The 60,948-nt window shown below is 29.6% G+C and overlaps 6 protein-coding genes and 1 long non-coding RNA gene across 7 annotated transcripts; 4 read left to right on the top strand and 3 right to left on the bottom strand.

Moving 5' to 3' along the window:
- Positions 1-1,967: 1,967 nt before the first annotated feature.
- Positions 1,968-12,722, top strand: LOC113383991 (ankycorbin-like). Its single transcript, XM_026622077.1, has 12 exons — positions 1,968-2,102; positions 4,186-4,435; positions 5,904-6,063; positions 6,128-6,271; positions 6,380-6,477; positions 6,559-6,726; positions 6,795-6,988; positions 7,062-7,444; positions 8,037-10,655; positions 11,040-11,177; positions 11,242-11,456; positions 12,448-12,722. The coding sequence occupies exons 1-12, from the start codon at positions 1,968-1,970 to the stop codon at positions 12,720-12,722; spliced, it is 4,779 nt and encodes a 1,592-aa protein (XP_026477862.1).
- An 896-nt stretch (positions 12,723-13,618) lies between these two features.
- Positions 13,619-14,523, bottom strand: LOC113363960. Its single transcript, XR_003365994.1, has 3 exons — positions 14,394-14,523; positions 14,186-14,245; positions 13,619-14,029 (listed from the first exon to the last, which is right to left on the bottom strand). It is a non-coding gene; the product is annotated as an uncharacterized LOC113363960 (long non-coding RNA).
- Positions 14,524-14,846: 323 nt separating this feature from the next.
- Positions 14,847-19,575, bottom strand: LOC113383975 (integrin alpha-4-like). The gene is made up of 16 exons (XM_026622076.1): positions 19,443-19,575; positions 19,242-19,321; positions 18,894-19,130; positions 18,367-18,600; positions 17,679-17,888; positions 17,498-17,600; positions 17,246-17,431; positions 16,968-17,141; positions 16,728-16,864; positions 16,564-16,666; positions 16,318-16,465; positions 15,863-16,082; positions 15,607-15,785; positions 15,347-15,533; positions 15,148-15,270; positions 14,847-15,071 (listed from the first exon to the last, which is right to left on the bottom strand). Exons 1-16 carry the CDS (start codon positions 19,573-19,575, stop codon positions 14,847-14,849), a joined length of 2,679 nt encoding a protein of 892 aa, XP_026477861.1.
- Positions 19,576-33,092: 13,517 nt separating this feature from the next.
- LOC113383959 (ubiquinone biosynthesis monooxygenase COQ6, mitochondrial-like) lies at positions 33,093-34,156 on the top strand. Its single transcript, XM_026622075.1, has 3 exons — positions 33,093-33,273; positions 33,677-33,861; positions 34,043-34,156. The coding sequence occupies exons 1-3, from the start codon at positions 33,093-33,095 to the stop codon at positions 34,061-34,063; spliced, it is 387 nt and encodes a 128-aa protein (XP_026477860.1). The 3' UTR covers positions 34,064-34,156.
- Positions 34,157-34,402: 246 nt separating this feature from the next.
- On the bottom strand, positions 34,403-46,354 carry LOC113383943 (transient receptor potential channel pyrexia-like). The gene is made up of 16 exons (XM_026622074.1): positions 46,276-46,354; positions 44,462-44,551; positions 43,496-43,693; positions 42,527-42,708; positions 40,973-41,261; positions 39,437-39,665; positions 37,863-37,980; positions 37,525-37,652; positions 37,037-37,266; positions 36,773-36,911; positions 36,143-36,357; positions 35,917-36,058; positions 35,701-35,825; positions 35,402-35,569; positions 35,087-35,287; positions 34,403-34,837 (listed from the first exon to the last, which is right to left on the bottom strand). The coding sequence occupies exons 2-16, from the start codon at positions 44,504-44,506 to the stop codon at positions 34,403-34,405; spliced, it is 2,844 nt and encodes a 947-aa protein (XP_026477859.1). The 5' UTR covers positions 44,507-44,551; positions 46,276-46,354.
- Positions 46,355-46,849: 495 nt separating this feature from the next.
- LOC113383927 (ubiquinone biosynthesis monooxygenase COQ6, mitochondrial-like) lies at positions 46,850-50,255 on the top strand. The gene is made up of 6 exons (XM_026622073.1): positions 46,850-46,894; positions 47,247-47,354; positions 47,512-47,685; positions 48,226-48,228; positions 48,383-48,585; positions 50,135-50,255. The coding sequence occupies exons 1-6, from the start codon at positions 46,850-46,852 to the stop codon at positions 50,253-50,255; spliced, it is 654 nt and encodes a 217-aa protein (XP_026477858.1).
- Positions 50,256-53,699: 3,444 nt separating this feature from the next.
- Positions 53,700-54,294, top strand: LOC113363300. The gene has a single exon (XM_026605794.1). It carries the CDS (start codon positions 53,780-53,782, stop codon positions 54,146-54,148), a length of 369 nt encoding a protein of 122 aa, XP_026461579.1. The 5' UTR covers positions 53,700-53,779; the 3' UTR covers positions 54,149-54,294.
- The last annotated feature ends 6,654 nt before the right edge of the window (positions 54,295-60,948 follow it).

The following is a 60,948-nucleotide window of genomic DNA, read 5'->3' as shown; positions in this document are numbered from 1 at the left end:
TTGATTCAATTGACATAAAAATTACTCATCAATAGCTTTTTTATTCTTAACTTAAAAAGATTTGTATTTTTTATTCTTAACTAATAATAGTAATTGATAATTGTTACTGGATATTTGTAGTGCAATTTCTAATCAAAAAGCCTTGATTCAATTGACATAAAAATTGATTAGAGTGAACACAATTACTCATAAATAGCTTGTGCTTTTTTTCTTAACTTTATAAGCTTTGTGCTTTTTTATTCTTAACTAATAATAGTAACTGATAATTGTTACTGAATATTTGTACCGGAAATTCTAATCAAAAAGCTTTGATTCAATTGACATAAGAATTGATTGAAGTGAACACAAATTACTCATCAATAACTTGTGCTTTTTCATTCTTAACTTAAAAAGCTTTGAGTTTTTTATTCTTAACTAATAATAGTAACCGATAATTGTCACTGGGTATTTGTAGCGGAAATTCTAATCAAAAAGCTTTGATTCAATTCTCATAAAAATTGATCAGAGTGAACACAATTACTCATGTGCTTTTTTATTTGTAACTTAATAAGCTTTGTGCATTTTTATTCTTAATTAATAATAGTAATTGATACTTGTCACTAGATATTTGTAGCGGAAATTCTTATCAAAAAGCCTTGATTCAATTGACATAAAATTGATCAGATTGAACACAATCACTCATCAATAGCTTGTGCTTTTTTATTCTTAACTTGAAAAGCTTCGTGCTTCGTGAAACTAATAATAGTAATTGATACTTGTCACTGGATATTTTCAGCGAAAATTCTTATCAAAAAGCTTTGATTCAATTGACATAAAATTTTATCAGAGTGAACACAATTACTCATCATTAGCTTATGCTTTTTTATTCGTAACTTAATAAACTTTGTGCTTTTTTCGTCTTAACTAATAATAGTAACTAATAGTTATCACTGGATACTTGTAGCGAAAATTCTTATCAAAAAGCTTTGATTCAATTGACATAAAAATTGATTGGAGTGAACACAATTACTCATCAATAGCTTTAATAAAGTTACTGTAAAATTTATTTAAAAGCTATCGCCATGGACCTGCCTTCGGGCAGACAACTATTCAGTATTGTTATTTATTTATTTATTTTTAAATATATAGCCCACAGATTTCTTCCAAGAGGACTCAAAAATATAATTATTTTACATAATGAATAACAATTAAAATATATACAAAATTACAAAATATAGTTATTAACATAAAATACTTAACATAAAATTACATATAATACAGAATGTAACAATAATATTTATATACAGAATAAGATAAAATAATGAGATATTTGAAAAGAAAATAAAAAGGTTAACTTGTGCAGATGGAGATTATTTGATTAGGTGAAGTGTTGTGAATATCTATTTCATTATTAATAAAGTTAAAGTTAGAGGATATAAGTAAAATAGGCGAATTTAAGAGAGAATTAGATTTAGAAGTAGGATAATTGAAAAATAATTGTGAACGCGTAGATAGTCTTGGAACATTAAAGGTTAAGAATAATAGGACAGTCTATACAATTATTGCAAAGTTTAAATAAGAACATAATTGTACAGATAAATCTACGTGAGGCAAGAGAAGGAATACCAAATTCTTCTTAGTAAAGTGTTATGGTCAAAGCCACGTTCATGGTAAATATATATAAGAAGTTATAGCTATTTGTAGGTTATTTGTCTTGAAGCTTATTATTAAATTCGCCAATTCATAATTACAGAATATACAAACGTAAAAGATTGTAAGTTCGAATCCACAATTATGTATTTTTTATTTGAAATTTGATAAAGAGTTGAAATTACATATCTTTTAAACTTAATACTTCAATTTAATATTACTAGGATCATTAAGACAGTACTTTCTTTATATTTCATCAGCTGTCTCTATAAATCCAAGTAATGGTGAGCTGAGATCTTGGGACATGCGCCTTGTTCGGTGTCTTAGGCCGCTGAGCAATGAGAAGTCACCGCGAGGCGCCGTCGTCGTCCAGGTTACGATTGGGCTGTTTGAAGCAAGGTAGCTCCGGCTTGATGTACGCCTGTCAACAAGGCGACCTGCCAGGTGTCGTGCGGATTCTCGGGGAACAGGTTGCATTTTCATTTCTGCGCATTTTCATTTATTCGAAATATAATAAGTGCTCTGTTAAAATTCAATATGTAGTGAAAACTATTATGAAAGTGATTAAAATCAACACGATAAAAATGATTTTTCGTTAAATTATGTGTAATATTTATTTCGTTCGCGTTATTGTATAAATGCCTTGATATGCACAATACTTGATGGAGCATGTTGATGATTCATTATAAAGAGTTGATGATAAACATCAAATTTAATTATTATTTTTTTAGTATTATGTATTATTAATATTAGTATTAATAATTAATTAATTATTATTTTACTCAAGAATCAATTTAATTTTTTTAAGTTTTTTTTAAAGTTTTTTAAATTGTGTACACATTTCATTCATTATTTAAAGTACTACGTGCTAACATATTTAGGTCAACTGTTTTTCAATAATTCGTATGGAAATAAGTAAGTTTACCGAATATTAAAACTGCATTGCATTTTCAAATACATTTGTATGTATCCATAGATACGAAACAAATAGTCAACTAAATACATTCGTACATAAAATAAAGACTTAGTATATGTATATATATACATTAGGGTAGTCCTTAATATGGACATTTTTGAATTTCCTTGCTCCCAAGGGATCAAATGATTTCAAATTGATAAAAAACAATTCTCTCAAAGTTTTAGCTTTTCATATTGTCTTTTAGATAGTGCGCAATTCAATCAAACTTGGTATGGAAATAACATGGAAAAAATTTAGTAAATTAAAAAAAAATGTTTAGGTATAACTTAGCAACAAATGAATTAAAAGTGAAAATTCGTATCATTTTTTATTGAAAATTCAATGGTCTGCAAAATTTTTTTATGCTATTTCCATACAAAACTTTTATTGAATTGCGCTCTATCTAAAAGACAATATAAGAGCTAAAACTTTCAGAGAATTGTTTTTTATCAACTTGGAACCATCTGCGCTCTTGGGAGCAAGGAAATTTGTAAATGTCCATATTAAGGACCACTCTAATATATATATATATATATATATATATATATATATAGCATACCCGGCCACGTTTTGTTGCGGTTTTTAATAATTTAATAATCCACCGAAATGAAATTAGAATCTAATGGACAATCAATAGTTCAATACTACATATAATGTTTAAATTAAAGTTTTTAATAAAAGGGCACATTAAAATTCAATATAAATATCTAAGTAATTTTTTTATTTGTAAATTTGTTGAAATGATTACTCTACTTTGTATTACGTTCTATTTGCCTCAATAACATTCCAACATTATAATATATTTAGAATTTATATATATATATATATATATATAAATATATATATATGTGTATATATAATATATATATATATATATACAGATAATTTTTATATGGTCATGATATTTGTTAAAGTACGTATTAATATTTATTAATATTATTGTTATTATAGAATTATCACATTTTGCTACTTTCATTTTTAAAAGCAGTTTTTGATTGAAATTATTTACTAATCAATTTATTTATATTAATTTTACTACTTCCATTCTATTTTGCTACTTAAATTTTAAAAGCAGTTTTTGATTGACATTATTTACTAATAAATAATCAATTCCATAATTTTCTCCTGAAAACCGGTTTTTGAAAACTAAATTTACTAAAACAGTTTCAGGCAAAAAATAATAATTGACCAGGATTGAGTAACTTTAAAAGCAATCAGTTATCCTTTGTTTATGCTTAATTTTTATTTGTAAAACTGTAAATATTTTCATAACATTAAAACGAAGAAAGGCTGTCGCTTGGCATTTGTGTTTTTATATCATTTACAATTTTGTTTAAAGTGCCTTTTATTCATTAAAATCCGTAATTCTTTTCTTTAAACCAAATCGAATTACATAATTTTTTCCTGAAAACCGGTTTTTAAAAACCGATAAAACCTAATATAAATCTCTTATATTTTTACACAAAATATAGTATGTTCCAATGTATGTATATTCAACATGTTCCAATATTTCTATCAAACTATTATATTTTCCTTGAAATATTATATATTAAATTTTTATGTCACATTATATATTATGTGTTTGTCCTAATTTTCAGCCGGTATCGGCTTACCGGCAAGATCGAAACCGTCGCACCGCACTGCACTACTGCAGGGGCAGCGCGGTGGCGGGCCAGCTCGTCACGGCGGCTCCGGGTCTGCTGGACAGCCCGGACCGTGACGGTTTGACACCTTTGCATTTGGCCGTAATACAAGGTGACACTGCATTGGTATCACTTCTCATTGCTCAAGGGGCTGATATCGATGCACTGGACAATGAGAGACATTCTGTAGTCCATTGGGCGACAGGTAATTAAAATCATTTATTACTTTTATAGGATTTAACTTGATAGTTAATACTATACAGAGTTCATATTTTTTATTAACTTCCCGAAGGAGAAGTTTATGTTTTCATAAAAAAATCCGAATTTTATGTTTTCTCGACGTTTCAAGCCATTCTGAATCGAATGAGATCGAGTTTGGAAAAAGTATGTGTGTGTGAACAGATTTGTTGCCGTAAATCAACGTTTTCTCAAAAACGGCTGGACCGATTTCAAAAATTTAAAAGCCATTCGATGTATCTCGATGAGGACTAGGGTTTTTGAGTTTTGTGCGGCAATCGACCGGCCCGTTTCTTTGTAAATCGCAGAAAAGTGAAAAATTTTTTGTCCACGTTTTAGCCCGCAATTCTGAATCGATTTTAAAAATTCAAAAACCGTTCGATAGATATTGGTTGAGAATCGTGCTGATTAGTTTTTGGTAAAGATCGGCCGGGCCGTTTTCTTGTAATAAAAATTTAAAAAAAAAATTTCGGCGATCGTCATGATTTTTTTTTGACGGTAGATACCATAGTCTTCTAGATCATACTAGAATAGTTGCGCTCTACGACAACCCGTTTTGCTTTAAAAATTCGTCAACGTTTGCAAAAATTGGTATCGTTTTTTTGGCATTTGTCAAAATTAGACCTCTCATCGACGTTTTCTCAAAAACGCCCGAACCGATTTCAGAAATTTTAAAGCCATTCGATGTATCTCAATGAGAACTATAGTTTGTCAGTTTTATGAGACGATCTGCCGAGCCGTTTCTTTGTAATTTGAAAAAGAGTGTTAAACTTTTCTTCCACATTTAAGCTCATTCTACCAAATCGATTTTAAAAAATCAAAAACTGTTCGAAAGATATTAGTTGGGAATAATACTGATTAGTTTTAGGTGAAAATCTACCGAGCCGTTTTCTTGTAATTAACTTTTGAAAAAAATGTAAGCCAATTTTTATGGAACTTTTTTTGGCAATATATATCATGATCTTATAGAACATACTGAAATATTACGGCCTTACGACTAGTAGTTTGATTTTAAAAAATCATCAAAATTTGAGAAAATGAGTAGTTTTTTTGACGTTTGTTAAAATTAAAATTAGATGATTTACTTGGCATAACGATAGATTACTTGGTCTTAATGAACATACTAAACCATTAACGTCCTACGAAAACTGGTTCAATTATAAAAATTATTGATTTGTGAAAATTTGCTTTTAGAAAATACTCCGAGTTAACGTGTTTGTTTGTTTTTAATTATGTGTAATAAATCCACTCGGAATACTTTTTACTCATAAATTAATTTGTTTATTATTGATTAAGTTGATTATTTACACATATCGGGAAGTTCATGTAACTTGCCTTAAGGCTAAATACTAATACCAGCCAGTTTTTATACCACTTTTGCGAAGATTTAACTTAAGTGTTCACCACATCTCATTTTTATAATACATTTATTTCAGTGTGTTGTGAGTTAGACTGTCTCCGGTTACTATTATCTGCAGGAGCAAATCCATCAGCCCCTGATATATTAGGTGGTTGCCCACTTCATTACGCCGCTCAACTATGCGGTGCTCCGCTCGCTCAAGGCGCAATACCAGGACATGCCCTTCGAATCCTGAAGTATTACTATAGTGTAAACAATTCATATCTCCCCAAAAAAATTAATCTTTTATACTATTTTCAGAGAATTGCTTAACGCAAAAAGTACATCAGTCCATGTAGTTGATCATGAAGGGCGATCGCCTCTTCTTTGGGCAGCTGCTGCCGGTAGTCCAGAAGCTGTCATAGCCCTGATAAAAGCTGGAGCTCATGTGGAAGCAGCTGACAGGTGATTCTGAGAATAAATATATAAATATATATATAAATGATTTAAGTATAATTCATGACTGAATGAAACTAATTAATTCAATCTAAAAGTGCAATGATAAATTTTCAGGGATGGTTTAACGGCTTTACATTGTGCTGCGTCTCGTGGTAATACAGGGTGTATAGAAACACTTATCACTTTATGCGGAGCTGCTGTTGATGTTATAGGTAAATTTTCAACGAAAACAGTTTATACACAAATGAATAGTGAGATGTAATTTGTGGTACTTCACATATTTATTTAATCAGATTGCAATGGTTGCACTTCGTTACATTATGCAGCCACACTTGGACACGCCGATGCTACTTCTTTGTTACTTGATTTAGACGCCGCACCTGATAGACAGGACCGTAAAGGACGTACACCTGCTCATTGTGCTTGTGCTAAAGGACAATTAGAAACTGTTAAAATTCTAGGTAAAAAAACCGATATTATAAAAAATTGATATTCAAAAAAAGAGGTTTACAAAATATCTATTTTGCAGCAAATCATAAGGCTAATTTATGGATACGTAATATCAAAGGCGATCTTCCACTCCATGATGCAGTAGCATCAGGTAGACGCAAATTGGTTTTATATCTTCTGCAACTAAAAGATGGATTTATAAATTCTAGTGGACATGATGGAAAAACTTTGTTACATATAGCAGCAAGTCATGACCATGCAGATATTTGCAAGGTAGGCAAATATTAAAATATAGACATGATTTTTTAGTACTAATATGACTAATATGTTTTGCTTTTATTTTTAGATTTTACTCGACCATGGTGCTGTTGTGAATCCATTGTACAGAACTACTCGGGATGTTATGGTAACACCATTGGACTGTGCTCTGCACAAAGGAAATAAATCTACGGCGAAATATTTACAAATTCACGGTGGTATACCGGCTGTGAAATTGAATGCTGAGGAAAGCAATAAGGATCAAAAGGTGAAACTACAAAGTATTACACCTACAACCGCAGTGAAGCAGACCAGAAGCAGTGTTTTAAGGAGCGGAGGTCGTTTATCAAAAACTGATGACACGCGCAAACCAAAAAAGGATTCAAGTTCCGATAATAAATATAAGGGAAAACCTGAGGCTGTAACTACCTTTCAACAAATAGAACACAATCCCAACAACATAAGAATAAGGTGAAACAAAAAATGATAATTTTATAGGAAATAATTTAGTATTGTTATCACGTTTTTTTCATATTTTATATTAGACAGTTAGAGCATTTAAATAAAGTAGAACAGTTTAGAATTTTTAGAGAGTCCTAAAGATTTTAGAGCAATTCAATAAAATTAACCATCAGTTTTAATTTAAAAAACATATGTGACATACAACTATTGTCGAAGATCGATTATAGACAAAAAGATCAAGCTTCTGTTTTTTATTGTTAAGATTGATTATTTTATTCTTGTTGCAACAACTTAATTTTATGCAATAGAATTAATATATAATGTAATGAAATTATTATTCACATAGTTGACATGCCCGTACATTTGTAGATTGTGCTATTATATGAAAGATTAGAAGTGATTCAAGTTCAACCAATACTCTACACTCGAAACATTTTTCAATATGCAAGCTAGATCTATTAGAGAAATTAAATAATAAATTTAGCAAAATAAATAGTGTTATTTTTACTAGAAATGATATTTATAAGTACTACTTGTTATTTACTTTACATTTATTTTTCAATTATATTATTTAGTTTTCAGTGTGTATATTTAATTCCAGAACTAAAAGTTTGACTAAAGTCCACTGCAGTTCTAGTTCAGATGACTCGAATATAGAAGAATTTTGCACGTGTATACATAGATGCCATCACGGCAAACGTTTATATTTGCTCCAATCACCGCGGAGGCTCACTCGCAAAGATATTAAAGAGCTCAGCAAAAATAGTCATAGTGATTCTGATATCCATACTAGATCACATTCGAGATGTGATAAGCAACGTGATAAGCGATCAAGTACCAGCATGAGCGAAAGACAAAGGAGTAATTCCCGAAGCACCAGGCAATTGAAATCAGCTCGATCAAAAATAAATCGCAGCGATTCCAAAGATAATAGCAGTGACTACAAAGAACGGCGGAAGCCAGCAAGAGATCGATCTCATAGTCGATCTAATAGACCCAGATCGCAAAGAAGAAAACATATATCGACCGAGGATTCAGATGAAACTTTGTCGAGTGAAGAATTTAGTAGTGATAGAGGAAAGAAATATAAAACTAGTAGTCATAGTTCGTCTAAATCAAAAACGAGTAATAAGACGAAAACGTACACTAGACGAACAATGCATTCTTACAGCGAAGAGGATGTCAGTGAAGAAGAAAAGCCAAATCGAGTCTCGAAGAGTGTTTCAAGCTCTCCTAAATCACGTAGAAAAAGTAGGAAAAATGAAGCCAAATCACCCAGACATATAAGTGAAGAAAGAATTGTTAAACGCAAAACTTTAAAAACGGAAACTACTACAAAAAGAACTGTTACACCAAATGCAGATTCTCAAAGTGAAAGTGAAAGCGAAGAAGATGATTCTGAAGATATAGACGATACGGTTGAAATAATAAATACAAGTAAAGCTAAAAGAAAATCAGACAAAGTTGTAGGAAAAGTCAGATATAGAAGATCAGTAAGTGACGAAGATGAAATAGTTGATAATAGTAAAACTAGGACCAAATCTCGAAGTAGTGGCAGAGTTAATGAAAAGGCTAGAAGTAAAAAATCAGAGAAGCAAAAAAGCTCCGAAATAAGTGAACTAAGCGAAAGTGATGATAAGTATGCATCAAAGAAAAGCAGTAGCAAAACAAAAGAATCCAAAACGAAAAAGCAGGAAAAAGTAATAAGTAAAAGCAAACAAAAAAATGATGCAGATAGTAGTTTAGATAAGCCTACTTCCAAATCTAAGGATAGAAAAAAGGTGACAAGTGAGTCAACAAAAACTACAACATCAACTATGACTGAAAAAAAAGTTAAACAATCTAAAATTAAACAAAACGAAGATGTTAGTGATAGTGAACTCTCTCAGTTAAATATTAAAAACAAAAAACAAACTTTTACGACTTCAGAAAGTGAAAACGATATGCAAAGTTCTGGTACTAAAAAAGGCAAAGTAATTACCGAAGCAGAAATTCATAAAACTGAAGAAAATGATCAAGATGTTCAAGGCATGGAAACAATAAATAATTTGAATAATAATTTGTCAAACGAAGGAGACGGTAAAATAGAAAGTGGTACTATGGATAAAAAGGTCGAAGAAATTCAAACCCCTTCGACAGCTCCTCAAATTAGTGAACAAAGTAATAGTGATTTAATTGAAGGATCAATCAAAGATACTACAGATTTGGTTGAACAATCTAAGGAACAATCAGATATAACAAAATCTGAACAAATTAGTGCAGTTGAAACAAAACTGGGATTACAAACTACAGAGTTAGCGGAACACATTACTGAATCAGCTACTGAGTTGGTTCAAAAAATGTCAGAAGATTTAAATTTACCATCAGATAAATTATTGCAAAATTCAGAAAATATTAATAAAGAGGAAAACAATATTAAAGAAGTAAAACAAGAGGCAGAAAATATTGTTAAAAGTACTGATGTAGAACCCGTACCAAATAATACAGATAAAATAATTGATTCTAAAGCTTTACCTGCTGATGAATCTAAAATGGATAATAAAGATCAAATGAGCTTGGAAGATAAATTAATTGGAGAACGAATTAATCAACCAATCGCAGCAGAAAATTTTATCGGAAGTTTCGAAGCAACTCCGGCTTTGCATATGATTGAAATGGTGCCGCCTCCTGAACGTTTTATTCAACTGGAATACAATAAAAATGATGAAGGTCGTAAGGAATCACTTTACACTTCAGAAGATGATACTACTGACTCGTCGGAGGATTCAGAAAAATTTGAAAAAAATCAGACTCCAAGGACAGCAATGGATGATTTGCGCTTTTGTGCTTCCGAAAAATTTGAAGGTCAATCTAGTGTTCTCGATAGCTCTATTGTTGATACAACGGCACCTCCTTCCGCCGCTAATACTTGGTCATCTATGGGATCACCAAGTAGAAGAAAAAAATTAAAAAGGCGTACGAAAAATAGATCACGAACACTGAGTGAGGAAGTGTCCGAGCGTGGATATGAGTCTAGCGGAATGATGGATTCCGGTTTTGAACCAAGCCCTAGAGTAATCACTAGACCGAAGTCAGTTGGACCTAAAGCAGTATCTAAGAATCGAAAAATTCCTGAGAAAAAAGTCACTAGACCAGGTAGAGCGATAGACAGAAAACCGGGCGACAAAAACGCTGTTAATATGACAACTGTAAATCAAAGCATGCAAGCTAATATACGAAGGTGAATACATAATTTTAACAGGTTATCAAATTTATCATAAAAATATGAATAATAAATCAAATATAATTTATATTTGGCACTTAGCACGTAGCATTTCCAAAACTTTACAATGCGTACCAATTTTGCTGTACGCAGTTTAATAAACAGCTTCAATTTAATTGAATTTGCGCTTATAGTGAATAAAGTGCACATAAACAGCAGTACATAAGATGATCTAATAAATTTTGTTGTCATTTTTGGTGCGATACAATTTTTATAAAATAATTATTACTTGATGAAATAAAATTTATTAATAAAGAAGAATATTGATAACTTTTAATAAAATATTATATGATAACATTTAAATATAATCTTATAATACAATTAATGTGTGTTCTGTTTTAGGTATTATACAGAGCGAATAATATTTCAACATCTTCTGGATCTGAAACGATTACAAATCCGATCATCTCGCGCACACGAAGCTGTTTTAGTTAAACGTGCAATCGACCAATATCATAGATCCAATCCTCAAGTAGCCAGGTTAATTAAAAATATTATCATTTTCTACTAATATCATTGATCAATACATTCTTTTTCTTTGTAGATATACAGACAAAGAATTCACATATGAAGCTTTTGAACGTCATTTATACGACACTTTGAAAAAATTACAAAAAGTGGGTAGTAGCAATTATAAGACAATAGCTGAATCGTTTATAGAAAATGAATGCAAATCAAATCCATTATTTTGTACAACAAAAACATTCAGATGCAATCATGCTACTCATGCATATACTGGAATTCCGTGTGCTGCATATAGTAAGTACATACTTTGCATCTTTCCTTTAAATTGGCAATTGTAATGCATAAATGCATGTCATCAATATTTCTCATTATGGATGAGTTATATTTTTATATAGTAGATATACGAATGATACTAATAAAACGCAAATATTATATCTACGCATAATATAGCATATAGGTTAGAGCGGGGAACAAAGGTCCAATTTGACTTTGAGCAATTATATTGTGAAAACAAAATCAATTACATTGCATCAAATAACACATATCAAACAACCATCTATCTGACTATGTTCAGTTAAACCACCAGCTAATTAATCATTGTAGAAATGTTTTTTTGCTGTTTTCAAAAATTTGTTATCTGGTTCTTTTTACCCCTTAGGTGGGATAAACTCGAAAGTCTAGGGGGCAAACAGGTCCAATGTCTTATTTTTAATCTTAAATGGATTTTTTGAAATAATAGCTACAGTATTCAACCGATGAAAATATAAATTTATAATATAACCTTGATCTGGTATTTTGTCAGAAATATTCATAAATATAGTTGGACTAACTATTTATTCAATTTATCTCTTGTAAAATTGTTTTTGAGATCGGTGGTGGATCTTTTTACCTCTTATATAAAATTTATATAATATGTCCCATTGAACTTAGTGAACCATGTGATGTTAAAGAATCTTTTAGTTGCACAAATGTTTTAGTAAAATAATAATTTTAATGATAACATTTTTTATTTAATGATAAAAAAAGAAATTAGCGTTTTAATTTGCAATATAATTTCTTAATTACCAATAGCAATCACAGTCATTTTTAAGTCTACTCGATCTAATTTTTAAAGTTCAATAACTTACTAAGGCACTCAATCGAGTAATTTCCTGATTTGTATCGTGCAGTCGTCATTTTTTTTTTGAGAGCACATATATGCACACTTATGTATACGCACATACATACCAATAAGACTTATGTGTATATATACCTGGTGTAAAAACTTACATTACTAAATTTTTAGTTCCTCTGATGAACCACCACACGATTCCTAAGCCCGGCTTTCCCAAAGTTCCCGAGCCGAGCTTTCTGCCACGCATCAAGACGGGCGAAAAGCACGACAAGAACGCCGTGGCATTAGAACTATCCCATGGAAATGATAAGCAACTGATAACACTGCCATCAGATAAATTAGACGTCAATAAAAAGTATTATGTCACGTTTTCAGTCAGGGGTTCGAATCCCACCTCTGAAGCCGAAGGCAAGGCATCGCCCAAAACTGCAAAGCCAACAAAATAGTCGGCAGCATTCCTATAATTTATAAATTGCTCATTCAGAAATTACTGGAATGATTATCATTTTTGAAATAGTTAAATTCTTTCATTTTTCAACTATGTAAAATATGTAGATAATGATCGTGCGAGTGAATTTCAATTGTTATGTGATAAATACATATTTAGAATAATTGTATAAGTTAATGCAATTGAGACAAAGCGTACGTATTCAATCTTTAAGTTTAATTAGTTTTAATTAAGTCTTGATTATTGATGTACTTGGTTCCAAATTATAATAAAATTATATATTCTTTTGGCGATGGTATAATCAGTATATAAGTATTAAGTAAAAACGGTCTAAGGCATTGTTAATATAAATGGCACTTTACTGTTCTATATAAGATATTTTACTAGAAATGACGCACTTGTGTTTGATGAGATAAATAAATATATTTATTTTTATTCTGATTTTTTCTTAATGCGTTTTCTCAGGCATAAACCGACAGCAATTTGTTTTTTTTAATTTTATTACCATGTTTTATATAACCTATTAAATTATAATTAATGATATTAAAAATAATATATATAATACATATCTATTATTTGATACACTTTCCGAAACTCTGTGTTCACAATGTGTGCATTTGTTCTTCTGATATTACTTCATATTTTTTATAAGTTTGTTTAAATGGGTGAAATGTAGCTGCCTAATAAGTACTTTCAATATCTGTTTCATTACCTAATTATAATATCAATATAAATTAAACTCAACGAAAGTAAAATGCTTCAGATATCCCTTTAACTAAATTTGGGTCTGTATTTAAACGTTTTTTCATTCCAAAGATGTTATGTAAAATATTGGGTAACAATTTAATATTAAATAATGATATTAAATATTTATTATACTAAAAGTTTAATTCCTTTTATATAGAATTGATTTATTAATAATTTATAATATAACGTTTGGAATTTATTCATCACAGATATTCTATATCTATATCTTAGAAATAAATTATATGACTTTAAATATAAAAATGCTTAATCGTTCACTTTCAGTCTCATATTTACACTACTTAAGTGATATTTGAATGTTTACTACTTATGATCTAAATACGTTTATGATTATGACACAACTTTCTCTTGATTTCAAATATTCTCAAACATTCTTAAACTTCTTCTGCGAAATATTTGTAGATATCTATATACAAAAAGCACAAAAATTTTACAACTTGAAATTGCATTCAACACAGTTTAAGCTTCTTCTTTTTCGGATGAGTTTTCAACATCATGGCTGTGCGCTAAAGCTTCCTCTTCACTTATTCCTGGTGCACTCTGGGAATATAAAAAATGGTCATATATATATATATATATATATATATATATATATATATATAATAAACTTCAAAACAAACGAAAATTTATATTAATAAAAATAATGGCAGATTATTGATGGTTATTGGATTATAGATATACTTTTTTCGCATTTACCTGATCAGCCTCTTTGAGTGCTTCTAATTCTTCTTTAGTCGTCCTCTTGAAAAAGCCGGCCTGAAAAAATGAGTTATTCATTATAGTAAAAACTAACTTCCGAAAATATGATCATAATAGGTGAGATAATAGCGGTTGGAGATAATAATTAGGTAGAACTCTAACAAAGATAATTTTCTTATATTGTGATCTTTTATAATTTATATACCTTGACAAGTCCAGCGATCACCAGACCCAAGAGGAGAAGTCCCACAGCAACAGCCACGGCAATTATCCATGGTACGATAGTTCCATTCTTAGGAGATCCACTGAATAATGTTGATAACACAAAATCATCAGGACGTAACAATATTCCTCCAGTAGCAGTCTGTTCTAATCCGAAGGGTCGAATGACGTTAACATTGGCAATGCTTGAAAACAGTGCAACATCATTGTCGTCTAAAATTTCTGAAATCAATAGAAGGCTGATAAAAACACATATGGAAAAATACGTTAATTTGGAAACACAATTTGTTATATGAAAAATTGCCATAAGAGATACTACTGCTATTCTATATGGAATTGAATTACAACAATAATTAAGTTCAAATCTACTTAGACCATTAAAATATGTTGGTATTAATTGTGTATACAAGATAAAATTTAAAAATAACTTCGAATATTATTTCTTACCTTTTAAAACAGATACATTCATAGCCATGTCTATGGATAGTCGAACTACTGTTTGTTCTTGAAAGAAAGGTCCTACTTGACATTTAATTTCGTAGCACAAAAATGATGGTGAATTGCAATTTAGCAATAAAGTTCTATTTTCTGGCGATTCTTGATAATTGCTCACATCACGAGTTTTTCGAGACCGCGGCATTGTCATTCTATACATCTCAGTCTATTAAAATTAAAATATTGTTGCTATTATCTGTTACTTTTTAATAGATCGTCTTTGCATTATAATTAAAAAATACCTCATTATTAAAGTCGTAACTATCAAAATCTTCAGTTGAGTATTCATTTTCGACATGATAATTGATTTGATTACTTGAGCATTGTAGTGGCTGGCCATCCTGCGATCCTGCATTTGAATGGACCTGGAATGCATACCAAATTTTTACAATTAAGATTCAAATTTTCTTTATTCTAGGGCTTTAGCAAAGTTGTACTAACCACTAAGAATTTTTTTATTTCATTTTTGTCGCGGTGCATTGCATAGGGAAATATTATGGAGAGAGCAGCTTGATGAACAGGACTTGCACCAAATTTTTGGACAATAAAATTATGTTGAAATCTCAATAGTTCCACTGCAGTTTCATTATCGGGTGTATCATATGATAATGCATCTTGCGGCGTTTTACTATGGAGTAACAAATTACATTTAATGAACATTGCCAAAAGCCTTTCAGTAATTGTATAATTATTTATCTTACCCAGTAACCGTAATATCGAATTCATTTTTCAACTGAATAGCTATATCTTTAATATTATTTTTTTCAATGTTACTACTAATTGTAGTCGCAGCCACGTTGAATAATAACTCGTTGTCTGTCATATCATAGTCTTCTAATAAGCCTACTTTGCTCATATCCAGAGGAAGAGTGAAGAAATACTACAAATATTATAAATTATTATGCTTTCACACTCGTTCAGATAACCTATATGAATAAAATATAATATATTGCTTACTCTTTTATCATTATATAGAGGGTTTGCTACGAAGCAAGTAATTGCTATATTATATTCTCCAGCGTCATCATCTTGTTGGCAACTAGACGGAATGCTTTCTAAATCAACTGGTTTTGGTATTTTAACATGGAGTTGAGTCGAGTAAGCAGATTCACCTTTATTGTGGACTTCAACTTCCAATTGCAATGTTTTATCTGAGCCCAGAATGTATACCATTTTGCTAAAAATATACGAACACAAAAATACATCCATTAGTGGAATTTAAATCGACCTAATTGTTGTGTAATCAACCAAATAGTTGATTAGTACTAGCTATCGTTTACTATTATAATACTTTAGCTACTTAGCCGTAGCTTTTAGTTTGTATTTCAATCTCCTAGCTTTTTTGTTATATCATTAATTTTTCTTTTTTCCTTTGTATTATATCTTTAATGCATTTTTCATTTTATACTTACGTTGTACCATTAAATTTAACGTCAACATGTAAATCCGATGTACATTGACCGTCATTTCCACAGTTAGAAGCGAAAGATATTGTGGCAGAAGCTCGAGTCTTAGAACCTAATCTCATCACTGGACAATTCGTACAAAAACCATCGTAATCTGAATGTTAAATTTCCAAAAATATTATTTTTAATAAAAACCGTATTATATACACACATATATATATGTGTGTATGCGCATATGAGAAATATACTGACTAGGAAAATTTTGAGTCCCATATAAAAGAACACTGCTATAGTTTGATTCCGGCAAAAGGCTATAAGACGATATAATTTCCATTGGTTCAAAATTATTTTTTGCCTAAAATGCAATTCAAGGTTTAATATTATTATTACATCATCTTAAATATTGATATATTAACCTTCAGATCAAATGTGATAGTTTCACACGTTTCTCTGTTTATCGCCACCTTCACATTAGCTTCATTTTGAAATCTTCCTGTTTTTGATAAAGTAACACGCCCAAAAGCTGCATCGGCTGATACATTTCGTATCACAACTGTTAATAAAAGTCATTTATAGTTATATTTATAAAGCTCTTTTATACGTTACACTGCATATTTTAATGCTAAAAATGTTATAAAACTCGGTTTATAAATTACCCATGTCTGTTGGTAATCCACGTCCGGAATAAAAAACACATAAATCAATTTCGAATTGTGTTGCTGAATGATCTAAACTATTTGATTTTGTTTTTATTGACACCACGACATCCATCACTGGTTTTGATCTTAACAGAACCGCGTGGCCAGATATAAAGGAACCAACTGCAAAATCTAAATTTGGAATAGAAAAAGTAATGCAAATCGAAATGCATAGACTTCAATATACTTGTCAATTCAAAGTGTTTTGTTCTCAATTGTTTAGCTGTTTACGTTACCTCCATATCCATTGCTGTCGAGATCTTCAGCTTTACTGAAGCTAACACCAAAGCCTTTCAATTCAGGTGATAATACACTCGCAGATATCCTTGTGCTTCGAGCAGCTGATAGACCTGATGGACCACCGTAATATACATATAAAGCACCTCTAAAATCATCGTCATATGGAGCTCCAACTGCCAAATCTGAAGAAATAATTAAATATGTATAATAAAAATACTAATGCATATACAATTTTCTTTAAGAATTACCATTGTATCCATCTCCATCGACGTCTCCGAGAAATTGTACGGCATATCCAAACATAGCGCCCTTCACCGAACCATCAAATGAAATACTAAGACTCAATCGGCCCTGCATATAAAATAAATAATAAGTAAAACTCCAAATACTAAAGTTAAAGTTTTAATATAAATGTGAAATGACTCTCACTGTATTTGAACCCATATAAACATATATTCGTCCTTCATCTTCAACGCTGCTCCATTGAGGCGCTCCGATTACTAAGTCGTCCAGGCCATCATTGTCGAGATCGCCACTTGCGATAGATGCACCGAAATATTCTCCAATAGTTTTACCAACAAGTTCTTGTTTAATGATCATAGCCTCTCTTGTTGTTCTGGCAAATTCAAAAATTATTACCTAAAACGAATGTAATTATTTATTTTTACAAAATTATTTAAATTTTTCATTAATATCACAGTTAAAAACGAAAAATTCCCAATGATCTCATAAATAGCCATTTGTAAACGCTAACATTAATATTATTATTATTATTATTATCTTACTATTTCTAATATTGTTATTTTGTTATATTTTATTGTTTTTCTAGTATTATTTTATTATTCAGAAATTTTATTTATATTATTTATTAATTTTATTTTCATTATTATTTGCTTTTATTTTATATTAAATCATCATACTACGGATATTATTTTCATGTAAATTCTATCCTTTGCACTCTTATTTATTTAAATTTATGTTATTATTTATCAATATTGCTATTTAACAGTTGTAATAAATATTGTAATTAAAAAAAAATTAATATCACAGTTATAAAATATTTAATATTTCTAAATGCAATAATATATTATTTGATTACTGCTTGAATATTAGATACCTTTCCTTTATACATCGATCTTGGGGCACTCGCCACGTACAAAACTTTGTCGCGATTGTAGAAATAACCTGATGATACTTGATATCCAACATAATCATCATCTATTGGACCGCCAACAGTTTTGTAAGGATTTGTGACTAATGGTTGTCCGAGTCCTCTTTCCAGGTTGCGATACAATATTACAGCCCCACGAAGGTTAAACACACCTGGAGCCCCTATCACAAGTTGCATGTTCTGAAATAATATTTATATAAATTTATTACTTTTTTATCTATTTGAGATATCAAGAAATGGTTTTTGAGATCAGTGATAATGATTGTAATATAATAATTGATAACAAGCATTTGTAAATGTCTTATAGATAAGATATAGGTTAAAATCGATAAGACATATGCCTAGATGCAACTACATATTCTAAATTGAAAATATATACTATATCGTTCATTTATTTTTTCATTCTATATTTGATTTTTGCTGAATATTTAATACCAAAATGTTTAAGATATTATAGTTATTAAATTTTGTACCCCATTTGTAAGATTTTTTGGTATGTGGACTGACATTCCAGCCAGACCATTTCCCCAATCGTAGACCGAAACTGGATTCGAGTTCGCAGTTGATTCTTGCAGAGTATATATCTCGTGATCATCTAAAGGTGTCATAACATATTGGGGTTGCATATTTGCTTGACTGTGACCCCAATAACAAGAACCTATCATGTAATACGAGTTCCATTTCTGATTTATCATTCTGTGACTGCAAACCTAAAACACAAAATTACACATAATCGGCTTGTACAAATTAAATGTTCCTAATAATAAACTAAAAATGATTTTCTATTTTAAATTAAATTCTAAAATCTAATATTAACTTACAGCATAAGAATGGGTTGACGTGCTAACATCCATAGCACCACCCAGCCACCCATTGGCTTTTCTGTGGTCTTTTCCTGGAGCTGTAAGAATTGAAATATATTTTGAATTGAAAGAGAAAGAACTAAACACTGGCTTCTATTTCTTATTATATATTTCTCTTTTCATATGAAATGTAAACAAATATTCTGACTATATACTTACTGTTCATGGAATTGATATCTATAACATTGCAAGAGTTTTTGAAAGGACATTTGTACACAGCTCCAGGATCTGTGACTTGAGGAAGAAACGGATTGCTCCCTTTCGGCGCACCAACTTGAACCCTGAGAATCATAATATGTATAAATATATATGTATATATATATATATATATACATATATATATAAACTGAATATGCTTAATTTTGCTCATCTCCGTATGATCAATATTTTTATTACAAAAATATTTTTTATTAAACATAATAAATTGATAAATATATAATAGAATATATTTGTTTTTGACCTGTTCTCATATAATATTTATGAAAACTGTATAAAATTTGTGCCCCAAAAATTTTTTATTAGATTGTGGAGCATAGTAGTTAACACTTTGTTATGACAGCAAATACTCAAACAATATGTAGTTATCATTTTGTAATTACTTTACAATTAATGATTAAAAATACTATTCAATTAATTTTGTAAAATTAAAAATAAAAATGAAACGTATGATAGAAATAGAGAATTTTTCTATCAAGTTTCTTCTTGAAATATCGAAAAATAATCATTAGCACACTTGTAGTAGCCAAAGATTCTATCTAATTATAATAAAATTGATGATCTCCATAATTGCAGTATATAAATAAAACAAAGCAAGACAAACGATTTGTTATATGCAATACTTGAAACTTTTAATCAAACAACGAGTTCTTGATTACACGCAATTATTCATATTGTTATTTACATTTGTTATTGAATGCAGTTATTATCGCTACTCAATATTTCTTGAGATTCTTATTATAAATGGCATATACGTTGGCAATATTATTATAATTTCTCATACTACAGATACTCATTTCAAAATTCTAAATAGATAATGGAGAGTTATTTATTTTAGAGAAATGGTTTATCATTTTGTAGTAGAAATACTTATTTATAAAAACATAAACTTGAAGCAAAAGATAGATATATATATATATATATTTATTTATTTATTTATATATATGTGTTTATGTGTGTGTTAGAAAGTTAGTTTTGATGTTATCATCAAATCAAATCAATCAAAATATATATAAAGCGAGAGGTTTTTCTTCAGATGGTGAAATAATATGATAAAATTGTTTCTTGAGCATCCATCCAGTAACACGTAACACGTACTCCAAGCTGACAACATGTTCGTTTGGAATAAGCTTTTTTATAATAAAATATATTATTTATTTTAATTTTACAATTTTTTATAATTTATCATAACTTTACGTTTTATCAGTTTTTTGTTTCATATTTATGTTTTGCGTGCAATTTCATGTGTTTTGTGTTTTTTTTTCAAATTAATTTGTATGCACTGAAGATGGGTCAAATCAAGACCCGAAACGTATGTTCTCTGAATAAAAACATTTTCTTTCAATAAAACTGTTTTTAATTACTGGATGGATGCCCAAGAAACAATTTTATCATAAATATATATATATATATATATATATATATATTAAACACAAATTAAACATATATATATAAAGTTCCGGGTCTGTTCAAAAAGTACCCGGAATTTTCGTTTTTTCAAAAAAATATTTATTTATTCGTCTACATTAATGTGGTCCCCTTCAAAGTAGTCCCCCCCAGATATAATACACTTATGCCAGCGTTTTTTCCAATTTTCGAAGCACCCTTGATATTCACTTTTTGATATGTCCTTGAGCACTCTCAGCGATTTTCTTCAATCGAGGAAAACCGCCGTCCTTTCATGGGTCTCTTCAACTTTGGGAATAGGAAAAAGTCACACGGAGCCATATCTGGTGAATTTTTGCACTTTGCAACACTTTATTTCATTTTTTACGCAAAATTTAATACAAATTCTTTGACTTTTCAATTCTTCCATTGTAAAAATCGCCGAGCTCAGAAAAACACGTCGAACCTTAGCGACTACCACAGACAAAGTAAACAGTGAATATAGCTGAAAATTTCATCATACTTTAGGGGCATGTATACCAACACAATAAAAAAAAAAATTTGACAATCAGACACTCCAGACCCGCGAAATTTAATTATTAGTAATTCCGGGTACTTTTTGAACACACCTCGTATATATATTTATATGTGTGTGTTTGTGTGTGTGTAGTAGTAGTAGGTTCTTCCAAATCAATACATTGATTAAAAGGGAAAGATTTATGAATTAATCTTTAATATTTTCAAAAATAAAGATTTATTTATAAGTCTTTATAACTTTATAATAATAAAAGGACGTCATCCAAAACATTCTCAAAAAAACTATCTTATGTACTTTATTTACAGTATAAGTTAGTCCGGCACGCTCGGGACCGGCCTAGGTGCCGGCCGGTTTGTCGAAAATTCCGGACTATAGAGCGGTAATTACAATAACAATTAGGTTAATAATTAGGCTATAAAACTAGTACAAAGTGGTGAAAAACAGCATTTCAATAGGGCGGCAGTCATTAGAAATGGCAAAACGGTTAATCTGTCTTTATTTTTCTCTAAAAAAAACCTTGGCTGCTTTTTCACCTCCAGATACCGGAGGTGTAAAATCATATCGGTCATTTTGAATGGTCTTTTTTGAAAATCGGTTTTTATAAGCGATATGTTAATGTAAAGAAGTCATTATATTCGACTGTTTTTAAAGTATTTTGTATGAAAACCGAACTTTGCATATGAAATACGCCAATCTGTCCGGCGTCATACTAAGCGGATTTTACTGTATTTATATATTTATTTATATATAGATATGCATAATATATATATATATATATATATATATATATATATATATATACATATATATGCAATTTGCAAAATCGAGCAAATTAAGAAAAATTTCATGCTTTATTTACCCAATTGTTACACTAACGGTTATAACCGCGGTATTAATAATGGAAACAATTGAATATACATAAATCTATAGAATATATTCTGTATATTTTTTATTCACATTTCTAACAATAAGTGAAAATTGATCATTGCCGCTTAATGTTAGGAAGACCTTACTAAAGTTAGACCCGTACCGTCCCGTTATAAGATGAATCTCTATTCATACATATACATTGTTTAGGTATATATAAATAACTTAAAGCAATTTAATTTATGCCAAGTATGATTGAAATATTAGTCATACCATCAGCACACGCTTTATTTGAATATAAAATATCTCACGTGTTCAATAAAAAGTATGAATATCTTCAAGATGACGCCAGATATCAACTTGTATGTATTTTAATTTGATTCATAAGATTATGATTATTACTTGATTCAATCTTACTCAATGTTATATAAAGAGCTTGAGTTCGTGGAATTTATGTAATACCAATAAGATTATTAACAAAATGTTTTGTTTTGTAAACTCACCAATTTTCCCTTATTGCAACGGAATATCCAAAATGCGCATTATTGGGTCCTTTATACAATATTGGAAATTTCACATCAATGTTATAGCACAGCGCAATATCACAAAGAAACACTAACGGTAGCAAAACACTTATTGACTCAATCATTTTATTAGTTAGTCTATTATCTTAATAGCTCAGTAATTTATGTTATAAAAACAATATTGTTTTTAAAAATTACATCACAATCAGTTAAACAGTAGCTATTAACCGTCAATATCGTAAAGAGCGCGCGTTTGTGATTTGACCGCAGTTATTATCGCGCCTCAACTGAGACAAATTTCCGTTCTGTAATATCGCAAGCAATCCAACATTATGCCCACCACATAAGTTATTCAGTAAACGTTCGATAGCAATGAAAAATCTCGTCGCCAAGTTAGGACTCTGGAGAAGATGATACTCAAATTGAAATTTTGTATTTTAAAGTAATAATATGAAGCTAATTGATCAAGAAACAGACATATGATCTTCGAATGCAATGAGTAATACATGTATGAATCTATCATTTTATTTATTAAAATTAAAACTAATATATTGGTAATTAATTATATTTGATAATTAATATCTCCCTAAACTGATACTAGAACGTTTTAAATCTTTTTCACGCGTAGCTTTTTATAGAACACAAAATATTTGTCGTTTTTATGGTTTTGTTTTCAAATTAATAAAAAATGAATTATGTATATTTGAATATAATGAAGTCAAGCCAAAACGGAATAAATATATTGTTCTTAACTGCCCTCAAAAAATATTTCACATTGTTTGGCAATTATGAGCTTTTAGGTGCAACGTAGAGCTTTGGTGATTTCATGATCATTTTTTGGTTACTGTGATTAGTTTTAAGTCAAAATTTACTAAAGAGTGTTGGAAAGTTTCATCAAAAGTTGGCATATTTAATTAGTTGAAATTAATTAAAATTAATCAAAATAACCTAAAAATAGTAATAATTTCACCAAAGCTCTAGGTTGCACCTAAAAGCTCATAATTTCCAAACAACTTGAAATATTTTTTTTCAGGAAATTAAGGTAATACTATTACCCAGGTTTCGGCTTGACGTTGAGGTCTGGGACATCCTGTATAAATATATATATATATATATATATATATATATATATACAAATATATATATATATATATATATATATATATATTTATACATATTTGCGTGCGTGTATTTTATTAATTCCTTTATTCATTAATTATTTTTATTCCCAAATTAATAAGGGTTATTATAATAAAATTCATAAAGTTATAAAAATTACCTATTTAAAAAATTATATAAAAATAACTGGACCAGCAAAAAAAAATTAAAACTAGTGGAATGCATGGCATCGTGCCTTAAGGCAAATTGCTGGATTTTCCGTACCGTAATTAAAAATCTAGATATGAAACCCAAAAAAAATTACACACTATTGAAATCTCTATAAAATAACTGATCATTTGATGTACCTATGTCGAATAAACATTTTTAACCGCCTAATGATATTTTTTAACTTATTTTTGTTGAGAGTATATAAACGCTGGACGTGCCTTCCCAAAAATTACAACAATTCTTCATCTAGTCAATACAAGTAAAATGTTTTTTGAATTATTAAAATCGGACGAGTTACCGTTTTTGGCACTTTTTGCCTCGTATCGTCGGAACGGCTAGACCTGCCTTTGCCAAAAACTAATCAGCACGTCTTCCTATCAATACGAATCGAATGTTTTTTGAATTATTCAAATCGGTTGATCGGTGTTCCCGAAATCGTCGACGAAAATTTGTATCTGCACACAAACACACATATACATCCATTTTTTATAAGGTATGCCAAAATATTTAGAAACCTTTGAAACGTAAAGATATACTATAACTTAGCCTACGTGAAGTTAAAAAATGCAGGACACTTGAAATAGAGTCATGTGATTAACATAATTTATTGATCAATATTGTATATCGATATCGATAATGCTACAATTTTAATATTCTGAGTTTTATGTATTGTATAAGATGTAAAGGAAAAAATATACCCTACTAAGTTAATTTTGTTGAAAAATATGAATAGATTTTTAGGGTTCATAACACCAGAAAAAAGAAAAGTTAAAGGCATTAAAACATTTATAGTATACCAAAAATTGGATTTTAAATGCAATTTCAATTTTTGTGTGTATGACATTCAGTGCTCTAACGCATGAATTGACCTTTGCATTTAGATTATTATTAGATCTCCAAATATCTCAAAAGACATTTACGAAAAAATATTGAACAATCATTTAAAAAGAAATTTTGAATAAAATGTTTATCAGGTCCATATCAACAGTATATGTTAAAAATTAAAAAACGAGCGTCACATGTGTCGCTTTCGTCGTGCGTTTTGAGTCATTTGTTACCGCATGTCCTCGGGCGGTCAGCCGGCATTGGTACCTGGAAATGCCGCTGCGTCAGCGGACGCTTCCCGTTTCGATGAAATTAATTTCGTTTTACACAGAAACTAATAAAAACGTATGACTGAACGAAGGTTTGTTCATAAAGATATCAATTTATTGCTATATAGGACTCTAAAAGCAACTACATGAAAAATATCAGAAAATAATTTCTAAAAAATTAAGCCATTGATAAGGAAGTAGATAGTTTAAATTTTCCATGTTTTACTTTTAGAACTTTTAACTGGTCATATTTTTTATTAGTTTTTAGAATGTACATGAAGGTACATTAGAGTAGTAGTGCACTGGTAGTAGAGTAATGGTTGCATTTTACCATTATTTAAATTAAATTCCATATTTTAAAAAACATCAGGACATAAATAAGGATATTTATATATATATATATATATATATATATATATATACATATATATATATATATATATATATATATATACGATATATATAAAATACATATTTTTGAATAGTCTTGAATTTGATGTTGATATAATATATATATAATTTGAGTTTAAAAGTCGGACGTTACATCAATAAAAATAGTATGAGAGTTTTTAGAAATTTATTTAAAATCCGTACGTTTCGGCTAGCATCTTAGCATTCATTCAGTGGCAATCATTATAACTATATAAATTAGAACTAAGTAAATAATATGTAAGAAATTTCATATAATAACAATAATAATAATAATAATAATAAACACTTAAAATTTTGTATCTTAATATAACATAAACAATATAAATTTTCAAGTTAAAAATAATATTACTATATAAAATCACTGATGCTTCGTGGAAATCCATTATCAAGTTTAACTTTTGTATTCTATATATAGTAATAATTCCACTTGTAGATGTAAATGTGAGATTTCAAAATTATTGTCAATGTAGTGAAGCATATTTATAGACAATCATGAAACATCAGATGAGTCATTTTAGATTTAATTATTTATGACACTATACAGAATTATCTAATCTGTTAATAACTGTAATTTTTGTTAAATATGATATAATTGTGCAAATATTGTTAAGTGTATCAAATTTACACAAAATTATAATAAATTTATATAATTATGATAAATGTAATTATTTATAAAAAGCTATTTGAATTTTTTATTTTCAAAAATATTATGTTTTTATAAATATTAAATTTTAATTGAATTAATAAAGATTTAAATATTTATTAATTTACTGCTTAAATCCAATTGAAAACAATAATATTTGATATTAGAAGTATTGTGGAAAAATAATAAAAAAGTTATATTGACCACATGAAGTAATGATTACTACATGATTGCAATAAAACCATATGATTTTATGTGCAATTATTTTACATATTATAAATTTGTTTATATATTGGCGCTTTAACGTGTATTAAATGTATTGCATTCAAAAATTTACTTAAATACGTGAATACGGTACGGAATTAAACGGAAATTAGCATTCCAATAATTCCAAATATTAAAATGAGTAATTTAAATACCTAAACCAAAAATAGAGTGTATTGAAGAGTTTGCATTAGTAGAATCAACATGAAACTTATTCAAACACATAATGTAAAATTATTGAATATGTACACAAATGAACAAAATAAACTCTGAGATCATCGCGAAGACATTGTAACCTTGTACAGGTGTCATAAATTCTCAAGTCTGGTAAACAAACTTGACTCTACTTTTTATTAATCCAACGTGAAAGAAACAATAAAAGAGTATATTATTTATCAAAGTGTTATTTAAAAAAACCTTTATAAAATCTGATTCATGTGGTATTGCTATGCGAGAACATATCATGTATCGTTAGCGTTATACATTGTTGTGATATATGAGTTAATTTTATACTTTGTTGATAAAAATTCATCAATTAATTAAGTATATATTATATATATATATATATAAATATATTATATATATATATATATATAAATATATTATATATATATATATATACGAGGTGTGTTCAAAAAGTACCCGGAATTACTAATAATTAAATTTCGCGGGTCTGGAGTGTCTGATTGTCAAAATTTTTTTTTAGTGTGTTGGTATACATGCCCCTAAAGTATGATGAAATTTTCAGCTATATTCACTGTTTACTTTGTCTGTGGTAGTCGCTAAGGTTCGACGTGTTTTTCTGAGCTCGGCGATTTTTACAATGGAAGAATTGAAAAGTCAAAGAATTTGTATTAAATTTTGCGTAAAAAATGAAATAAAGTGTTGCAAAGTGCAAAAATTCACCAGATATGGCTCCGTGTGACTTTTTCCTATTCCCAAAGTTGAAGAGACCCATGAAAGGACGGCGGTTTTCCTCGATTGAAGAAAATCGCTGAGAGTGCTCAAGGACATATCAAAAAGTGAATATCAAGGGTGCTTCGAAAATTGGAAAAAACGCTGGCATAAGTGTATTATATCTGGGGGGGACTACTTTGAAGGGGACCACATTAATGTAGACGAATAAATAAATATTTTTTTGAAAAAACGAAAATTCCGGGTACTTTTTGAACAGACCTCGTATATATATATATATATATATATATATATATATATATATATATATATATATATATATATATATGAATACATGATTAGAACAGTATAAGACTTATTACATTGAAAATTTTGCTCTAATAAGAGACTAAGACTATGTTAACCTAATTAAATAATTATATTATAGTATTAACAATTGAAAAAATATATATTATTATAACAGATTATATGAATATTGTTAATATAGTGTTTTGGGATGAAATTGATGAAAGTCTTGAAAAGTTTCTGAGGAATAAGAAATCCTCTACAAATGATTTAAAAATAAAATAAGCGCAGTATCATTCTTTATATGAAAAATAGAAAACTAATTTCAATATTTTCAGTCAGTTTTAAAGTTATCAAATTCAAATAAAAAATTGAAATAAAAAGCTTTATTTAATTATTTTAAAATCGACACTTTGCATTTAATTGAAATACTGCTATACTTACGATTACATCAATAAGAGCTGAGTTTCAGATATTACTTAGAACTCGTTGAAGTTACTTTCTTGAAACATAAATATTGAATCAAAGTGTCGATTAAATGTATTTCTGATAAATGTCTATTTTCGTAGCCAATGTTAGCTGAGTATTGTTACACCAATTCAGATAACAGTACGTTGGATAATGTAATAAAATATTTTCTATATCAGGTGTTCCAGACCACAACAAAAAATTACTATTGCCAAATAGTTGTAAAAATGTTTTCTTGTAAATATTTCTTCTATAAAACATAATTTTTTTCGAATTTCTTTTGCGTTAGTACTAGTTATAATTTGCATTTTGTTCACATTTATTATATGTTTAATAAAATAAATTTTCTATTTGTATATATATATATATATATATACATGTTAGATTTAATATAATATATTACAAATAAACGTATATTTGTCTCATTACCGAGGCTAGCAGAGATACATTATATATAATGTACAGATTCGCTTTCAAAATGACTCACTTTCATAGAATTTCATTAAATAATATTAAACGAATAATCTGACTCATAAGATAATGTAAATGTTTGTTACAAATAATAATTCAATTTTATTATTAAATTTTGTCTATCTATTTTGACTATAAACAAATATTTTTTCAACAATTAGTCAATGAATTTCCAATAAAGCTGTTTCATATAGCCAATCTTTAGCTAACAGCGCTACTTTTACTCTGTGGAAAAATGCAATCAGCAAATGAAAAACTAACATAACTTTAGAATTATAGTGTTAAATTAGTTATTTGAAAAGTATATCATTGGAGATTTTTATTTGGATGTTACTAACCTTTGTCAAAATATAGTTTTGAAATATATAAAAGTAAAATTGCATTTTATTAACATTATATATGTTATATATATATATAATATATATATATTATATATTTATATATATATAATATATATATATATATATATATATATATATATATTATATATACTATATATATATCTTTTATCTATTCTATATCTATCTCTCTCTATATATATATATATCTTATCTCTATCTCTCTATATATTATTTATAAAGTCTATTTAATCCCCCCCCCCCCTAGCAATAAATTTTTAACAATGTTAATCTTTTGAATTGAAAAAAATAACCAATTGACGATAATTAATTAAATCAATAAATAAACTAGCTGTAAGTGGAATTCTGTCTTGAGGCAATTATGGCATCGTGCCTTGAGGCAAATTGCTGGAACTTCCCGCACCGTAACGAAATGTTCGAGGAATATTGAATGTTTTCAAATAGATTATTATAAATATAGTAACATTGTCTAATATTTATAAGAATTATATAAACCGAATTGCAGAGTTGAAATTATTTCTAAAGTATAGTAGAACTATAGTCAGAATTAAAAATAAAATCTGAAATATTTTCGATATACAAAATACTAAAAAAAAAAAAAAAAAAAAAAAAAAAAAAAAAAAATTGAACAAAATTTTTTTTTCCAAAATCAATTATTTTGTTAAGACAAGCAGAAAGTTCTTTGAATCATTTAAATCGGACGCTTAGTTCTCTCAAAAACTGCCATTTTTTACATATTTAGCTCCGTATCTTCGAAATGGCTGGGCCTGCCTTTGCCAAAAACTAATAAACACTTCTCCCAATCATTACTAATTGAATGTTTTTTAGATCATTCAAATCGGATACTCCGTTCGCTCAAAAATTTGATTTCTATTTTTTGCACTCTTTGCTCCGTATCTCCGAAACGGCTGGACCTGCCTTTGCCAAAAACTAATCAGCTCTTTTCCCAATCAATAGGAATCGAATGTTTTTTGAACCATTCAAATCGGTTGATCCGTGCGCCCTAAAACGTGACTGGAAATTTGTATCCACACATACATACACACACACACACACACACACACACACACACACACACACACACATCCATTTTTTCTGAGGTATGCCAAAACGTTCAGAAACCTTCAAAACGTCGAGAAATGTAAAAATTTTCAATTCCGATTTTCGGCCCATTACAATAACTTACCCTACGGGAAGTTAGTAAAATGGAATATATTACTTGTATATTTTTTGATTACGCACATTCGCCAAATTTGTGTATTTTGTGACCCACTTGTGCAACAACATCCCACTCATTCTGTCAAATATAGAATTTGCAATAAAGTATTATGTTATCGGGTGATTGAACCCAAAGTAACTTTTAGAATAAATGAATTATTAAAAAAATAGTTACTTTTTATTTATTATTGAAATTAGAATCTAACTCCAGTATATTGATATTCTACGAAGAAATTACAAGTAAATGTGGAGTGTAAAAAAACTAAGAACTCGTATATTAAAGTTCCTTGAAATTTGATGCCTTTTAATAGTTACTTATCCTATTTGCTTATTTAAAATCATCGCTGATATGAAGAATATATTTAACTTTTTAATGTTAAGAGATATAAACAACATGTAAAATGAGAATTCACTTATATTGAAAGGAGATATTTCAGAAATATTGGATTATACCTGCTATATAATCGGAAAACTCATTTTTATTCAATACTAATTATTATCTGTTGTTCCACTTAAGTGGTGCTAAAGAAATAGTTTTTAAAACCAGTAAAAGTTACCTACTTTTATCTAACCTTTTTTGGACAGTAGACACAAGTAGATATGTTCGCAAATTTTGCGTAGGACGAGGTGGATTTGCAATGTTACGTAAAAAATCTGCGCAAAACTCTCACTTTTCACCCATCTTGAAGATATGTAATACTAAAGGTGAGTGAAATAGTCTGGAGACATTCATAACATCAAAAATCTTGAAGAAGTAAGGAAGTCGGGTCTAATTTAATTGAAATGCATGCTTCGGTAAGCGCGAGGGTTAATTTGGTGAAGTGAAGTGTTTAAAATAGTGAATTATATTTATTAAGTTAATAATATTATTTAAACATAATTTGGCAGTTTGTTTTTTATAGATTTTTTTCATATGCCTGCTGTTGGTATTTGTGCATTTCCTACAAGCGAACCCAGTGGCCCAACGGGATAATAGTAACCGCCGAAGAAGACCGAGACCTTGCAGGTAATTGATTTAATTATGAGATAATGTTATTAAAATAAATTGTTTTGATAATTATTTTCATTATAGTCAACGGTTAAAGTTATTGCTCTATGTTAGAGAATACTTAAAATATTGCGTTTTTATCATTAGTAATACGAATCTATTTATAATAATTACAAAATTAATGTATCTATCGAGATAATAAATAATTTGAGCAAATAAGCCACAAAAATAAATCATTACAAAAAACAATTTGCACAATTGATCAAACTTCTTTTATGCTTTACATAACATTGTCAACAACTTGATCAATGGTCTTATTATAATGACATTTTGTAATAGAATAATAATTCAATAAGAATTTCAAAAGAACAAAATAATGAATAGAAATAAGCCTTACTAACCCATTTTCAAAATTCAAGGAATAGAGGGCGGGAAGCGCCCAGTGGACGAACATTTGGACATTTTGATCACAAATTTCTATTTGCTGATGTAACAGTCAATCACAACTATATTTACAATTGCGGTGGAGGAGGTCAATATGGAGGCGGTCATGGTGGTAATAATCATGGGGGTGGAATACATGGAGGAGGAAACCACCACGGTGGCGGAAACCATCATGGAGGGGGAAGTCATGGTAGCGGTGGTCAAGGAAGTCATGGAGGAAACGGAAATGGAGATAACAACAACCACGGAAGCTCGGACTATGACTATAATAACTTCGAACCTGAAGTTGTAGACGCCGATGAGCCGGTCACCAACCGCCCAGGATGGTTTGAAAATCTATTCATGAACGTCTTCAACACTGGCCCACAAACGGTATTCGCTCCAATTCAGGAGTCCGCAGTCAGCGCTCTGCAAGACGTCGGTCAGTCTTCTGTAGGCGCCTTGCAGAGCGTCTCGCAAACCGCGGTCGACGCTCTACAAGACGCTGGTCAGAACGCTATCGGCGGTTTGCAAGGCGCTGGACAAGCGGTTGCTGATGTTTTTCAAAATATAGGTCAATCAGCTATTGGAACTTTTCAGGATTTCCTCCCTAAACCAGTCACAGAGAATACCGGTGAGGTTGATTATCCAGAAATTACAGTTAACGACAAATATGCTGGAAATAGATATAGCGTTGGGGGAGTGCATACTGCAGTTGGACCGCCTAATAGGAATCAAGGACAACGCAGACCACAAGGCTGGCTGAGGACCCTTAATGAGTGGGCCAAGCCGCTTTTTGATTGGTTTTAAAATACACGTCACAGCAAATTTCAAGTCTGATTTAATATAATATAAAATAATAAACATATAAAATGAAATGTAATAATAAAATATAAAATTGAAGTACAAGCTATTTATTTAATAATAAATAATTTTTAATAATAAGTATTATTTTTCAGATATCAACTGAGGCAAATAAGTATGAAATAATATGCATCATTTTATATTGTTCAATTTACATACCTTCATGAAAGCTTCGTCCATAGATAAATAAACATAAATAATGCCTTCGTCCATGTTTTACACTTGTGCATTTTATAAATATTACTGTCACTTTCAGAACTTCTTCTTCTTCATATATATAGAATAATATATCGATTGATTCTATATTTCTTCACATTACTAAAAACTATACAATATTTAGTTATTACACTTTCGTTTAATTAACGTTTTTAGAATTTTATGTTGAGAGGAAGTTTCTGACACAACCAACATAATCGTTTCCAATTGGTGTTATGTAGCAGTGTTGTCAACCTCACGCAAATGTAATGATGCTGAAGATGTCAGCATCGTATACATCTGTCAAACTAGTAGTCAAATAGCGCAAAAATGGCTGGTGCTATTTCAAAATATAATACCATTTTAAAATATAATAGAAACTTTATTCAACCTGTGTCATACTTTATTGAAAATGGATTTCATAAATACAGTACAGCCGAAACTAAAAATCAATATGACATAATAATAGCAGGAGGAGGAATGGTTGGCACAGCATTCCTTTTAGCACTGGGTAATTATAGGTTACCTAAAAATTATTGTTGGTTTATTATTTAATTACAACTTAATAATGTAAAAATATTTCGATTATATTAGGTGAAATATAAACTCTTATGTTTGCTGCAAAGAATACGTAATGTCATTACATAATTAAATGAGTTTTATTTATTATTAGAATATGGTTTGTTTTGTGTGTCAAAATAAAAAAATATATTTTCGTTTTGATTTATATTTTTTCTCATAATAACTGATACTTCATTACTTATTTTTTATTCATTTATAAATAATTTGAATTATATTTTTATATGCATTTTTTTCACTTTATTTTCTCACACTACTTGTAAATAATGCATGATATTGGCTCAAAGTATTTGATTTTAGTTTAGATATTTTATTGATAATATTTTGATTTCTAGCAAATGATGCAAGGCTTTCGAATAAGCAAATTTTACTGCTTGAAGGTGGTCCAAAATATGCTAAAAAGGAACTTTCTAACTACTCAAACAGAGTATCGGCTATTAACAAAGGATCTTCTCAATTGTTCAAAGATATCAATGTGTGGGATAAAATTAGAAGAAAGAAAGCAGTAAATGATATGCAGGTCTATTTTGCATCAAAAATAATTTATATTTAATGTTTATCATATATGATTTTGAAATTTTATTAGGTTTGGGATGCATGTTCTGATGCATCCATCAATTTTAATGATAATATGCATAACGACATAGCATTCATAATTGAAAATGATGAAATATTACATGCTTTGTACTCTTCTTTTGAAGAAACTCCAAAAACCAACATAACAATTTTAAATAAAGCAAAAGTAAAAAATCTAAAATTGGCAAAAGAGAATACTAAAAATGAAGTTGAATTGGAAACTGGAGAGAAATTCACTTGTAATCTTTTGGTAAGTCAGTTTAATATATACCTTAAATTTGAATCATATATATATATATATATATATATATATATATATATAAATTACATAATAAATTATACATAAGATTACATACATTATAGTTAATTGCTTAAATTTATTGCATTTCTCGTATAAAAATATTTAACTCTACAGTCTTCACATACTTTTATCTTATTTCAAATATTTTTGTATTACAAATATTTTGTACAACATTTGATTTGTTCTAATTTGCATAAACTTTGCCATTCCTATCTGTTCTTATATTGTTCGCATTTTCTGCTATTGTTTGATTTAAATTATCAATTCTTTGGCATAAATCAGTAAGATGTAATTTCATTTCTCTAATATTTTCATTTATTAAGGCAAGTTCCCTTCCATTATGATCTTTAGAAGGTATTTCAGAGTAGGTACGCATTCTATATCCCCTCTGATGATTGCTAACTTTATTTGTATTGTAAACTTGAGGAACTGATTTTATAGTTTGAGTAACAAGACTTGAATAGCTGTCAGGCTTTGAAATATTTGTATAACTGTGTTTTTTGAAGCCAATACAATTTTCAGGCGGTTTAGATATGGTGGCCCTCTTGCGTTTATTTTGTTGTAGATCTTTTCGTTCTACTATTAACTGGTATATAGATGTGATGAGTTCTCTAGGAATCTTTAATTAAATAAATTAGAAATTCAATTTTGATTATTTTATATTTTTATAATATTTTTATCTAAAACGTGAATAAACAATGAAAAATAATATTTTAATCATTATTCTAGTTTTATTATAATGTTATGTTTTTTTCATTATTTCTCATAATTTTTCAAATTTTAAAATGATGTTTAAGTTTGTATCAACTTAAATTTAAACTGCATTTACTTTGGGTTTTTATATGGTAAATTAGTATGGTAAACTTACTCTCATTTCCCGTGGGTCATTTGGTCTAATATAAAGTGCCCATTGCCCAGTAGATGTGAGTAACATAGCACTCCTATGGCATATGAGAACAATTCTTGTGGGCAATCTTCTCAATAACTTTGAAAACAGTATGCTCTCAAGTCGTCCTACCAATTCTGCTTGGCGCGATAATCTGTCTAACCCTGCGCTTTGCTGCAAACCCTAAATAGGAAAATATTAGCTAAAAGTTTGCTTCAATTAAAATTGTACTAAATATTGATATTCCAGAAAAATATTTTTTTTATAAATCAGTCATATTTCTCATGGTATTCTTACCTGAATATCACTCACAGCGAGACCAACCAGTAAATTGGTAAGAATAACAGTGACTAGCACAATAAATGCACAAAATATGATATGTGCAGTTATAGGATATCTTACAGGATATTCTTCAGCATGAAATATGTCATCAAATTCTAATTCCCCGGACATCATCACAACAGCCTATCATAATAAAATGAAAAAAAAAGATAGTTCTGAACAATTAGTAAATATTTTTTATTTAAACAAAATGCAACATATAGCATTATGATATCTCATTATTAAGCGTTTTTAATTTTTGGTCATCGTGTTACCTTAAGTAAAGCCAAGGGAATTGTGCTAAATGATGGTACTTCAGCAAAAAGCACGCCAAAGCTCAGTGCAAAAGCTACAATTAAAAAGCAATAGGCCATCAAAAACTTCGAAAAATTTACTGCCACTGAAATAAAAAATATATTAAATATTTATAATAAATTATTTTTCAAATCAATCAAAAATTTGTTTGAATTTTCTATCTTTTAGTCTTTTACCGGTAGTAAACATTTGAACATATAGTCCGAATATTGGAAATCTTCCGACTAACATCATTAGTTCTAACCAGGTGAAAAGTATTGCTAACGCCGCAACATGATGCTGCCATGTCCATTTGCCTAAAATGTAGTACTGTGGTGTCTAAAAGGCGAGGAATAAAAGATTACAGAATCTATATATTATATTATATATTTGAAAATTATATTTTTGCATCCATATGCCTACCACGCAAAGAAAGACAGTGATAATAATAATCCACTGCAACCAATTTTCCCATTGTCGGCTATATCCTATCCACCCTTGGGAAATTTGAAATAATTCTTTGGCCAGCAGCATGCAGTTAAGTGTCAATACCCAAAAACCTAGCGGTTTTGCGTATCGAGGAGTCATTTGGCATATTTGCTCATCGCTTTTTGTAGTACAATCAATCAAAAAGACAGCTAAAACAGATTGTAATTGAAACAATGAAATTGTTAAGACGTTTGTTTCGAAAATTTCGGAAGTGGTACAATCTTGTTACAAATTTTATAAGACTTCACTTTAATAGTAATTATGTAATATTCAATAAAAGTCATGCGTTTTAAATAATCGATATTTTCTTTATTGGAAAACAGCTTAATAATTTTTTTTTATCTTTATTATACTTCAAACAAATTTCAAATAACGTAGTCAAGATTATTATCAACTTTTACCATTGCGTCTACATAATTTTCACGCTCTCGTAATTCCTACCATAATAATACATTTAATAACTGATTTTAAATTGTGTTTTATGATACAAAATAACGATACGCTGCTACACTCTGATACAGTCAAATGATTTTAACCTACGTATTATCTCAATGTTCTACTCACCTATGATGTACCAACTAAAATGTATCACGAATACTGCGTGGAATAATAAACTCAATAAGAAAAATTTTCTAATTCTTCTCCACTTGAGAAATAGGAAAGTTTCGCACAATGGATGTTTAAGAACATCTTTGCGTCCAACCTATGAAAATAAAAAACTAACATTAATTAATGATTGCTGAAAGGCATCCACTATTTTTTTACAAGTATGCTTTAATATTATGAAAGTTCAATTTGATAATAGTTTTTTTTTTTTTTTTACTAAACCTCGATGAAAGCTCTCAGTAGTTCTGTTTCGCCTCGATCCGTGCTTGGCACAAGGATGCGGAAGTCTAGCTTAAGTTCGCAATCGGCGTCTCCGATTTCGTGGTCATTCAATTTTATCGCATGATCGAATTTGCTTAAATAACGTGGCACAACATCCGGCGTACGGCGCAAAATAAACGATAAAGCAGTCACACCACCATCTGTTCTGGCTGTCACATCTGCACCATATCCTTAAGTAAAATAACAAAAGTTGTTCGAAGTATTTTGCCTTCTAAAAGCACTATTAAGTTATATTCACTGGAAAATTACCAATAATATAAAAAACTTTGCCGTATAATACGAACAATGAGGAATTATATTTCTCAAAACCGTCATTTATAATAATAAATTCATTATCTCGTTATTGAAAAAGTAATTATATGTGATGATAAGGTAATAAAAAAAATCAAGCAATTATCTTCAACAACATAATATTATTACTTACTGACCTATTAGCATGTATACGCAAGATGAGAATTCATTTAGAGCCGCTATGTGCAACGGCGTATAACCAAAATTGTCTGCACGGTTTACTAATGCACCGTTGTCGAGAAGTAACCGTGCACATTCGCACGATCTGTTAATGTAAAGTAGATTTTCAGAAATGATTAATGATGTAAAATGCGATTACCATGACATGAATAATGAAATTTGTTTTATTATATACTTCATAATTCGTTTAATTTAACTTCTATTCTAATATTAATGACTTTTCAATGAATTATTGGAATAAGTTAGTAATTTTATTTATTTATTTAAATTTTGAGCATTTATTTTTAACGTGTACCTGGATTCTTTGACTATAGCTCCATGCAGTGGAGTGCGACCATCAGCGTCAGTCGCATTCGGATCACCGCCACATTCCAATAAAACTTCCAATGTTTCAGGTGATTGAGCAAGCGCCGCTGTAAATGATAAAAAATTATGTAATTTTCCTTTTTTAACTACTTACTATTTTAAAGCCGAAAAATTATACGTTAAATACGATTTTCAATCTTGTTTGGAAGTAGTTTCCGATATGTAGAGTATTTTAATGTTAAACTAGTTGGTATTGGTATTTGAGGCAAGTTACATGAACTTTCCGATATGTGTAAATAATCGACTTAATCAATAAAAAATAAATTAATTTATGAGTGGATTTATTACACATAATTGAAAACGAACAAACACGGAGTATTTTCAAAAAGCAACTTTTCAAAAATCAACAATTATTATAATAATATTTAAATTAAAATTTTAAAATTAAAATTTTAAATATATATATTTGAACCAGTTTCAGTAGGATTTTAATGGTTTAGTATGTTTATTAAGACCAAGTACTATATTGTTATACCAAGTAAATCGTCTAATTTTAATTTTAGCTAACGTCAAAAAAACTACTCATTTTCTATTACAGGCGGTTCTATAAGACCATGATATATATCGCTAAAAAAAATTCCATAAAAATCGGCTTAAATTATTTTTTCAACAGTTAATTACAAGAAAACGGCTCGGTAGATTTTCACCTAAAACTAATCAGTACCATTCCCAACTAGTATCTTTCGAACAGTTTTTGATTTTTTTAAATCGGTTCGGTAGGGTGAGCTTAAATGTAGACGAAAAGTATAACTTTTTTTTTTCAAATTACAAAGAAAAGGCTTGGCAGATCGTCGCACAAAACTGACAAACGATAGTCCTCATCGAAATAATCAAATGGCTTTTAAATTTCTGAAATCGGTTCAGGCGTTTTTGAGAAAACGTCGATGGAAGGTCTAATTTTGACAAATGCCAAAAAAACGATACCGATTTTTGCAAACTTTGACGAATTTTCAAAGTTAAACCAATTGTCGTAAGGCCGTAATATTTTAGTATGATCTAGAAGACTATAGTATCTACCGTGAAAAAATAATAATAAAAATCGTCGGGAAAAAAAATTTTAACGCTTTATTACAAGAAAACGGCCCGGCCGATCTTTACCAAAAACTAATCAGCACGATTCCCAATCAATATCTTTCGAACGGTTTTTGAATTTTCATAATCGGTTCAGAATTGCGAGCTAAAACGTGGACGAAAATTTTTTCACTTTTCTGCTATTTATAATGAAACGTCTCGGCTGATCGTCCCACGATAGTCCTCGTCGAGATACATCGAATGGCTTTTAAATTTTTGAAATCGGCCCAGCAGTTTTCGAGAAAACGTCGATTTACGGCAAAAAAAAATCTGTTCACATACACACACACACATACTTTTGCCAAATTTGGTCTCATTCAATTCAGAATGGCTTGAAACGTCGAGAAAACATAAAATTAGCGAATCGGATTGTTTGATGAAAACATAAACTTCTCCTTCGGGAAGTTAATACGAATTAAAATGTTGCATTACCTAAATGTAAAGAAGTTTGTTTTCTATGATTCCTGGCATCGACAGAAGCGCCAGCTTGTGTGAGAAGTCGCGCACAAATTGCATTTCCATCTTCTGAAGCTAGATGTAATGCAGTCATTTTTCGGGGACCCCAATGGGATCGAAAATCTGCGCCATGTTCAAGTAATAACCGAATGCAGTCTTCTGAACCCAGGGCCGCCGCTACATGTAGTGGTGTTTCGGTGAATACCTGTGATATTTCAGAATGCATAGTTTGCTTGCAGATTATAGAAATGAATATACAGTAGAATCCGCTTAGTATGACATCGAAGGGACGCCGAAATCTCGTCATACTAACCGGTCGTCATTAAAAGCGTACTGAAGAAAAACTTTTTAATATGCAAATATGTTACATTTTTCAGTAATTTAAAAGAAAAGCCTATACAAGCGTTTTAATTAAAAATAAAAATGGCACATTAAAATTTAATATAAAATAAAATTGACATAGGGTAGGGCGGGGCACAACGGTCCAATTTGGCTTACGGTAATTATACTGTCTAAACCCAATGAACAACACATAACATAGTACATCAAAGAAGCATCTATCGAACTATGTTCAGAAAAACTTACATGTTCAGAAAAACTAATTATATAAATATTATATTTTTTACTATTTTTTAAACCTTTAGTTTCTGACCCATTTTACCTCACATACGGGGTAAAGTGGAACAACCAGAGGGCGTACAGATGCAATTTCTTCTATTAAATTTTAAAGGCATTTTACGCTACATTATTGAACCAATGCAAAATATTAATTCTGTGGGTACATTTGTTACAAAGACAACACAGTATATTACATTGATCTGCTATTGGTCAGAAATATTCATCAGAAGAACCGGAATAACAATTTATTAAATTAATCTCTTGTAAAATTGTTTTTTTTTTAAACTTTACTATTTTATTGCTTACACCTTTGCCAAAGTAAAGGTTCAGCTGGTCCTTTTTATAGCAGTTATGTGCTGCTTATTTTCTGATAGCAAAGTCATAAGAATAAAGGTGATGGCTGGTTATGAATTTATACATTTTTCGCCTTCTACTATCAAATAATTGTTAAAAAAAATCTAATTTTATTTGTTTATGAGATATCCGTGGTGGGCCATTAATAATTAGTCTACCCTACCCATAAACATACAAATGTGTTTTTTTAATGTAAGTAATCAGTAATTTTTGATTGATTTCTTTACATAATTTTAAAACAGTCCCTGGTGGTATTGTGCACAAAAGACATAGCAATTGCTTTCTTAGACTTGGCCACATCATGTAAAATCATGCCGGTCATTATAATTGGACATATTTTTTTGCAAAAATGGGTCATTATAAGCGACATGTCAATGTAAGCGATGTCAATATATCCGACTAGACAGCTGTTTTTTTAAGGAATTTTATATGGAAACCAAATTCCTAGTGGGATTACGTCATATTAAGCGGTTGTCAATATATCCGGCATCATACTAATCGGATTCTACTGTAGTTCGCAATTCGTCGATTATACTCTACTTGAGGCGTATCCGGGCAAGCTCCCTGGCGTAAAAGCTCTCTTACACAAGGCACTGCTCCGCTCAGTACAGCGTAATGTAAGGGACTCCGTGCTTGCTGCAAACCAGCATTCACATCCGCTCCGCGGTTCAAAAGCAACATGACGCACGGTCTTGAGGCGGCGGATGCGGCGCAGTGAAGTGCTGTTGCACGACGACCCTTGTCCCATTGCTCAAGGCGCGCACCGCGATCCAAAAGGTACTCGGCGCTGCGCTCGTCACCGATGCAACACGCCAGGTGCAATGGTGTTCTGTAATAGTAATGTAAGTGGTAAAAGAACTGATTTTATTGTTAACCAAAATATCATATGTTTTTAGGAAAATTTAACTATTCGTAATCTTATATATAAAAATGGATCGCAAAATGTGTTGGTAAGCGCATAACTCAACAACGCCCGGACCAATTTGGCCATTTCTTTCTTAAAAATGTTCGTTGATGTCCAAGGATGGTTCGTACGGCGAGAAAAAATCGAACAATTGCCGGGAAAACCCTAAAAACAGCCCTTTTCTTTTTCTCATACAAACGTTTTCTAACTAAAACGTAGAATCAATTTGAGCTTTATTGCTATTAAAATTCATATTAAATTACAACCACTCACTGTATACTCTTTCTAAAAGATTATTCGGATTTTGATAAATCTTTCTGAAGTTTGATAAGGAAATTTTCTAGGATGTACGTGAATATAATGAAAACTATCATCTGAAAAAAATTTCAATTTACTTATGAACCTAGACAATATTAGAATATGTATAATAAATTTATGATTATGAATAACAAAAATAAAATGATTACATTATTATTGCCGAAAAGCAGCTGAGATGTGCCAAAAATTAAAATAATATAAAATACAGTATATGTATGGAATTATACACATATGAACCAATATGACAAATTAACTCACTTAAAATATAAAATTTAGTATTAATCAGGGCCGCTCCTACCTTTAATGCGATGCATGCGAAAAATACGAGCGCACGCCTTAGGGGGCGCCGACACAAGATTTGGATATGAAATTTGCAATATAATTTTTTTTCAATACATAATTTCTTTGCATCTTTTACTAATCTTTCTACAATATTTTTAAAATTCGTAAAAATTTCACTTTCTAAAAACAAATGGGAAAGTAAAGATAAAGATATCGTTTAGGAGAAGTTTAAGATGCAATTTTGGGTATCTTAAATAATAAAAAATTAAATTAATTTAATCCAACATGAAGTACAAGTGTTATGTTATGGTTATGGTTATGTTATATCATTTAAAACACTTCAATTTCCAATATGGTGTGGGAATTGAGACTCATCATTTTATTTAAAGCAGTTCTTCATTTAAAATCGCTCATATTATAAATGTATATGCGCATTTTGGCGTGAAGAGTAATTTAAAAAACAATAATTATTATTTTTAGGTAAACGGTAAATATTAGTATATTATATTAAAAAATTGTAGACATGGGTACAGGACAACGTCTGTCGGGTCATCTAGTGTTATATAAAATTGTATCAAAGTTAAAGTTACCGTCCTTCCGGGTCAGTTGTATGTACATTTGCACCATCTTCTAATAATTGTTTGACCAGAGCGTGATTTCCTGTCCAGGCAGCCAACAACAGTCCTGTGGTCCAGGCCGCCTGATGTCTCGATATTAGATCTGTTTTACCAGCTTGTAGAAGCATAGAAATTTCTTCGTAATACGGAAGATTCTACAATTAAAATAAACTCATTATTTATTTAATTTCCATGAATGAGTAAAACATGAGACAAAGCCAAATAAAAATCGTTAGAAAAAAAAAATTTGATTAGTAACTATATTGACGATCAATAATGAATGATATTGTTTTTGCAGAAAATTATTGTTGCATGAAAGTTTTTACAAAAATCAATTTAAGATATGTATTCAAAATTAATATATGCGAATGCGGTTGTCTTTCTACGCTGAAACTATAAACAAAGAAACGTCAGAACTAAAATTAGGACGTGCTTGTTAGGATTCTGATATTTATTCGTTCGTTATGGTAGCTTACACAATGTAGTAAATTTGTAAGTAGATATTGAAACTAAATTCACACGTTGCACACATGATCTTTGTGTCGCTATTATTATCGTCCGTAGAAATATGATGTGAAAAGACAGTTTTATTTTTTTCCACGATATATGTTCTCTTCATATGATGAATTATCATTGAGATTCCACTGTGATTTGCTTATGGGTCAATAAATGAGACTAGCTGTAAATATATACGGCATAATTATTATATCAATTTAAAGTTTGTGTATTGACATAATTTCCAACTCTAATCAGAGGTGGTTAATGCAGAAGCTTTCCTATTATGTTTTGATGATTCGAACCTTTCAATATACGCGCAATGCGTATCATATATATTAGATGAGACTGTTAAACATCTTTATTTCGAAATATATTCTATTTCTACTATATTGTAATGTGCATATTTGTTTCACTATGCGACTCATGCAACTAATTAGTATTTACCTGTAATGTTTCTCGTATTTCTTCGGTGGGCCAAATTTCTTGTCTCGGTCTTTCCGATGGGAACTGATGGACTCCACCAGAATCTTCGTCCGAAATGCTGTCAGGTTCATCTTCCTCGTTATCAGAGTCTAAATTGTCATCTAAATTTTCTGAATCGTCCATTCGTATCGAGTCCACTGATTCTATCCATCTGAATCCCTTCGGAATAGAATAATAAATAATGTCGCGTCCGCACTGTAAAGAATTCGCGGTTTTTCCAAATTCTTAGATTAAGAAATCATATACATATAGTAAGAGAATCTTTTTTTCTACACAAATATATATAAATATTATTTTATTATAGAAAATAGAGAAAAATATTGGTGTGCAGTGTTATTATTTCTATGAGTTGAATATCATGTTTTTATAAAATGATTTGATAGATTTTCATAATTGTTGTTTGAATTCATAGTTGATTCTATTTCTGAATTTAAATTTCACATAGAATTGTTCAAACCTAATTGGTGTAGAGACGATTTCAATATTCTCTTACAATTACGCTCTGAATTGTACTATCTAGTGATAAATTTTGATGAATATATTGATATACTAGTGTGGTTAATATATATATATATATATATATATATATATATATATATATATGTTAAATTTTGTTTGTTTTGGCGTAACTGTCTATTTTATATCTGATTTATTACACAAAATAATATTGTAAATTCTATTTATAACCTGCATATAAACAAATATTTCTTCAAAAATACGAATATAGTTACATAATTATTGCCATGGGCGTTTAATAAATAAATAAAAAATAAAATTTATATATATATAATTATATATTTATTTGTATAAATGATTTTTCTATTTTCATTAATAAAATAATAATGATCATTTTTATATTTATAATAAATATGAAATAAATTTAGATAATATCGCTTATAATGGAAAAAAACACATCGAACCACTTACTTCGTTCTCTACATCAGGATATACTCTATCAGCACGTCCCGTCATTTTTAAAGACTGAAGTATACAAGGCGCTTTTTACTCATTCGGAAACTAAATTAACCAAAAATTAGTTACTTACTAACGTTTACCTAAATTACAAATTAAATATATTTGTGGTTAACGCTGATATATTTCATTAAACAGTTTGTAGATTAATTGAATTGTTTCTTTAATTTAATTTTGATTATTTTGGACTTAATATTATATTCGTAAATTTAGTAGTTGTTAATCATTAATACAATGCTAAGTAATATTTATAAAAATTCACATTTTAACTTAAATTCTCTCTTCCAATACAGATTTGTTGTGCATTCGTATTAGTCCTAGTGAATTTCTATTGCTATCGCTTATCATCAAATCAATTTCTAGAAATATTCATGTTAAATCAAACAAAATATTCATCATATAAAATACAAGTGGAATAGCTCATTTGCGTTATGAGCTGAGCATGCTGAATTATTTTCTGTTACTTATATGTATAAAAAGTTTCACATTTTCTTGCAGGATAATATGACGTAGAAAGAAGTATTTTAGACTGATTTATTTAATCTGGCGTAAAATAATATGGTTCCCTGTTTTCAGAATATGATACACACTAGATTTGTGTTCGAGTATTTTTACTTCGCATAATCATTGGAAGGCACGAAAAGCTATTTCTGCTATGTTCCTGTATAAACCATAGTTTGTTTACTGGAAGCGCAATTCGGAGATAATTTAGTATATGTTATTCATAGATGAAAGTTAAAATTCCTGTTTCAATTAATATTTCTTCATTTCATAACTATAATGTATAAGTCAGTTTAAATCTTTAAAATTATGGACAGTAGAAAGATGTCTGCACATCTGCATATCTTTTTGTCATTCGATTAAATTTTTTGAAGTATAACTAATAATTGTGAGATAAAGATCACAATAATTTTTTTCAAACACGAAATTGTTTTTATTTCAGATTTTGTAATGCAATATTATTTTTCAATGTGCATTACAACAGCAAGTAGTTATCATCGATTTACAAAAGTTATAAAATTAGTTCTATCCAAAGCCACCCTTGATTTTGGTTACCTTGTAAATTTGTAACGTGATAAAATTTACTATTATATATCTTAGTATTAATAATGAACCCTGAACCAATTCGGAAGAAACATGTTACATTATACATGAAGTAGTGTATACAATTTCGTATAGTTTGTGTTTGAAGAAACGTTCTGTAAACAAAATTCGACTTACTCTTAAAAATTAAAATATATGATTTTTTTGAGTATATCAAATTTATATTTTTTCTTTATGTTAATAAACAGTAATGGGTAATTCTAATCGTTCTTTAATATATTTACTTAATCGTTCAAGTTCTCTGCCCATTTTGTGACATGAATTTGCCTTCTTTAACAATTTAATGATTTAGTACCTTTAATTCCTCACTTTTTAATATCATCGCACTTAATTTACTGTTTATTCATTATTTCATGACGTTTTTAACTTTATAACCAAACTGTAAAAAAAATTATCTGTCTGTTATTCTATTTAAATTAGAAATAACTGATTTTAATAATATTTCACATATTCTTCAAATCCGGTAAAAATTCTATTAAGCTCTATTACAATACCTATATCTTCATTATCTGTAGTTTTTGATTAAGAAACTTCGGTATATTTATTTATAAAATATAAATTAATTTACAATAAAGAATATAATATAAACCTCAAAACATATTCTAAGTATTTTTAGGTTATAATATTTTTTATAATTAATAATCAAGATAATGTTGATATATAACCTGATTTTGCAATTATACTGAATTTCCTATATGATGAACATATTATTAAAGATTTTAATTTTTGTTTTACATCTTTGTGACAAACACAAATTGAATTATTACCACATTACATATTTGTAACTAATTTAAAGAAGATTGATTAACGTAGATTTTCACATAGTTTTTATATGTAGAAAAAAATCACTTCCGTATTAATAAGCACCATTGTATATGCAAATAATTTAAAATTCGATTGATATTGCATTACAAATATAATTTATTCGTATTGTAATTATTCTTAAATAACACAACTTAAAGCTTTGCGGTTCGCGCGAATACTGCATTATATTGGAACTCTTAACGAATTAAATCAATTTGTGGGAGACTCATTATTCTTGAACTTGTTTCTTCAATCTACGCGTACACTTTGTTGCATTACTCCCGGCACAAAAATATCAGGGAAATAATCAATTTCGGCGTTTTATTAAACCATATAATAGTTTGAGAAATACAAATTAAAGTTAAAAACTATGTGCTTGAGTACAAAACTGAATGAAATTAAATGTTTTTTGCAAGAATTTGGTTTAATGCAGTTATGCACACAAACCGTGGGCAATCTTCTGCAAAGTATCTTCTAAAAGTATTTGTTTCAAAATGTAGAATTATCGAATTGAAGAAATCTATTTTATGGTTGTGCTTAAGTAACTTAATCATTCCTTATTTTGAATTATTTTACAAAGTTATAATATTTATTAGTAATTAGCTTTTATTTTATATTTTAATTCAATTGGTTTAATGTTTTAATTGTTAATTGTCAGAATTCAACCAATTGTAGTAGCTTATATTGTTAACTAATGCATGGTGTTTTTGTACATATTAGGTAAGCATTTACGAATTATTGTTTTAATAATAATATTTTTTTTTATTAAACGACGGACTAATTTAAATTTACTGTATTTAATAATACGTATGTTTCTTTTTAAATATTGTAGATTGGCGCTGAAGGTGCTAACTCCTTAGTTAGAAGAGAAATGGGAACACCCTATATGTCCTGGATGTACGGTCAAATGGGAGTTGTTGCTACCTTGGAATTAGATGAGGTACATTGAAAATTAACAAATTTGATTTAGATCATGTTTTATCAGAATCTACATTTTATAATATTTTTCAAACTTTTCTTAATCTATAATTAATCTACATTATATTTTTTTAATATTTATATGAATATACAATTAAAAGATATTATAATTTTTCCAGGCCGCCGCCCCAAATGAAACGGCTTGGCAACGATTTATCCCTGGTGGACCAGTTGCTCTACTGCCACTTGGTTCAAATATTAGCTCACTGGTATGGTCCGTGCCCGTAGATCGATCAAAGCAACTTTTAAAAATGACAAGCGAAGAATTTGTATTTGAGCTGAATAATGCTTTGGTAAGAAGATTTTTGCAGAGATATTTATCATGTATCTATAAATATGACATAATAGTAATAATGAGTACATTTAACAAAGCTATCGACGGATGAAAAGCCATAGCCATAATAGAAAAGAAATAGCCATAAAGATCTAATAAGTACATTCATGTACATAAAGGATTCCAATGGGATTCAGACCGATATTTTTGTAAATACCGTCAAATGGACTAATGATAAGTGTAAATTTGATCTTATTTCAACTTTGCCTAATTGTTGTTAAATAACATCGACGAGAATTTTGACATAGGCTGCCTTCATCGCGTTTGATGTTTTTGAGAATAAATTCGGGATTGAACCAATTCAGTAATTTAGTAATCGCTTGAATTGTAAATGAAGGTTTGAAAGTGACTTGGAAGAAATGTTACTTTCATCAGCTAATTGTAAAAAAGGCCTCGGCAAAAACTGGAACAGTTACTTTTAATTTGATAAATATTAGAGTAATTTCAATAATGTCAAATGAACTTGGCTATATCTTAATGAAACAATTTTTATTTTTAGGAGGTATGTTGCTAATGCTACTGCATGTACAATATGTTTTAATTGAAAAAAGCTTTCAAAAAGCTGCCAAACTAGAGAAAATACAAAATCTCTTCAAACCGGTATATAAGCCTTAAAATAATTACTCAAAATTTTTGTTTTATAAAAAAAACAATAGGACCAGCGCTACCCCCAGAGTGTTTTGGTACGCGAGGCTAGCGGTGCTTTGCGTTCTGCTTTGCGGTTAGTTGGAATGGATTGCGGGTCTACTACTATTTCACCTCCCAGGATTAAGGCTGTGGCGGAGGGCAGCAGGGCAGCATTTCCTCTTGGATTCGGCCATTCTGGTTCTTATGTTCAAGATAGGGTCGCACTTATAGGGTGAGTATATAAATTCAAATACTCTTGTAATAGTATTAAAATTTTAATAGTCATGACACATATAATATGCTTTTACAATATTATCTTTTAAGAAAAATCAATAATCAATCTAATCTATTCTATTGATTTTTTTTTTCAATTTATTCGAAATTACTTATAAATAAAGTTTCTAAACCATTTGAATGTTCTGTATTTCAATGCATTATCAGTAACAAAATGTATACGAGGTCTGTTCAAAAAGTACCCGGAATTTTCGTTTTTTCAAAAAAATATTTATTTATTCGTCTACATTAATGTGGTCCCCTTCAAAGTAGTCCCCCCCAGATATAATACACTTATGCCAGCGTTTTTTCCAATTTTCGAAGCACCCTTGATATTCACTTTTTGATATGTCCTTGAGCACTCTCAGCGATTTTCTTCAATCGAGGAAAACCGCCGTCCTTTCATGGGTCTCTTCAACTTTGGGAATAGGAAAAAGTCACACGGAGCCATATCTGGTGAATTTTTGCACTTTGCAACACTTTATTTCATTTTTTACGCAAAATTTAATACAAATTATTTGACTTTTCAATTCTTCCATTGTAAAAATCGCCGAGCTCAGAAAAACACGTCGAACCTTAGCGACTACCACAGACAAAGTAAACAGTGAATATAGCTGAAAATTTCATCATACTTTAGGGGCATGTATACCAACACAATAAAAAAAAAATTTTGACAATCAGACACTCCAGACCCGCGAAATTTAATTATTAGTAATTCCGGGTACTTTTTGAACACACCTCGTATATAATTTAATTAATAGTAATTATATAAATATTTACTTCAATTTTTTAAATACTTTTTAATAACTCTGGATTTATTGCACAAAAAGGCGCATAAAATACATTTATTTAGAAGATGAAAGCGATTCGCGGGTGCTCATAATCAAAATATTGTCTTCTGTCGTTGTCGCACTGCCTAACAATTTTATTTATTTCCAATCCTATTTTTTTAGAACATCCAAAAATTTCAATAAGTTCATTATCGTTTACAAGAATATTTTTAAATTTTTAATTGTTTCTAATGCATGTGTAATATTGATATTTGGGATTTGAAACATTTTACTTATTTATTTCGGGGATTTTATCACATTTATTCTATTAAGCAAATTATGCCAAATGAGCAAAAACAAAATCTTTAATTATTAAATATAACACTCGAACTTTATGTTAGATTTTTTAAATTTAATTTTTCATCATTTAAAATATCCCAAATTGCATCGTAAACTTCTTCTAATTGATATCGTAAATTGTATGTATTCATCTTTACTTCCCATCGCGTATCAGACTGTTGTTTTAAAATTAAATTTTTAGGGAAATTAAAATATTAGTTCAGAGATTAGTGAAAGATGCAAAGAAATGATATATTTCTTTAATGATATTGAAAAAACTATATTATAAATTTAATTCCGAATCGTGTTGGCGCCCCCTAAGGCGTGCGCCCTCATTTTTCGCATGCATTGCATTCAAGGCCTTGCTTATATACATATATTACTTCTTTATACAATCAGAGATGCTGCACATCGTGTACATCCGTTAGCAGGGCAAGGTGTGAATTTAGGCTTCGGAGACGCAGCTACATTATCGACTTTACTGGGTGACGCTGTCTACAGAGGAGCGGAAATCGGTTAGTGCATTTTGTGTAGACATGATGGAAATGTAAGAGTAAATAAATAACCTATTACCTTAATAATAAAAAATGTTTAACTAGGGTAAAAAGTATAAGATATTTTATGTATTCAATACTGTAAAACTTGAATCCTCACTGTAAAGATTAAATATATGAAAGCATATGACATATTTGACAGTGTAGAGTATGTCAAAAGTATACCTCTTAGCAAAAAAAATATTAAACGATTGCGGGCTATACAATTCACAGAAATAAAAAATATATGCTTTCATATATTTAATCTTTACAGTGAGGATTCAAGTTTTACAGTATTGAATACATAAAATATCTTATACTTTTTACCCTAGTTAAACATTTTTTATTATTAAGGTAATAGGTTATTTATTTACTCTTACATTTCCATCATGCAATAAACGTATTCTATTTTAGTTGAAAATATATTTAAATAAAATTGTCCTTGGATTTAACTCATCTCACGAAATCAGCTTCGGTTCAGAACCTAATAATTAATTTATACAATTATAATTTTTCAATTTTCTTTATCGTTTAACCCTCCGTCGGTCGGCGTGGTCTGGCCAGACTTTTTTCGACTTCAATTAAAAAAAAAATACTACTAGTAATCCTATCGACTTGAAATTTCTTGACATTTCCTAAATTTTTATTAGCTGTCGATCATTGAAAAAATCAGGACGAAAAAATATACAGAAGGATAATTATAAGGATATTAACTTTTTTATACTTAGAACGGTCGGAAAGGTCTGTCCAGACCACCCATACTTTTTGTATGAAATATACGTTTTTTGATATATGTAAACCAGTATTTTGTCTTTTTTCATGGTATTTTCTATTCAATCTGCGTTGTATTCTTGTTTATCTATGGTTGTATATATTCTTTGCTATGTGTTGTAACATGAATGTTAGTATTTTCATGACGAGAGTTCCTTGAAAACCTACCAAACTTATTGGTAATCGCAAACACTGAAAATCGGATGAGTAATGCACACATTATTTTTCATTTGAATTTCACACTCATTACAAAGTAATATTCTTTTTCATTGATATAAAACAGAAAAATTAACAAAAAAAAGCAACAATTTTTTTATATTTTTTGATTTTTTTTTTATATAATATAATATGTAATATTTTTATTATAAGCTAGCTCAACACATGCAAAAGACGGTAAAAATCAAACTATAAATATTTACTACTAATAATCGTTAATATATAAGACACCAAAAACTCATTTATTCCATATAAATGCGTGTAAAATGAATGGTGGTCCAGCCAGACCTTTCCGACCGTTCGAAGGTGTAAAAATATCCGACCGACGGAGGGTTAAATTTTGATGACTCGTGTATAAATAGTAAATATAAAATTGTAAACTTGAAATTTTAAAATGGTTGACTACAACTGTCGTGAACAAACATTTAAACAAGTTTCTTCACGAGACGATAGCCCTCGATGTTTTGAAACGCAGATGTATACCTGAGTTTCTTTGTGTTCTGCAGAAAGGGTCATTGCTCAGAAATTCCAACATTCTCACGCTAATATTTATTTATGTGAGATTATTTAACTGATTGTAACAAAAACTTGCCTAGACAAATTTCGACATTATTTGTATTATCAGCAAAATAAATGTTGATATAAAAAATGTTTTTATTAGTCATTATTAAGATTATAACTAATGGTATTAGCAAAGTATCAATTTCCAATGTTAATCTACTCTATTAGTTTTATTTGAAAAAAATTGATATCAATCGTTAGTTGTTTTTAGTAATCAAAAAATAAATTATGGTCATAAGAAATTAATACTAACAATGAAACTCGACAAAAAGCATGCTTAGAAAACTGGTAATGATAGTATGTATTCATTTTAAACTATTTATAGATGACAAGTCGACTCTACAGAAATATCAAACATTGAGGCAGAGGTACGCAGTACCTATAATGGCTGCCATCGAAGTATTACATCGTCTGTACGAAACAGACGCTACATCTGTTGTTTTGGCAAGATCTATAGGCCTTCAATTGACGTCAGCTCTCACACCTCTCAAGGTTTTATAATATTATTTTAAAATATTACAAATTCAAATAAGAATTTTAATATATACTCATTAATGATACGCTGATAGCGCAATTATGATTATTAGTAGGAAAGATTTTAACAATTGGACAAAGCTATTTAGATTATTTGATTTGTTTAATTTCCATATGACGCTACTCAACCTGGTTCTTGTATGCCAAAGTGGTTTTTATAATTAAACATTTGGGTTTCTTTTTGAATAAAATATCTATAACACAAAAGAACCGTGATTTACTAATAACATGATAATTTTAATTTAAAAAAAATGAATAACTGATATTTTATGTTAAATGTAGCTTCATTCAGAAAAGTGTGTCAAACCATAATATTGAAAAGGCGAAGATAACATCATTAATAAAAAATAACTGGGCAAATTTAATCAAATAATAATCATCTTATTTCATTATTACCAAAGCTATTATTTTTACAATGTGTACATTTTCTAGAAGCGTTTCAATGTCTCTGAAATATGTCGTTCTGCTTAAGATATTTTGTATCATATATTTTGATATTATATGGATTTTAATATTTTATATATATTAAACAAGCATTTAGTTAAGAGTATATTATAATATAAAGATAAAAGCAGATAAATTCATATAGTTTTTTAGAAAGTGGAGATTGTATATATTTAAATTATTTTCTTTTCCAGAAATTAATTATGCAACAAGCAGCAGGAAGATCGACCCATATTTATTAAAAGTTTTTATTATTGTTAATATATTAAATAAAGAATTATGTTCAATAAATTCGTTTTTTATTTGTATAATAAACAATCGATAAATGTTTTTAAATTACTTAGTATGCATTAAGATGTGCACATAGAACAAAATGTTGAAATTACTAGTAAATATTCGAAGGTGCAACATAGAAAAACAAGTATAAAATTTCCTATGACGTATATATAATTGCGCACTAGAATAATTTGGCACGGACTGTACCCTGACTGTATTGTGTGACGAAATCAATAACTGCTTTGCGAGAATCTTCATCCGCCCGATAATGACACCTTTTTTCTAAAATTAAAGATAAAAAATGCAATTTATTATTAAAAAAGTGATAGATATAGATTTAAAATTTAAAATTATACTATAATCTAACAATAAAATATTAATTTTTCCGAAGTGTGAATAAAAATACTGGAACTACTTTTCGTCGCCATGCGCATTGTTACATTACATGTAGTTTGACCGAGTATAAAAGAGTCGGTACTGAGCCGCGCCTTTCACACAAGTTGTTTCAAGCTGTATCAAAGTGGTTCTGCATCGCGTCGTTTTTGTTTTAAAAATTTGAAAGTTCTAATACTTGAATGTTTGAATTATTAGTGTATGTTTGAAAGCAAATCCAGATTAGCTCCAGCGTTCAACAAACGTGATACAGGTGTGTTATCATTATTATAATACCTATCACTGTCTGTAGGGAATTTTTGTTCTCTATTTCAAAATGGTACAAATATCACGTAAAGGCAGATGCGCTGCAAAATTTTTTAATTACACTAAAACTGTAAATTTGACAAATTGGATTCAAGATATTCGTTGCAAGAAAATGTCTTTTAAAAGACAAAAAGGAAGAGATTTACGAGTAGTAGCTGTATTAACGACTGCTCTTACGAGGGCAGAAGATGCCTTGAGGCAGAAACAAAGGGAACGCGCTATCAAGTGGGCACAATTACGCCGTGCTCTTAATGAACGCACAGCGCATGAAGATTCACAGGAACGAAAGAAAATCGACGAACTTTGGCAATCTGATCTAAATGGCCTTGCTAATTTTATGAGCGATTTGAAACAAGTGAAAACGCCAGTTGTTCGATAATCAAAAGTTCAATTTTTAGAACTTTTTACGTTATATTTATAAGTTAATTTTATTTATGTACAAAAATGCCAACCCTGGCAGGCAATTATTAGATTTAGATTTTTTTCTGTGATATTTGTTGAATAAGGAATTTCATTTACAGTACCACTGTTGAGAGTTTGAGGCATCTTGAGCGACCACTGGGCTTGTTCTCGAACAGGACTGGCAGTCGAACAGCAATGATTGGTTTGTAGTGTATCGATTTTTATATCTTAACATATGTGTAAATAAAGTGATATTTAATTTTTTATATGTACATATCAAACAAAGAATAATAAATGATGGAAATTGTATTTTTGTTTTTCAATTCATATTTTTTTAAACTTCTGTAATCTGCCCTCGTATGTTTTATTTTACATGTACGATTCTGCCAATGCTTGGTGGTCACCACTTGTCTGCAATGAATAAAAAGGAATACCTAAGACCGTGCGTGTTTCGACTTGATCCAGTAACCATCACTAATATAAACCTGCCACTGCATTTTAAACAATCGAGCGGAATCACATAATTACGGTACCATTTGCAAGCGTTTTTACATATGAAAGGAAACTGTTTATTTACCATAGGCATGTTAGACATAAGGTAGTAGGATTAATCGTGTATCCCCAGAGTTTACTGCAAATAAACTTTTGGACACCAACCTCCAATGAGAAGCAATTTGACTTCACTTTGCGACTAGTTTTGGTTTTCGACTTATCAGCAGACAGCAGGAATATGGTTCGGTAAAGTATGTAGTAATTGAAATGGTATTCTATTTTAGCATTTCAGTTACCACCTATAAGCCTTATTGAAACTTTTAAATATATAAATTTCTGACATGCAGGAGGTAAATAGACTAGAAAGAAGTCTGTAGATCTAATTACACAAGTTCGATCTCAAGCTTTTCAAGCACGATTCAACAATAGTACCACAAGTTACTTACTACATCATTTGATTGATAATTAATTACTTACTTAGTCAAGTTTTTCAATATTCAGGTAATAATGTTCAAGACCGATATGCAATATTACGTAATAAGCAATATATCAGTTATGTTTGCTTTGATTCTGTAAGTACAAATGGCGCTATCTTTATTTATCAATTACATAATTCTTGGGAAAAGATTTTGTAAGGGGGTGGGTATTCTTTTAATTTTCAATTCAATACTTTGCAGGATAGATTTTGCGATAATGTTTTATTATATAGCTGTAATGGGAAATAGCAATCGTAGTCACTTCATCCTATCATCATGTACCATGGAATATGAGAATATTTTATGTACTTCTGCAAACAGTTTCCTGGGTGCTCCTCAGCTTATATTAAGTAGTAAAATGCAGTAGATGAGGTATTGTGACCAAAATTTAAAAAAAATATATTGCCTATTTAGGCAATATGATATGGTACCGGCAAAGTGTGTTTAGTACATTTCAGGTATTTTTATATAAAATTTTTAAACGTGTACCTCAAAGAGCTGCGCTATCTATAATGTTCCAATGATGTGCCGTATTGCATACAATGCTGGTGTTTCCAAATCTTTGAGAACAATTGCATTAAATAGTGATGTTTGAATGGATACTTTTGCGGCCTTATGAACAAATGTGGGAATTGCAAGCAATAATACTTCTAGAGTAAGAAATTTATGCTCTATTTTTGTTGTGCAACATACTTAGACTATTGCAGATACTAGTAGATTTGCTGAATTGATGTGACGATCTTTCCCATTTCAATGTATTCGTGTCATTTCTAATTCGCTGTACAATGCTTACAAAATTGTCCTTAGAGCTGACCGATATGATGCAAATAGTATTGAGGTATTTTAAATGTATTCATTAACTATCTTATCCCATTAAAATTGAGTGTATAAAAAGGGTCTATTAGGATACTGACAATATGAAACTCATTTAGAAATCCATTGAAAACTATGTATCTTATATGAAGAATCAATCTTTGCAAGATTTCTTATTCATGTTTTCTCAGCACAATTCACTATTGGAGTTATATAACAAGGTAAGGTATCTTTGTAAGAATACCTCCAATGTAAATTTGCATGAACTACAGTTTGTGTATGTTTACTAATTAAATTTAAAAGTTCAGGTTCACATAAAAGGGTTAAATTATTTAAAATTTAACCTTATACAAGTTCTTGTTTTAGTAGTTATCTAGAGGGATATTATTAAGGGGTGGGGTTAAACTTTCATCATCCTAGTACATTTACAGGTCGAATTCTTTTAACTGCAATAATACATTTATCAAGGCAGCAAGGTTACATAATTTACTGTTTACGTGGAACCTGTTTTAAAAATGTTCAAAATGGTTCACTAAATTTTAAAAATCTCATTAGATATTTAATAATTGGAAGGTTGGAAGCAAGAAAAATGTTTCCAGTGTGTTTACACATCTTTTCTTTTTTGTGCTCAAAAATTGTGAGGTGAGTTTTGCAATTGCATTGAAAATAATGAGAATGAATTATTTTACGATTTTGAAAATAAGCCTTCGAACTTGGTATTAATGTAAGAAATTCTAATTCTTTCATCGAATATCCGAATTATATAGATTTGTGTTCGGGACAATTTGTTTTTAGTATATTTCAGAATTTGTTTGCGGATGCTACTAACTTACAAATCTCCAACTGAAGCAAAATTAGAGCTCTTTATGTTTCTCCAAATCCAATTTATTTTGAACATCTGTAAGTCATGAGTTTGCTGACTAATATATGTTGTTATGCTGTATGGAATAATAATTTCAATTCAATAGACGGTCAATGTAAGATCAGCTAATCATAATTTGAATATTTAGGAAGACGTTTTTGTATTTTACCCTTGTTGGGTATTCGTGCAATGTGTTTTTAGTATATTGCAGATTGACTTCAAGCGATCTGACTCTAAAGTCATACCAGGAGAGAGAGAGAAAACTATAATTAAAGAAGTAAAAGTTAAACAAAATTTTCAGTATAGTTATCTGTTACTGCTATATTTAAAACACATATTGCTGAATGATGATTTTCCAATGTCTTCCAGATAAGTAATCTGCTAAATGCCTTAGTCATAAAAATTCAGTCATTGCTAGGTCCCGGTATGATAAATTTATATATTAATAATTATATATGTGAATATATTATACTGCAATCATGTTTCGCAATTGCAGAATTTGAAATTCCAATTTTAGACATTGTAGGCCGTATGAGTGTAGTCTTGTTCCTTGCACGTGATATCAGATTGATGATCTTTGGAGCTTGAAAATACAACAATATTAATGTAAACTGGAACCCAAGTGCATATCTCATATATTTTAAAAGCAATAATTTCACATGACATTTGTGCCGAGCGAAATATTTAGTCTATTTCAGATTACAACTGTACATTATTCATAAGACATCAAAGACTTTACCACATAAGGGACAACATAGTAATTAAATTTACAGAAACAATGCAGAGTCAATACTTCGATTGCTTATAGAATTCATGGAGGTCGAAGAAATTTCTAGTATATTTTTGATTTCAAATTCTAATACTCAGTTAATGGTATGAATGCTAAGTCTGTCTCTACTTTATTCATATATGACAATATTGCACATTTGTGCACGAAACCTTGAGTTGAATTTTTCAGAGATAGTTATGCATGAAATGTTGAATACCAGTATTTGCTCCAACGGCCTTCCTGCATGCGTCTATATGGAAGCTATGAACTCATTTTTAAGTTGAAGATTTTATGGAATTAATTATAAGAGCATAATGACCCTGAGTTTGAGGAACTTGCTTACGTTTAACTAAATCATTTGTCAACAACATTTAAAGTCGGAACTGTTCACAACTGGAAACAGGATATCTACATTTATAATACTTTAATAATAATTGCATATTTTCATGATTAAAACCTTTCCAGATGGTTTAAATTTTGCAACAAATTATGTCTATACGTCCGTCTTCTATATGTGATTTGCATTCATGTGATGTCACTAAATTGGAAACCGAAACGCATGCCATGGTTGATTTCTGAAATCGTGAGAGTTGAATAATCCGTATCAGCTAGCTTTCATCACTCTATGTATGCCTACTTTCATAGTAGTGCATTGCAAATGAACCCTTTACACATTTCTTTTACAGTATATATTTGATAAAATTCTTCAATTTGAAGATATTGTTCGATTCTTTTGGATCTACTTTAGAAGTTTTGTATGAATTGGATGTGTAGAGAAGAAGTCTTAAGTACGAGTATACAACCTTACGATGCAGTATGCAGAACTCTTTTTAATACGTTGAATTCAGCCTTGGCGAATTAATTCACACAAACAATCATTGATACCTGACAAGGTGTAAGTTTTCTAACTTTTTTTTTATTTTTAGAGCTTTATAGAAAAGGTTTGTTTAATACTTTGTTTGATGTGTTTCCAAAAGAACAGCTTTTGATGTTTTTCAGACATACTAGATTGTCAGCATTTTTGTTTGTTGGCTAAACAATAGGACTTATTCATGTGCAAAATTAAGTTTAAGGGGGGCGATACATGTAATCGCCTTAATTTTTACCATTTTTTGAGGACTTTTTAAACTGGGAAGGAATAACTGAATCTTTTTGAATTTTTTTATGGTTATTTATTATATATTAAAATACACAAAAACATTTTTTTTTTATTTTTTTTTTTTAAATGGCTGCCGTAAAAATAGATCTGCCAAGACCCTCTCGGAAAACGCCATCAATCTGCGGGCGTTCTCACTTTTCGTACGGTGATCTGAATTCAAAAAAATTAGTTTGTACGTATTCATAAAACATATATCTTCTAGTTAAACCAAAAAAAATTAAAAAAGTCACAAAATCGTAAATTGGCAGACCTCAGAAAAAAAAAGTTCGATTTTTCACCATTTTTTCACTGTTTTTTTTGGTAAAAAGGTTAATTTTTGAAATTTTTTTTGGAATGTTTGAGGTTTAACTAGAAGCTATTACTGTAAAGTAGATGTGTGCAAAATTTCATTGGAATCGGTTGAGAACTTTTTGAGTTATCACGCCCGCAGTATTCAAAAATGTCGTTTTGAGAAAAACGCGTTTAAAGTTTTGACACAGAAACAGATAAGAGTACAATTGCACTCGAGCGTCGAGTTGAGGCGTGGCACTTAAATGAGTTTTTAAGGTATAAATAATGATAATTTTGTTTTGAATTTTTGCAGGCATATTTTTGAGATGTTATTGTAACGATTTATGAAAAAAAAAAACATCGTTTTTTTTTTTCTTGTTACATGTATCGCCCCCCTTAAATATTGCAAGTAATTGCTTTTTGTCTACATTAGATTGGTAACGGAAAGGTTGTATATTTTGAATTCTTATGCTTAATACTAGATCATATTTAAAGATGTTGGGAGGTCAGATAAATGTGCAACAAATTCCTTCAGTTTGTTTTTCAGATTTTCAGTAATGAATCTGTCTTTAACTTTTGTTTCAATGACATCCCCAATCTGATGTTCAAAATCAACATAGATTTCACAGATGCATAGTTGTTTACAAGATGCTTCATTGGATGCTTCTAATACAAATTATCAATTGTAAGAGCCAAATATTTAGTTTTAGATATTTTGGTGTATGTGTACAGAAATTTTGGGGGGGGGGGTCTTTAACAGTTTTTTTTTTAAGTTCATTTCAGATGACTATGTTTTAATCACATGTTTACAATTGGATTTGAAAAAAACGTTTATGAAGAAAAAGAAATCATAATCAAGGGCGGCTTGTATAGAAAAAAAATTGTAAGATAGATTTTGTCCACTATTTTTATATTTTTTTCTGTTACGTTTTCAAGAAAGTAATTTTGGATGAGTTTATTATAAATAGTTTTATGTTACAATATTTTCTTAAAATGTTGTGATAGAACTACTGCTATTATTAGTAATGGTTTTATCGTTTTTCATAGACCCCTGTTCTTTAAAGAGCAATACTTGTGATCTATATTGATCACATCATTAATGACCTGTTTGTAGCTAATGTTTGTAATCAAATTGTTTTTAATTATTATTCAATCATGCTGATCAGACAATTTAAATATTAATTTAGAATAGTCTTGTACTGAAACTAAACTTTAGTATTAGTATTTATATATCTTATATTGTGAATCAGGTAAATAATTTATTTTGTAAACCATTTTACAACAAAAGCATTGTATTTTGGTAATTATTTTGCATATTGTTATGAATATGAAATACAGTGAGTGAAGTGTAATGAACGTTTGAACTATGACAATCTTCAACTTGTGCTGTGCTGATTCATGCAGAATATCATGGAGGAATCTTTCAGAAGAGCAAGACTTTGTCAAATTTCATATATGGCTACCAATTTAAGGTAATAAATTAATATATTACTATATAAAAGTTTCTTTCTGTTTACTTTTTATTTATATAAAAATGAATTTTAGTTTGCTGGACCAAATGTTCATGAATAAGGCTGGACTGAACGCGCTATCACGACGTGCAAGAAGATAGCTGTGCTGAAAAAGAGCTGGACTGAACTGGACTTGTGAGAAGAAGACTAAACATGCGAGAAGACCATACTGGACTAGGCGTGCAAGGAAATCGCACTGAACTCTGCGTGCTAGAAGATTGGACTAGACTGGACGCGCTACGCCATATTTGAGAAGGAAACAGGACTGGACGTGCAAGAAGAGGGCTGGACTGGACTGGACATGCAAGAAGAGGGCTGGACTGGACTGGGCGTGCAAGATGAGGGCTGGACTGGACTGGACTGGATGTGGAAGAAGAGGGCTGAACTAGACGGGATGTACAAGAAAAGGCTGGACTGGACTGGAT

Source organism: Ctenocephalides felis, unplaced genomic scaffold (assembly GCF_003426905.1).
Source record: "Ctenocephalides felis isolate EL2017-DRISC unplaced genomic scaffold, ASM342690v1 CF-g0.4_SCAFFOLD_00845, whole genome shotgun sequence".
Classification (NCBI taxonomy): domain Eukaryota; kingdom Metazoa; phylum Arthropoda; class Insecta; order Siphonaptera; family Pulicidae; genus Ctenocephalides; species Ctenocephalides felis.
Note: the sequence above shows the minus strand (reverse complement) of the source record. Positions and strands in the feature narration are given on the sequence as shown.

What these genes read in the sequence shown, in the direction of transcription:
- LOC113383991 (XM_026622077.1), top strand. Translation starts at nt 1,968, where the DNA reads ATGAGAAGTCACCGCGAGGCGCCGTCGTCGTCCAGGTTACGATTGGGC. An exon ending in CATGCCCTTCGAATCCTGAA is followed by an intron (nt 6,064 to 6,127) that starts GTATTACTATAG and finishes TACTATTTTCAG; the next exon opens with AGAATTGCTTAACGCAAAAA. An exon ending in CCCAACAACATAAGAATAAG is followed by an intron (nt 7,445 to 8,036) that starts GTGAAACAAAAA and finishes ATTTAATTCCAG; the next exon opens with AACTAAAAGTTTGACTAAAG.
- LOC113363300 (XM_026605794.1), top strand. Translation starts at nt 53,780, where the DNA reads ATGGTACAAATATCACGTAAAGGCAGATGCGCTGCAAAATTTTTTAAT.
- LOC113383975 (XM_026622076.1), bottom strand. Translation starts at nt 19,575, where the DNA reads ATGATTCTCAGGGTTCAAGTTGGTGCGCCGAAAGGGAGCAATCCGTTT. An exon ending in TGGATTACCAACAGACATGG is followed by an intron (nt 16,865 to 16,967) that starts GTAATTTATAAA and finishes TTTTATTAACAG; the next exon opens with TTGTGATACGAAATGTATCA. An exon ending in TTCGATATTACGGTTACTGG is followed by an intron (nt 15,534 to 15,606) that starts GTAAGATAAATA and finishes GTTACTCCATAG; the next exon opens with TAAAACGCCGCAAGATGCAT.
- LOC113383943 (XM_026622074.1), bottom strand. Translation starts at nt 44,506, where the DNA reads ATGACGGGACGTGCTGATAGAGTATATCCTGATGTAGAGAACGAA. An exon ending in TACTGAGAGCTTTCATCGAG is followed by an intron (nt 36,912 to 37,036) that starts GTTTAGTAAAAA and finishes TTATTTTCATAG; the next exon opens with GTTGGACGCAAAGATGTTCT. An exon ending in TTTTAGTTGGTACATCATAG is followed by an intron (nt 36,358 to 36,772) that starts GTGAGTAGAACA and finishes AATCTGTTTTAG; the next exon opens with CTGTCTTTTTGATTGATTGT.
- LOC113383927 (XM_026622073.1), top strand. Translation starts at nt 46,850, where the DNA reads ATGCACACAAACCGTGGGCAATCTTCTGCAAAGTATCTTCTAAAA. An exon ending in CTGCAAAGTATCTTCTAAAA is followed by an intron (nt 46,895 to 47,246) that starts GTATTTGTTTCA and finishes TAAATATTGTAG; the next exon opens with ATTGGCGCTGAAGGTGCTAA. An exon ending in CTACCTTGGAATTAGATGAG is followed by an intron (nt 47,355 to 47,511) that starts GTACATTGAAAA and finishes TAATTTTTCCAG; the next exon opens with GCCGCCGCCCCAAATGAAAC.
- LOC113383959 (XM_026622075.1), top strand. Translation starts at nt 33,093, where the DNA reads ATGGCTGGTGCTATTTCAAAATATAATACCATTTTAAAATATAATAGA. An exon ending in AGCATTCCTTTTAGCACTGG is followed by an intron (nt 33,274 to 33,676) that starts GTAATTATAGGT and finishes TTTGATTTCTAG; the next exon opens with CAAATGATGCAAGGCTTTCG. An exon ending in AAGCAGTAAATGATATGCAG is followed by an intron (nt 33,862 to 34,042) that starts GTCTATTTTGCA and finishes CTTCTTTTGAAG; the next exon opens with AAACTCCAAAAACCAACATA.